Here is a 67,516-nt window from a genome sequence, read left to right as displayed (position 1 = left end):
AACCCATGTACTTATGGGTACCTTATTTTTGACAAAGGAGGCAAGAATATACAATGGGGCAAAGACAGCCTTTTAAATAAATGGTGCTGGGAAAACTGGACAGCTATATGTAAAAGAATGAAATTAGAACACTTTCTAACACCATACACATAGATAAACTCAAAATGGTTTAAAGACCTAAATGTAAGACCAGAAACTATAAAACTCTTAGAGGAAAACATAGGCAGAACACTTGATGACATAGATCAAAGCAAAATCCTTTATGACCCACCTCCTAGAGTAATGGAAAGAAAAACAAAAGTAAACAAGTGGGACCTGATTAAACTTAAAAGCTTTTGCACAGCCAAGGAAACTATAAGCAAGATGAAAAGACAACCCTCAGAATGGGAGAAAATAATAGCAAATGAAACAACTGACAAAGGATTTATTTCCAAAATATACAAGAAGCTCATACAACTCAATGCCAGAAAAACAAACAACTCAATCAAAAGGTGGAAAAAAGACCTAAACAGACATCTCTCCAAAGAAGACATACAGATGGCTAACAAACCCATGAAAAGATGCTCAACATTGCTCATTACTAGAGAAATGCAAATCAAAACTGCAACGAGATATCACCTCACACCAGTGAGAAGGGCCATCAGCAAAGAGTCTACAAACAATAAATGCTGCAGAAAAGGGAACACTCTTGCAATGTTGGTGGGAAAGTAAACTGATACAGCCACTATGGAAGACGGCATGGAGATTCCTTAAAAAACTAGTAATAAACTACCATATAACCCAGCATCCCACTCCTAGGCATATATTCTGAGGAAACCAGGGTTGAAAAAGACACATGTATCCCATTGTTCATTGCAGCACTATTTACAATAGCTAGAGCATGGTAGCAACCTAGATGTCCATCGACAGATGAATGGATAAAGAAGTTGTGGTACACATACACAATGGAATATTATTCAGCCATAAAAGGAACATATTTGAGTAAGTTCTAATGAAGTGGATGAACCTAGAACCTATTATACAGAGTGAAGTAAGTCAGAATGAGAAAGATAAATATCGTATTCTAACACATATATATGGAATCTAGAAAAATGGTACTGAAGAATTTATTTTCAAAGCAGCAATGGAGAAACATAGAGAATAGACTTATGGACATGGGAAGAGGGGAGGAAAGGGTGAGATGTGTGGAAACAGTAACGTAGAACTTACATTATCATATGTAAAATAGATAGTCAATGGGAATTTGCTGTATGGTTTAGGAAACTCAAACAGGGGCTCTGTATAAATCTAGAGTGGTGGGATGGGGCAGGAGATGGGAGGGAGTTTCAAAAGGGCAGGGATATAAGTATACTTATGGCTGATTCATGTTGAGGTTTTACAAAAAACAACAAAATTCTGTAAAGAAATTATCCTTCAATAAAAAAAAATTTAAAAAAAAATAAAAGAAGTGGACCAGGAATCAGAAAATAAAAGCACTTGAGCAAAAATGGAAAAAAAAAGCAGAGACACTACTTTGCTGACAAAGGTCCATCCAGTCAAAGCTGTGGTTTTCCATAGATGTGAGAACTGGATGACAAAGAAAGCTGAGAGCTAAAGAACTGATGCTTTTGAACTGTGATGTTGGAGATGACTCTTGAGAGTCCCTTGGACTGAACGGAGATCCAACCAGTCAATTCTAAAGGAAATCAGTCGTGAATATTCATTAGAAAACCTGATCCTGAAGCTGAAACTCTAATACTTTGGTTACCTGATGTGGAGAACTGACTCAGTAGAAAAGACCCCAACGGTGGGAAAGATTGAAGGCAGGAGGAGAAGGGAACGACAGAGGATGAGATGGTTGGATGGCATCACTGACTCGATGGACATGAGTTTGAGCAGGCTCTGGGAGTTGGTGATGGACAGGGAAGCCTGGTGTGCTGCAGTCCATGGGGTTGCACTGCATGGGGTCAGACACAACTGAGAGACTGAGCTGAACTGATCGGATGGATATTTGATTGCTACAGCAGCAGAACTGTTTGGTTGCAACAGGGATCTTATAATCCACAAATCCAAAACTATTTATAATCTGGACCTTTGTAGGAAAAGTTTGGCAACACCTGCTCTACTTGGCTAAACATGAAGTCAAGAGCATCCTTCAACATATGAAACAAAGGATGAAAACAATATATGTGAATTAGAATGTGTAAGTAACCACAGATCTGAAAGCTAATTGCTGCTTGTAAAAAGCATTACCGAAAAACTGAAATACCGAAATACCAAAGCAGAACAAGTGAAAAGGCAGATTCAGGATACAAACAGATAAAGAAGTATGATGTTAACAAATGTACTGATTATAGGGCAGAATAGCTTGAAAACTGTCATATACTCATAGTGAGAAAACAATCATATCATTATACAAAATGTCTGATTTGCGCTCTTATTTGGGAACAGAAAAGTAAGGGCTGATATAACTTTTGATTTATATACCTTTAATATTTAATATAAAATTTCCTCTTTCTTTTCAGAGAAGTGTGTCAGTGAGAACAAATAGACCCACCATCTGTGTGGGAAGGTCCGTTCACACCGAGTGTGAACACTCAGTGATGTATAATAATGATGGGAAGAAATTTTCACATGTTGAGGTGTGGGAAATCATTCTGGCTTATGCATGATTTAAGTAGAACTTTAGGCAAACCAAAACAGCTTGTTTGAAGCCTGTTAAACATGTATGGTACATTTGCTTGAACCATTAAAAAGAATGCATTTGAAAATCAAAGTGGAGTAACTATGGATCAGGCATTCAAAATGTACCTGGGTGACCACTGTGGATGTAGTTTTAGGCACATTCCTGTAATACTAACAAGTTGAATTTTGTGAATGTTATCAAACTCAAGGATAACAGCAGCTATTCTCCACACAATATCTACTAGCAGCTACCAACTGCAGCCTCACAGTCTCGAATTCTCTCCTTGTAACTCTGCAACCATTTTGGACCCCAACCAACCCTTGCTTAGCAAGCATCTTACTTCTTGCCAGTTACAACCCTAATTCATGACAAAATTTAACTTATTTTGCACTTTTTAAAAGCCTTTATAAGCCTCCCCTATTTGTAGTTCATGGAACACAATTTAGGTGTTTTTTGAATTGTTTTTTTGAAAAGTGTTTTTGAATGGAAGTGTATCTCCTGGGCTATAATCTTCATTTAGGACAATTAAACTAGATTCTATTCCTGTCACAGACTGTTCACTGATTATTTTTGTCCTCAGTATTCCGATGGTCCCTGTTTTGGTTCAAGATGGCGGCTTAGCGGGTTTTGGACTCCCCTCCTCCCGTGGACACATTCCGTCTACAGCTACATGTGGAACAACTTCCTCTGAAAACAGCCTAAAAACTGGCTGAGGAACTCCTATGCGTCAGGCCAAGGAGAGAAAAGGCACAGACAGCAGGTAGGAGAGGCCGGGGCACAATCTGGCCATAAATCCCCTCCCCTACCGCCGGCACAGCGACGCACCCTGTCAGGAGGGAACTCAAAACCCGGAACTTCTGCCTAAGGAGCAAAGGGTTTGAACCTCACACCAGGCACCACTAGATTTTAAGCCCTGCAGCACCCGAATGGCACACTTCCAACATGTCTAGTTTTGCAAACCACGGAGCCGTTTCCACAGAACACCTGAGAATCGACCCTTAAAGAGCACCAGCTTGAACTCACCTGCCCCGGGCTCAGCTCCGAAGCAGCAGATCCAGGGCCACTCAGAAGGTGCAGTAGACGCTCATTTGCGTTGTGCTTGTCTTGGAGGGTGGCCTGAGGGTCAGGCAGCTGGTCTGACAGGGGTGTGCAGGCCTGTGGGGCGCCCTCCTAGAGCGAGACTGGCGGCGCCATCTTCATCTCTGCTTGCGCTCCAGATGCCGGGATTTCCCCGGGAGCTTTCACCTGAGGCTGCTGCCCTGGTCTCTGCGGCTGCTGCACAGGGGTCGCCACTAGATTATCTGGGTCTAAGGGCCGAGGGCCTTGCGTTCCTGGGTTTCGCAGGACCGTTAACAACTGGAGAGACAGTTTTAGCTGGCTACCACCTCCAGGGAACTGGACAGACAGAAGACTGACAAACCCCAGTCTTTCTGTGACGATCTTGTCCTGGAGTTTCAGTCTGAGGGGCAGCTTTAGGTTTGGTTCCTGGAGGGAGGGCCTGTGATGGACTTGCCTCCGGGAACCTAGGCGAATGCAGGGTGTCTTTCTGCTCTCCCTCTGCCTCATTGCAGCTCACTGATATCTTTCAGATAGGAGGTTATACACCCATCTGGAACCCCCGTTTTTGCAACTGACACCTCTAGATTGCTTGGCTCTGGTGGACAGTGGGACTTACGCAGTGGCCCTTCACGTCTGTATCTATTTGCATACTTCACTCTCCTGGTCTCCAGACTTATCATTATAGGATTACTCTGGCTGCTGCATTGTAAAAACACTTCAGAGTTTCAAGGATGGAATTAGGAAGATGATTAGAAGCCATTACAGTAAGCCAGACAAAAGATGATGGTGACTTAGATCAAGCTTATAAACATAGAGGGTAGTGAGAGCTGCTTATAGTCTGGATATATTGACATGATGCATAGTGAAATGTCCAGCACTACTAATAACCCTGTCTATTTGGAGATTGTGAAATAGTGAAATTTTTATATAAAAGTAAACAAAAAGACTCAAATCTTCAAAATTATGAACATTGGTGATAGAGTAAATATACATTTAGTCACCAAATTTAATGAGGACTCGAGAATAAAGAGGCATTGGGAACTTCAAGGAGGGAATCTGAGGGAGGTAAACACGTAATCCTTAAAGCCACAGAACTCAATATCACAAATAGTGATACATGCAGAAAACATTATCATAACCCAGTAGTAATTTTTTTGGCACATGATATATATCATAAGGCATATACTGGCCACTCATACTACAATAAATGACAAATAATGTAAGGAAATCATGCTTTTTGGGAGTTATATACATGTATTCTGCCAAGACATCTAGAGCTATAGTTAAAATGTGTGCTTAACTGAAGACCTCAGAGGTGAACGGTGTAATATTACAGTCAAGTATCAGTTGAGCCTCTGTTTAAGAAATGTAAAGTTACTGCTCCCTAGCCTCTCTTTATAGGTTTATAGCCAGGGTGAATTAAACAGTCAGAAATATGTAGCTCTGAAAGTACAGATATATTTTGTATGATTGTCAACACTATTCTTGAGCTGATCTGCTGCCTTTGAATCTACAAATTATTAGAAAGTTCACCAAAAAGAAGTTGCAAATGATTCCCAATTCCACCCATGACCAACAGATAAAAAATTCTTATACATACTCAGAGTTTCATAGGACTGAGTGAGGAGGTGAAAGCCTTTAAAACAGTATTCAGATGACTCCATGGATGTTTGAATTAAAGACACATGAAGAACCATGACATTTCATGAATACTCTCCAAAAGCTGAAAGAAGATATACTACAATCTAAAATGTAAGAGAAAGCACACTGGAGTGTCAACAAATGAAATAATATAATCGAAGGAAATATAGCAATAAGGGATCTGTACATTGGATACACAGGCAAATTAGTGCAAATATCATGCAGTAATGAAGACCTAGCATAGCCAAAAATAAATAAATAATATCATTAAAGTTTTAGTGACTCTTTAACATTTACTCTCTAAACATAATCATTTGTTTCGTAGATTTACATAGATTTGGTCTTCTAGAAGAGATTTTCATGCATTTGAAATTTGTAGTAGAAGAAAAAAGGATGAGTGTCCTACTAATAAACCCATAGAAATAAACCAGTAACTATATAAAGTGAATTTCTGGTCCAGCCCACATGATACATCAGTGCATATTCAAGTCATCAAAGACATACTTTTGAGAATTCAACATCTCCCTAGTTTGTCTATCCCCATGCTTTATCAATGTGACTTCTCTGCTTCCAAAGGAACTTTCTAGTTCTTTATTTCAGCTTATGTCCACTTGTCTGTTACTCTGTGAAAGTAAGATACAGATGTTGTCAAGGACTGTTCTATATATATCCTCACTGTCCTTGAAGCAAGCAACAAAATTAACTTGTCCCTTCCTTTCTACTTTCCCCTTAAGATCAATTTTCATATCCCTGGGTTCCTAAATATGTTATTTTTCTCTCAACCTTATCTACATCTATTTGACAAACTGATAACTGCCATTAGGGAGAAAGAAACAAGTAAATTCCCAACATGCATAGAACATAGCAAAAGGATTAATTTCCCTTTAATACCATTAGAGCAGTTTTTCTACAATCACAGTTGAAAACAACGATAGATTAGTAATGAGACATGCAGATAGGGTCAGGTTTCTTCTCAGGAAGAGAATTTACCAGTCTGTCCTTCTCCAAATTCTGTGTGCACCATTTGGTTTTAGTCCTAAGAAATACCATAGAGAACCAGTTTCTAGAGGATTTATTCCTTTTTTAACTTCCCTGTAATACAGAAATTTAACAGTGTAAGTGGTCTTAATTTCTAACTTCTATGGGTTATTAGCTTCCCCTGTACTCCTTTCAGAAAGATTAATGAGATAAAAAGTAAATAAACTCTGTTCTAATTTATTACCTGAACCCCCAAGTGCCTTGCCTCTGCTAAAGACACTGTGTTGTGCTGACCCTGACTCTCGATTATGGCTTTGATTTTACTCTGAAAGCCTAAGACACATGTCCATGACCAGATAAAAGTCAAAGTCAGTTATTTGCTTTTGTCCACAATCTATACTGCTGCTACTGCTAAGTCACTTCAGTTGTGTCTGACTCTGTGCGACCCCATAGACAGAGGCCCACCAGGCTCCCCCGTCCCTGGGATTCTCCAGGCAAGAACACTGGAGGGGGTTTCCATTTACTTCTCCGATGCATGAAAATGAAAAGTGAAAGTGAAGTTGCTCAGGTGTGTCCAACACTTAGCGACACCATGGACTACAGCCCACCAGGCTCCTCGTCCATGGGATTTTCCAGGCAAGAGTACTGGAGTGGGGTGCCATTGCCTTCTCCACAATCTATAGCTCCTTATTTATTCTCTGATATGATCTGTTCCTTCTTTCCTACTTTATAGACTATTTAACCACAACCAAAAAATTATTTGATATCTGCAAATGAAGATTCTGTCACTAAGACTATTTTTATGAAACTGAATTTAATAGATTAAGTTCAATTTTTTCTTCTTGTTATCTGGACTGGATATTTTTAGAACATCATCTCTGGGAATTTTATCTGTCAATTCTTACTCACTCACTGGAGGTTTAAAAGGAGGTAGAAATGAGTGGAGTGTGAAGACATTAATCAAAATCTGTGGAGTGTGAAGACATTTAATCAAAATCATCTGGATTTCACCATAAATTTCAATCAAACTAAGCATCCACAATGCTGAACAAGCAGGAGAAAATACTCCAACCTCCTTCACATTAAAAAATGGCATTGGAAAGAATAATAGGTTCATATTGGGTAGTCAAAGTACTTGGGGTCTAAAGGGTGAGGAAGAGTCAGCAAGGGAGATGGTGATGCATTGACAATATTTCTAGCAGAAGAAACAGCAAAGTCCTAGATTCAGGAGAGAGTTGTGTCTCTTCTACTCTTCAAAACCTGCTCAAAGTTCTCCAGTTCCACAGTCCTACCAGGATTGAGTCCCAGCAATGTATTGATTATTCATGTCAAAAACCCCATGTCTTTCTGGCACTTTTAGGGTCTTCATTCAAATGAACTTAGCAAGAAAGTGTGCATAAAAATAAAATCAATGAAAAATTTACTTAAAAAAGAAATGATTTCTTTGAATATGCTCTTTTCAAAAGGTAGTCTTCCAGTACATATGAAACAATGTTCAGCATAAATGTTGATATGAATTAGTGATTATTAAAATGCAGGAAACAATCATAATTCACTTTGAAATGTATCAAAAATGTATTGATAAATGGCTAGATGCATGGCAAAGCATCTGTTTACCTGTTTTATTGACATGTAATTGACATATAACATTGTATATGTTTTTAATATATATACATATCACATTTATCTAAGGTATACAACATGGCAAATAGATGTGGAAACAGCGGAAACAGTGACAGACTTTATTTTCTTGGGCTCCAAAATCATTGCAGATGGTGACTGCATCTGCTCCTTGGAAGAAAAGCTATGACCAGCCTAGAGCATATTAAAAAGCGGAGATGTTACTTTGCCAACAAAGATCTGTCTAGTCAAAGCTATGGTTTTTCCAGTAGTCATGTATTGATGTGAGAATTGGACTATAAAGAAAGCTGAACGCCGAAGAATTGATTCTTTTGAACTGTGGTGTTGGAGAAGACACTTGAGAGTCCCTTGGACTGGAAGGAGATCCAATCAGTCCATCCTAAAGGAAATCAGTCTTGAATATTCATTGTAAGGACTGGTGTTGAAGCTGAACTCCAATCCTGTGGCCACCTGATGCAAAGAACTGACTCACTGGAAAAGCCCCTGATGCTGGGAAAGATTGAAGGCAGGAGGAGAAGGGGACAACAGAGGATGAGACGGTTGGATTGTATCACGGACTCAACAGACATGAGTTTGAACAAGCTTTGGGAGTTGGTGATGGACAGGGAAGCCTGGCATGCTGCATTGGGTCGCAAAGAATTGGACACTACTGAGTGGCTAAACTGAACTGAACTGATACAACATCATTTGACATATGTATATATTGCAAAATGGTTATCACATAAATTTAATTAAATCTATCACTTTTCCCAAAAGTTCCCAACTAAAATAATATTTGGTCCCTTAAACTACTGTCTGGCTTTGTTTTTTTCTTTCCTAAAAAGAGTTCTATTTTTGAAATAAATTTAGTTATTTTGGTCATTAAATGGATGACTGAAACTGTATTAGAAGTATTATAGCCAAAAAAATTAACAGTGCAAAGTAATAAGATATATATTTGTTTTTATTGTCAGTGGGAAAAAGGAATAACTTTGTCCTATGATAAAATGTATACTTATTCCAAAATCAGAAAGAGGACAGATTTGCCTGAAAAGACAAAGCAGAATGGAGATTGAAAGTTGTAAAAAGTTCAAGAAATCAATTCTTTTTGCCTTGATTTATTAAATATATATATGAATATGAATAAATTCATAGTTCAGTTCAGTCTCTAAGTCGTGTTTGACTCTTTGAGACCCCATGGACTGCAGCACCCCAGGCCTCCCCTGTCCATCACCAATTCCCGGAGTTTGTTCAAACTCATGTCCATTGAGTCAGTGATGCCAACCAACCATCTCATCTTCTGTTTCCCCCTCCCCCTCTGCCTTCAATCTATCCCAGCATCAGAGTCTTTTCAAATGAGTCAGTTCTTCACATCAGGTGGCCAAAGGATTGGAGTTCAGCTTCAGCATCAGTCCTTCCAAAGGACCGATTTCCTTTAGGATGGACTGGTTGGATCTCCTTTCAGTCCAAGGGACTCTCAAGTGTCTTCTCCAACACCATAGTTCAGAACCATCAATTCTTCAGTGCTCAGCTTTCTTTATAGTCCAACTCTCACATCCATACATGACTACTGGAAAAACCATAGCTTTGACTAGATGAACCTTTGTTGGCAAAGTAATGTCTCTGCTTTTTAATATGCTGTTTAGGTTGGTCATAATTTTTCTTCCAAGGAGCAAGTGTCTTTTAATTTCTTGGCTGCAATCACCATCTACAGTGATTTTGGAGTCCAAAAAAGTAAAAGTCTGTCACTGTTTCCGTTGTTTCCCTACCTATTTGCCATGAAGTTATGGGACCAGATGACATGATCTTAGTTTTCTGAATGTTGAGTTTTAAGCCAACTATGAATAAATATAAATATATGAATATAAACACATATAAATGATATATAGTAACTATTTTGGCAAAGTTTACATAGCTCAGATTTGATGGATTTATATTTTAAAATTTAGTAATGCTTTGCCACCACATACTATATTGAAGGAAGACAAAATTTGGTTTTCCCTGTTAGGATGACATAACAAATTTATTTTTGTGTATTTGTTTTGTTCTTGACTAAAAGCAGTAAATGTTGTCCTTTATGTAGATATAATATTCCTAGTTAGCATAGATGCTTTAGCTCATATGAATAACTTTTTGTGGCTTATGCTGACTCTATATATTCCATTACTTAAAAATATAGTTAATTGCCAATGAAAGAGCTGAAGTTCCATCTATTATTTATTTTAAATCTGTTTTCACACTTATTAAGAGGTAACCTACAGTCTTTCTTGTTTTCAGATACCTACACTATCTGCTCTACTGATGTGGATTGATTTTTGTCCACCAGACATCTTGAAATCTTAAACCTCAATAGCTATAAATGTGATCATACTTGGAAATAGGTATTTTAGATGTAGTGAAGTTCAAGTTTGGTCATCTTGAGCTAGGGGGACTGGGAGAAACTTCTCCCTGTTCTGAAGGCCTTAAAGAAACCTTCCCTGGTAGATATTTCTAAGAATTACTTCATATTCTTTTTCCTTAGGAATTTAGACTCAAGATTATTATAATCTTTATCTTACAAATACCTTATCTGTAACTATCTTTCTTCAAAAGTGAATTTCCCTCCCTCCTAATCAAAAGACAAAGTAAATTCAATGTAAGTGTATAATCAAGTCAATGTAGGACAAACAAGAACGTTTTTCTGAGTTTGACCATCAGTAATGAGCATCAGTAATCACTAAGGGCTCTTACCATACAGTAATTAGTCAAGAGATCTTTTGTTATTTACTAGCTGTTTGCATACCCTCCTCATTGCCATCTTCACTTCTTGATTTCTGAATGTGTAAATAACAGGATTCAGGAAAGGAGTAAGAACTGCATCAAAGAATGCCAGAAACTTATCCAGATGTGTGGAGGGAAATGGCCACACATAGAAAAATATCAAAGGACCAAAGAACAAGACTACTACAGTGATGTGAGCTGAAAGTGTGGACAGAGCCTTGGATGAACTACCTGAAGAGTGTTTCTGAACAGTGAGAATGATGACAATATAGGAAATGATCAGAATGAAGAAGGAGCCAATAGAGATGAATCCACTGTTGGCTGTGACCATGAATTCTAGCTGGTATGTGTCTATGCAGGCAAGTCTGATCAACCGAGGAAGGTCACAGTAAAAACTGTCCAACACATTAGGGCCACAGAAGGGTAAGTTTACAACAAAAGCCAGCTGAACCATGGAGTGAATAAGGCCAATCATCCAGGCAGCCACTAAAAAGAAAACACACATTCTTGGGCTCATGATGGTCAGATAGTGGAGAGGCTTACATATGGCAACATATCTGTCAAAGGCCATAGCGATGAGCAGCACCATCTCCACACCACCGATGACATGAATGAAGAAGATTTGAGCAATACAGCCACTAAAGGAGATGACTTTATCCTTTCTGAAAAGGTCATAGATCATCTTGGGGGAACAGACAGAAGAAACTCCCATGTCAATGAAGGAGAGGTTGGCCAATAGAAAGTACATGGGAGAGTGTAAGTGAGGGTCAGAAGTCACAGTGAGAATAATGAGGGAGTTTCCCATCATGCTTGCCATGTAAAATACAGAGGAGAACACAGAGAGGAGAAGCTGTACTTCCCAGGAGTTGGTGATTCCCAGGAATACAAACTCTGACACCACAGAGTGATTTGCTCCATACATTGGCGTTGTACACTTTGCTACCTGAAGGAAGTTAATAGATGAAAATTTAAAATATAATAATTATTTTAATAAATTAGAAGAGGGGTTAAAGTTATGAATGGCTGTTTCTACTTTAGCATTAAAGTGACCTCCCAGCCTTTGCAATGGGATCACACAAAAAATTGGTGACTCTCATGTGCTGTTGTTTTTCTACCAAGTTTTCTCTGCATTTAATACCCTCTACTACCATTCAGGATGGATACCATGATATTATGCATGAGGTACAAAATTGTTAGCAAGAGTAACAGGAATTCAAGCCCAAACCTTTTGATTTTGGGTTTAAAACCAATATGATCTGGCTCCAGTCACATAGAACTAATCAGTATTGTGATCCCTTCCAAGCCTATGAACTTTCCTCTGGCCCCACCTGTGGGAATATATTCATCTTCAGTATTACTTAAATGTTTACCACATCTACAAAGTTTTGCTTTATTGTTACTAGTATTTATTTTATTACAGTTTTATTGTAGTGAGTTGCTTGCTCTTCTAAATTACCAAGTAGACTTTAAGATTTTTGAAGGCAGAGATTTTGACTCATTCATATTTGGACTCCCTGAACCAAAGAAAAAGCAGTCCACACAGAGAGGTGTAGGTCCATGAACTGTCTGTTATCAGTTTGTATATTAGGTACAGAGTTTGTGAGTGAGTACTTAAAAACTTTTCTAGCAGTTTGGTATACAGTGATCCCAAGTTGCTGATTTTGTTTTTCACAAAAGTAACAGCCTATGAAAGACTAGAAATTAAAGGAAAAATCTTATCCTATGGCACAGATACTTTGAGAAACACTGCTTTAGGTTACTTAGCACGTGATCTGAAAATCTCAAAACTATGAAATGCATAATGTAGTGAAAACTATTGTATACAAATCTGCATATAAGGACTAATCATATTATCCTGTAATTATTTACTCTTATTTAGGACCCCCCAGGTGGTGCTAAAGAACCCGCCTGACAATGCAGGAGACGTAAAGAAATGTGGGTTCGATCCCTGGGTCAGAAGATCCCCTAAAGGAAGGCATGGCAACCCACTCCAGTGTTCTTGCCTGGAGAATCCCTTGGACAGAGGAGCCTGGCAGGATACAGTCCATGGGGTTGCAAAGAGTCAGACATGACTGAAGTGACTTAGCATGCAGACATGCATGTCTTAGCAAGAGGAATGTGAGTGTTGGATTTAGATCACAGGATTTATACTAATGTCCAACCACTGACAACTTGGTGTTAGGCAAGTTACTTAAACTCTTTGAGCCTCAGTTTATTTATCTATGAAATTGTAATTGGTAAAATAACTAATACATCTTAATCATATGGCTATATTAAGTATTCAGTAAACATTATGTTTCCTTCTCTATATTTCACTTGCCCATCAGTCTAATTCTCTATTTCAGTTGCCCCTACAGCTTTCAACATGTGAGACATAATAAATAAATAAGAAAGTAAAATACTGTTGACCAGCAGGGAGTATCAGACTTTCATATCAGAAGATATATTTCAGTAAAGAACTATGATAAATACAATATTCACATTTTCTGTGGTAGATTTAAACTATCTTGTATACATTTAATTGATTTGCTCTCAAAGTGAAAGAAAGTGAAAGTGTTAGTTGCTCAGTGGTGTCTGACTCTTTGTGACCCCATGAACCATAGCCCGTCAGGATCCTCTGTCTATGGGATTTCCCAGGCAAAAATACTGGAGTGGGTTGCTATTTCCTTCTCCAGGAGATCTTCCTGACCCAGGGATCAAAATCCAGGTCTCTTGCATTGCAGGCAGATTCGTTACCCTCCACAAGTATAATTTGTTATTTGTTCAATTTCTCCTTCCCAATGAGGCTGCAAGCTCCGTTGAGTTAAGGATCACATCTGTCTTCTTCAATCCAATATAGCAAAAATTTAGATCACAAATAAATATGTGCTGAAAGAGTGAATAAAATGTATTTGCTTGCATTAGAGACTGACCATGTGAAGAAAAAAGGAAAGGTCAAGAGTGTGTGGAATTCAATAAACTGAAAAATTTTAAAGAAAACCAAAAGTAGGAATAGGACTAAAAGGAATCTTCAGTATAGTCAGAAGTACTGAAATCAATGAGGTCAGCTTTGGGACCTACAGATAAAATCAATATCCATAATTTAGAAATTTTGAAGTCATTGTAAATTAAGAAGTACATATCCAAATGTGTTAAATAAACTGACCCAAACCATAAATTTACTTAGAGTTTATATTAAACCCCAAGCAACTGACTCCAAGATCTTTTCTGTGTCCAATTCCCTATTTTCTTTTCATTGCTCATGACTACCTGAATAAAAACATGTGATGGGGTAATGGTAGAAACTGTTGGAGAAAATAAGCCCCTCTCATGGCTGATGACTGCCATTTACTAACATACTGGTAGCTGCAACCTTGGGGATCATGATTATTCATCCCTGACAATGATCTGTTATCTAATTTTTGTACCTCAGTGTCTTGGAAAACTTGGCAGTTTGTTGAAACATTTGTTCTTACTGTATTTGTTCAAGCAAATACTTTATTTGGAGCAGAAGTCTTTTTGGATGGACTGGCAATATAAAATTCCAGTTTAATCAGTTCCACTCAATCTTTCTTTCTTCATAGGTTTGTAAAACCCCTGAACAGGGTCCAAGATGAGCTGACTACTTAAAAGACTCCATAAAGTTGCCTGTATCCCAGTTCTACCTCCTTCGTGAAATCACTCTTGATTCCTCCAACCTGAGTAGTTTTCTGATTCCAGACTTTCATTTAACCTCTCTGAATGAAGCATAAGACAATTCTACCTTTCATATTTCTTTATAAGCTTGGAAGAGTGCTAGAGAACATAACAGGTCTTCAGTAGAAAGTTTGAGTGCCCGATTCAAGTCAAAGTATATTGAGGTCAATCACCAACCTCAGTGTGGATGCAGGGAATCTAGATTCGTTCTAGGACTTATTAAAAATAGGCTGTGTGTATGACTACATCATTCAAATCTGTCTCTATTTTCGCTTTTACAAAATCTTACTGCAGTTATTCCTATTACTGTTAAAAGCTTCATTGGATAATGAAATGAATATAGGCTTCAGTATCTGAAAAACCACATTTCACATTCTGTCACTTAATTACCTGTTGAATATGGTAACATACCTTTTACCTCTGGGCCCTTTTCACAACTGTAAGATGGAGAAAATGAATATTTTACTGAACTGAGAGCTAGAGATAGTATTTGTCACCCAATCCAATTAATTCTTCCTCTTTAATGTTCCTAGTAATGGAAATAACACATACATTCACAATGAAGTCAAACACAAGTAACTTACTATGGATTAATACAATTTAACAAATTATTTAGAAAGGAAACAGAATGAACTAGATTTTTTGTCATGAAAAAAATCTCAAAAATATATGTTGACTGAGAAACATCAAATTATAAAGGAATGTATGCAACATAACAATATTTATAAATTTTAAAAACATTTGGTGATTTAAATAATATTAAATATAAATATTTAAATAGGTAGCAAAAAAATATTTAAGTTTGCACAAAGACTATCCAAACAGTTCAGAATTGTTATTCAATTTTGGGAAGGAAAGATACGAATCTGATAGGTGAATGGTTTCAATTTTATTTGTAATGGATTTATTACCAAAAAGTCTGATAAAAATGGCAAATGTTCATTATTAAATATTGATGTTAAATATACAGTGCCATTCATACAGTTTTGAGTACCTTTTGAACGGATAAAGTATGTCACAGTTCTTTTCTAACTGAAAGCATCTGCCATATATCTGCTCCTTTCCCTTCTCAAATGCCTCTAGCTTTCATCAGTTCATACTGCACCTACTGAGAAAGTTTATTACGACCCTTTCCTTCAAGTGTTTTTGCTATTTCAACAAAAATCCAACAATTCTTAAAACATAACCAGTCATAGTTTAGTAGTTTAATGTGCCCCTTTTTGTTTGTGTCCAGATGACTTTCTAAGTTCCATTAGAGCTTTCAAGCCTTTTGGAATCTTGTTTTTATAACCTCATTTTCTATTTCTTTTTCTTCCTTTCTTGCACCTCACAATCTGACATCACCTGTTTATTATCTGACAAGGCTATATGCTACATGCCTCTAAATATACTGGTTCTTCTTCCCCAGTGCCGCTTTCACCATTCCACCATCTCCACCCACTTCTCTTCTCTCTGGAAGACAGGGACAATTCATACCTCAACATAAACACATGCTAAATGTTTAGACTTCCTTTCCTACCATCTCTTTACAGTCTGAGCAGATTTATACCTTCCTTGTCCATGTTCCTATTCACTTTATTCATGCTCCAAATCATCATTCACCATGTTGCATTATAGTTAGTTATATAGATAAGCGGATTGAGGGGAGGAATTGCATTTATCCTTTTTTGTAACCTCAAGTTCTAACAGATGCTTAGAATAAAAAAGGAAGAAGACACTAAAAACATTGCCCCATCAAATATAAGCTAAAGGTTTCAATAATATGGAAATTAACACCTAAACATAACGAAGGAAACGGGAAAATCAGATTGCAACTAGTATAGTAACAGATACAGTAAATTATGTATTTGTAATATAACAATTCAACAAATAGGGGAATGCACAGGGTGACTGAAAAACAGAAAACTATGGATGACTATGTAACTAAGAAGATGAATAAAAAGACTTGAGAGGAGTTCTGAAGAAGCAAAAAAACCCCAGGAGACCCTACTCCAGAAAATAGAGATTATAAAAGTGAAGAAGAATTAAGGAAACAGAAGTAGACTACATAAAAAATGAAGAGAAACTAAGAAAAGTATGTGTAAAATGATAAAGAAGAAAAAGAAGGTTCACTTTAATTTAAGTAAGAGGGTGTTTATGGATTATAATTTTCGTTACATTCTGGGTACACTCTTCAGAAACTCTATAATCATAAACAACTTTGAGTGTGCTCTAAACCACTGTCTTGAAAGATTTTTTCCATAAGCTTTTATCAGTTATACACTCCTAGATGTGAATTTATTTGCTTTTTTGCTCTCCAATATCCTTCAGCTACCTGAGAATGAAGAATTTGAAAAAATGAGTTCAAAAGGGAAGAGCTATAATATGAAACCTAATAAAATAATATTATTTTATTGCTCTTAGTTACACTGAAATGAGTACTGGAAAAAGAAAGTTAGAGATGTCAAAAATAAATTTTCCCTAGATATACTAACAAGAAAATAAATGTAAAACCAAGTATTAGAAAATATAGAAACCCACAGTCTGATGTGTGAAATTCACATATCAAAGTTTTAAATCCACCTGAGGCATAGTCAGGATTCTATTCATGCCCCAAGAGGTAGTCATAGATAGGATTCTAGATGAAGATACCAAGGTATGAGTTTATTTACCTGGAAGTCATTGAATATCTATAATCAAACACCTGGTTGATTAGGTTCTGAAACCACCATTGCTTATTAATTAGTTGTTCTCAGAAAAGAGGTTTTAAAATTGTTTTTCTCAGACACATTAGTTATAATTATCTAATTAAATATACATGTTATAAAATAAAAGGTCCAGATGTTTTCCTTTAATTGTGATTAATCCTTTTTCTTCACCCATATAGAATTGATTACCTTCCAGAAACAGATTCCTAAACATTTTATCTTCTATAGATGAAGGAAATATTGGTATTTGGGATTCCAAATAATAGAACTGTCAAACTGAAAGGGACCTACGTATATCTCATAGTTTTGAAACTCTAAACCATCATTTATATACATTTTTCCTCAATCTCAAAATATTGAGAGGCTAGAACCTGTCTCAGCTAAACTGGACTGCATCTTGTCCTTCAAATTGTCATAAAATCCTTCACATGTAAGTAAAAGTTTGCTTCCCCTATTTTAAGACCCCCTCTTTTTTACTTTTTATAACTGCATGCAATAGAAATAATTTTTAGTGTCTGTTTCATTAACTTTTTGTGTACATAAACTCAACAACCCCTTTAGCTTTCTGTTTTCAAGACTGAAAGACTAAACCCCTTTTATATTTCTTTTTAGGAGGAAAAATACCTTTCACTTCTGGAGAAAAATCACGTTTGTCAACTTTCTCTAAACCCTTTTGCATTCTACTTATTGTTTACAGGTAAAATTAATAAAAAACATTGTAAAATTGTACAGCATATAAGAATACAGGAGAATCAATTGATCTCCTGGTAGTTTTCATTGTTTTGGTAAGTTTGCACATCATATTTTAAGTTAGAATTTACACTGGAAACAGTTTACCCAGATTTGGGTTTTCAGATGTGTCTTCTTTTCAAGTATCTATAAGACTTCTTTCTTGAAAATTTTACAAATATCTAGTAAATCTCCTTCCATTACCACTGACAATCAGTTTATACTTTATCTCTTTTTAGAAACTAATGAGGTTAGAGGAACCCATGTTTTCTCAGATTTATGTGTCACCAGTTTTTCTTACCTGTTTATCAAATTGCAGAAGATGAGGATCTTTCATATAATCATCACTGGCAACAGAACGCTGACTCCAAAAATTATAAAGCCATTGGCTTTTCCTAATATCTTTCACATAACCCTAACTGTGTGAATCTAGTTAAACTAAAGGTCTATTTACCTTCTCCAAGTGCCAATGAACTTTTCAGTTATTTTCCACTACTAGTCACTTTGTTACTCCAGATGTTACCTTGCTTTAGGATAACACTCATTCAATCATCTCCATAGCAATTCAACAACAGAATCATGTCTGACACTAGAGTCACTCTACTTATTGTTAAATTTATCCATATTCTATTTCACCTGCATAAGAAAAAACATTTTCATGAAGTCAGGTTTTTCTGTGTTTTCTAACAAAAAGTGCCATAAATCTTGCCATTGTGAAAATAAAGCTAATTAACAGCTCTAGAGGATGGTGATCAAGTGATTGCCTAGATAGGAATTTAGAAGGACTTCATGAATCAAGGGACTTTACCTCTAGGGACCTATTTGGTTTGACCAGAACAAAGGTCCAAAAGACTCATAATACTCATAATAAGATACTAGACAAGAAGAAACAGCATATATTTGTCAACATAGAAGGATAGCACACACTGTACTCATGATTTTGTTACCTTGATGTATAACTTTTAAATATTTCAGTACATGGTTAATGGATTTCCATTTTCACACTTAATCTTGTCCCCACAATTGTCAGAGGAAAGAAGTTTTCTATTGGCTGGTTTGGTGACATGAAGAGCCCCAAACTGTCAGAGGCCAGTTGTAGCTGTGTTCCCTTTGGAACATTCTTTCCTGGGGGCACCAGGACCTCTGAATCTATTAAACCAAAGTTTACAAGAACAGGAAGCATAAATGTTTATGGTAAATTATTTGGCTCTATTGTTAAAGAGGCTTTCCCCCCCTTGAGTACATGCATTCTGGCTAAAGGACAGATGGTAATATATGGTGGCCATTGGCTTCATGATATATACTGCATCAGATAGACAGCTTTCTAAACTTGCAAGGTGTTCATTCCCCAGCTGATATAAAATTGAGCATTCACCAGGCCATTCCATCACTCTATGAGTGATTTTTTTTCTGGAATATGAGACATAGTTAAGTGTAGTAAATTCTACAGGTGTGAGACTGTTGTCACACTTCATTTTCTATAAAAATGTGTCCAGATTCAAAATTGCATGGGGCATCATAGGAATAGATAAGGCAGAAAAAATACGGTGTAAGTCCATAAAGGGTAGTGTGCTAACAGAACCACCATGGTTGGGAAAATAAGTACCCAGAAAAAAATTATATCACTATGAAGACAAATCTTAAATCCTTCCAGAAAATATAGACACTGAATCTACTGAGAGTTTAGTGAGTTGCGGCATGTGGAGTGTACTGAGGCTTTACTTTTGTATTGGCAACGTGGGCAATTGGCCGTAATGATAGCCAGGTTACCCATCGTGAGGGGAAATCAATGTGTTAAGTCTATGCAGATACTTCAGTTAGACAGCCACATAATAATTGTAGGGGAATTAAATGCCCCAATCACATCAATGGATGTGTTGATATATTGGTAAATCTGATTCTACTTTTGATCTGTGGGTGAGGTTGTAAAACTGAATCTTAAGAGCTTTATGTATAGCCATGTTTCTCTATTTAAGACATGTTTCACTCTCACTGTGTGAATGTGAGGTATTTTCCTCCATCAATGAGATATTGACAACTTTTATACAAAGCTTTTAAAAAGAAAAAGGCTCTAAGAATTGGTTTATAGAGATTACTAAGTGCATGTAAATCTGATGAAACTCATGTTCCAAAAAGTCTTTTAACTGACTTCTACTGTTTTAAATGTGCTAACTTTTTCAGAAAAAATTTCTCATAGAAATTATAGTTCAAAGCTTTTTACATGATCCAAATTCATATAATCAAAACAAATTCTTAAATAATTCAGACTTATTTGATACATTTTTGAAAGTAAAAATTAATGTTCTCCTTGATCTTACCAGTATACAGCAAAAATAAGCTTTTAAAATTAGAAAAAGTATAAAATTATGTGTTCAATCAATTTGAGTTATACTTTTAAGAATATAGTGTGTCCACTTAAACTTAGCAGTTAATGTTCTTAGGAATTTTAAGACCTTACCTTACTATCAAATACAGTAATTAGTGGATTGTCTTTGAACAATTTGAAAATAATTTTGAATATCAAAACATTGGTCATTGTGTGTGACGTATGTGTGTATGTTTGGGTATGTGACTTATTTATTTATAGAACATCTATATCTTGTTTTTATCAAGTTAGCAAATGTGTTAATTTTTGCTGTTTTAAGCATAACATTTACTGCCTGTAAAAAGTGTAAGTAGAATGTGTGTGGCTGTTGAGGGTTATATATTATATATAAACTTTGCTGGCTTACCAAAATGACTCAGTATCATAGTGAGAAGTATGATAGACTGCTCTCAATTATTCACCTTCAGCAACTCTCAGTGGAATAGAAATTAGTTATGTTGGTTAAAAGTCATAATTAATATGGGTGATTGTGACTATACTAGAATTTAACATGACCCCAAAATACTACTGACTAAGCAAGTAATAGAATGTGGACTTGCTTACCAAGGGGTTAAAGAAAGGACATTATTCTTAAAATATTACTCTTTAAAAAAAAATCACTGAAGTATAGTTGATTTACAATGTTTCAGATGTACAGCAAAGTAGTTCAGTATCTAGCATCTATCTATCTATCTATCTATCTATCTATCCTTTTGCAGATTCTTTTCCACTCTAGGCTATTACAGGATATCAAATATAGCTCCCAGTTCTACTCTGCAGGTTCTGTTGGTTATCTATTTTATTTATAGTAGTGTGTATCTGCTAGTCCCAAATTTCTAATTTATCCCCCCACCCCCAGTTCCATACTTCTTTCTCAAGACTTTTGGCTATTCAGGGTCATTTTTGTTTCTATACAGATTTAAAATGTTTTGTTCCAGTTCTGTGAAAAATGTCACTTGTGACTTGATAAGATTATGTTGACTCTGTAGATTGCCTTGGGTAGTATGGTCATTTTAACACTGCCAATTCCTCCAATGTAAGAGCACTGTATATATTTCCATCTGTTTGTGTCATCTTTGATTTCTTTCATCAGTGTCTTATAGTTTCTGTAGTACAGGTCTTTTGTCTTCTTTGGTAGGTTTATCCTAGGTATTTTATTCCCTTTGATGTGATAGTAAATGGAATTGTTTCCTTAATTTTGCTTTCTGATAGTTCAGTTTTAGTGCATAGAAATGCAACAGATTTCTTTATATTAATTTTGTATCTTGAAACTTTACCAAATTCATTGATGAGCTCTTGTAGTTTTCTGGTGATATCTTTGGGATTGTCTATCTATGGTATCATGTCATCTGCAAACAATGATTGTTTTACTTCTTCTTTTCCAATTTTTTTTCTTTTTATCTCTTTTTGCTGGGGTCCAGCCTCGGCAGGATCCAGGGGTACCCTCAGGATGAGCGGCGTCAGCGAGAGAAAGAGAGAGAGAGAGAGAGAGAGAGAGAGAGAGAGAGAGAGAGAGAGAGAGAGAGACCAGACTGGGGGTGTGTAGCAGAGTCTGACAAATCTTTATTTTTTACCGTAGCTTTTATATTCTAAGTTAGAACATTTTTAAGGGGAAGATAGTTTTAATATTACACCAGCCTGTCCTACATGAAACCAGGGTGTTTTCTGCATACTTCTTTGTGAAAGTCTTGTACATTATCTTCTGGCCTTGGGGCCTATTGACATTTTATGACCTAGGTGAATGCAAAGCTGTTTTCCGTAATCTATTCTTTAATGAACACAAAGGTCAGTTCTTTTGCAGAAGTTATCAGTTAAATTTATCTAAAAGGTTTACCACACAAAGACTCTACAGCTCTGGTGAGGCAGCCCCTGTTTAGCATTCCTGGTTAAAATTAACAATTCTAAACTCTTATTTTTCTAAATCTTTAACTATAACCACTTTTAGAATAAATTTTTATGTTCTCTAATAGGGCTTCCTCACCCCCCGAAGGGCTCTGTACCTATTAGGGCCTTTTGTGTGATCAGGTTCTTTATGCTGTTTATGATTAAGGTGTTGTGAGCAGTCATGTGCATTAGTATGCATTTGCCAAGCAGGCTAGAATGCCAGCAAAGGGGTCTAAATTGAAGCACTGCTTTCATCCTGGATAATCTTATAGGATACCACCGTCTGGGGGACATATTGATTAAAGTTCTAAGTTGATTCTGTTTGGAGAGAGATCAGGGAAGGTCTTCTACCTGTGTCACAGAAATTAGGGAGTAGTCTATTATAGCAAGCATCAGAAAGACAGAGATCATCTTTAAGGTGAGCGCCGGGGCAGCTTTTCGAAATCCCTGAAGTCCTGATCTGCCTTGCTTGTCAGGTCTTCTCCTCATGACCTTGTCATGGGTGGGATCTCGTGTGCTGGCTTCCAGCATCTTTTTCTTTGATTGTTGTGTTTAGGACTTCCAAAACCATGTTGTATAACAGTGGCAAGAGTGGACATCCTTGACTTGCTCCTGATCTTAGAAAGAATGCGTTCAGTTTTCCACTGATGAATACGATGTTAACTGTGGATTTGTCAATATAAAGCCTTTATTATATTGAGGCACTCTTTCTGGAGAGGTTTTTCTTTTTTTTAATCTTAAATGTCGAATTTGATCAAAATCTTTTCCTGAATCTATTGAGATGATTGTATGGTTTTTTATTCATCAATTTGTTAATGTGGTATATCACACTGATTTGCAAATATTGAACCATCCTTCCATCCCTCAGATAAATTTCATGTAGTTGTGGCATGTGACACTTTTAATGTATTATTGGATTGGGTTTGCTAGTATTTTGTTGAGGACTTTTTGTATCTACATTCAACAGTGACATTGGTTTTAATTTTCTTTTTTGTGTGTGTTACTTGTCTGGTTTTGTTGTCAGGGTGACCTTGGTCTCATCGAATGGCTTTGTGAGCATTCCTTCCTTAGCAATATTTTGAAGTAGTTTGAGAAGAGTAGGTGTTAACTCTTTGCTAAATGTTTGATAGAATTCACCTGTGAACCTATTTGGTTCTGAACTTTTGTTTGTTGGGATTTTAAAAAAATATTGATTCAATTTTATCTTTTCTCTTCTTCCTGATCCAGCCTTGGGAGATTGTACCACTCTAAGAATTTGCCCATTTCTTCTAGGTTGTCTGTTTTATTTGCAAATATTAATCTCTTATGATCCTTCATATTTTGGTGGTTTTAGTTATAACTTCTTGTTCATTTCTGATTTAATTGATTTTGGCCCTTTCCCTTTTTTTTTCTTGATGAGTCTGGCTAAAAGTTTATCACTTGTTTATCATTTCAAAGAATGAACTTTTAGTTTCATTGATCTTTCCTAGTGTTTTTTTTTGTTTTTTTTTTTTTTAAGTTTCTGTTTCATTTATTTCTGATATTTATGCTTTCTATCCTTCTAGTAACTTGGGTTTTGTTTGTTCCTCTGAGATTTAACTTATTCTTTGAGGTAGGCCTGTATGGCCAAGAAATTTCCTTTGAGAACTACTTTTGCTCATCAACATTTGATGATAGCCACTCTGACAGGTGTTGTTAGGTGATATCTCATTGTGGTTTTAACTTGTATTTCTCTGGCGATTAAAGATGTTGAGCATCTTTTCATGTGCCCTTTGGCCATCTGTATGTGTTCTTTGCAAAAACGTCTGTTCAGGTTTTCTACCCATTTTTATTTTATTTTATTTTTTCTTTTAGTTTTATTCTATTTTTTTTCCATTTATTTTTATTAGTTGGAGACTAATTACTTTACAATATTGTAGTGGTTTTTGCCATACATGGACATGAATCAGCCATGGATTTACATGTGTTCCCCATCCCAAACCCTCCTCCCACCTCCCTCCCTATCCTATCCCTCTGGGTCGTCCCAGTGCACCAGCCCTGAGCACTTGTCTCATCCATCCAACCTGGACTGGTGATCTGTTTCACACTTGATAATATACATGTTTTGATGCTGTTCTCTCAGAACATCCCACACTCGCCTTCTCCCATAGAGTCCAAAAGTCTGTTCTGTACATCTGTGTCTCTTTTTCTGTCTTGCATACAGGGTTATCGTTACCATCTTCCTGAATTCCATATATATGCATTAGTATACTGTATTGGTGTTTATCTTTCTGGCTTACTTCACTCTGTATAATGGGCTTCAGTTTCATCCATCTCATTAGAACTGACTCAAATGTATTCTTTTTAATGGCTGAGTAATATTCTATTGCATATATGTACAACAGCTTTCCTATCCATTCATCTGCTGATGGGCATCTAGGTTGCTTCCATATCCTGGCTATTATAAACAGTGCTGCGATGAACATTGGGTACACGTGTTTCTTTCAGTTCTGGTTTTCTCGGTGTGTATGCCCAGGAGTGGGATTGCTGGATCATATGGCAGTTCTATTTCCAGTTTTTAAGGAATCTCCACACTGTTCTCCATAGCGGCTGTACTAGTTTGCATTCCCACCAACAGTGTAAGAGGGTTCCCTTTTCTCCACACCCTCTCCAGCATTTATTGCTTGTAGACTTTTGGATAGCAGCCATTCTGACTGGTGTGTAATGGTACCTCATTGAGGTTTTGATTTACATTTCTCTGATAATAAGTGATGTTGAGCATCTTTTCATGTGTTTTTTAGCCATCTATATGTCTTCTTAGGAGAAATGTCTGTTTAGTTCTTTGGCCCATTTTTTGATTGGGTCATTTATTTTTCTGGAATTGAGCTGCAGGAGCTGCTTGTATATTTTTGAGATTAATCCTGTGTCTGTTTCTTCATTTGCTATTATTTTCTCCCATTCTGAAGGCTGTCTCTTCACCTTGTTTATAGTTTCCTTTGTTGTGCAAAAGCTTTTAAGTTTCATTAGGTCCCATTTGTTTATTTTTGCTTTTATTTCCAATATTCTGGGAGGTGGGTCATAGAGGATCTTGCTGTGATTTATGTCAGAGAGTGTTTGCCTATGTTCTCCTCTAGGAGTTTTATAGTTTCTGGTCTTACATTGAGATCTTTAATCCATTTTGAGTTTATTTTTGTGTATGGTGTAAAAATATGGAATGCTTCACGAATTTGAGTGTCATCCTTACACAGGGGCCATGCTAATCTTCTCTGGATTATTCCAATTTTAGTATATGTGCTGCCGAAGCAAGCACTCTACCCATTTTTAAATCAGGTTGTTTGTTTTTATTGATGTCTTGTGTGAGCTATTATATATATATATAAAATAATATAAAAAATATATAAATATATATATAGGACATTAACCTCTTATCAGTCTTATCATTTGCAAATATTTTCTCCCTTACAGTAGGTTGTCTTCTTGTTTTGTTGATGTTTCCTTTTTTAAGAAAAGCTTTTAAGATTAATTAGGTCCCATTTGTTTATTTTTGCTTTAATTTCCTTTTCTTTGGGAGTCATATTCAAGACAGTATGTCTTATGGCAAATAGTGTTGCACACTTTTTTTTCCAGCACTTTAAATATATCCCTCCACTCATGGTCCTGTAAAGCTTCTGCTGAGGAATCAGCTTATATTCTTATGGGACTTCCTTTGTATGTGATTAGATGTTTCTCTCTTGCTCCCTTTAAGATTCTCTTTATTTTTAATTTTGTCATTTTAATTATAACATGTCATGATGTGTTTCTCTTTGGGTTTATCTTTTTTGGGACCCTCTGTGCTTCCCGTATCTTGATGTCTGTTTCTTTTCCCAGAGTAGGAAAGTTTTTAGTCATTATCTTTTCAGAGAATTTCTCTGTCTCCTCTCTCTTCTCCTTCTCAAAGCACTATAATATGAATATTACGCACTTGATGTTGTCCCAGAGTTCCTTTAAACTCGTCATTAAAAAATTGTTCTGATTGGGTGCCTTTCACTCTTCCATCTTACAAATTGCTTATCTGTTCTGTACTATCTTGTGTCCTGTTGATTCCCTCTCGTTATTTTTTGTTTCAGTTATTGAATTCTTCAGTTGTGATTAGTTTTCTTATATTTTCTGACTCTGATGACATTCTCACTGAGTTCTTCCTTTGTCTTTTTGAGATTGATAAACATGCCTTTAACTATTTTTAAAAAACTCTTTTATCAGGTGAATTACTTACCTCCATTTCATTAGGGGTTTTTCTATTCTTTCATTTCATTCTTTTGTTTGGAACATACCCCCCCCCCCCCACCAGTCTTTTTATTTGGTTTCGCCAATGATTCTTGCTTCTGTGATAGGTGAAATAGCTACCTCTCCCTGGTGGCTGAGATAGTAAAGAATTTGCCTGCAGTGCAGGAGACATGGGTTTGATTCCTGGCTTGGGAAGATCCCCTGGAGAAGGAAAGGCAACCCACTCCGGTATTCTTGCCTGGAGAATCCCATGGGCAGAGAGGCCTGGTGGGCTATCGTATATGGGGTTGCAAAAAGTCAGACACGACCGAGTGACTAACACTAACACTAAGCCTGGTCTTGAAAGAGTGACGTTTTGTAGGAGCATACTTTGAGTTGACAGCGTGTGCCTTGGGGCTTTGGCCATTAGGCTGGAGTGTGAGCCTTATACTGGGAATAGTATCTGGTGAGTGCTATGCCTAACGCCACTTTGGAAGGAAGACTGGAGATTGAAAAGGTGCAGATGAGGGAGATCCCCAAAGCTCACTAGCAACTCTGATATCCAAGAGTGTTCCAGAAGTTCCCTGCTCATTTGGCAGATGATCTAAAGTTATTAAATGGACTTTTCCCCCATCTAGTCCAGGTGCCCGTTAAACTGCTGTTTTTTCACTGTGTCTAACAGTGAGTGAGTTTGTATTCTGCCCTTTGGCTACATCCCTCCCTGCCACAGTTTGCCATGATGATTTAAGGTTCCCATGAGTACCATGTTCCATCATTCCTACCTGTGTTTATGTAGACTACCTCTGTGCATTAGCTGTTCAGTCAGCTGTTTGATCTTCAGCAATACTTGCTCCATATGTAGGTACAGATTCAGTGTGCTTAGGGGAGGAGATGAGTTCAGGGTCTTTCTAAGCTGTCATTTTGCCCTTCCCCCAGTCAGGGAGTACTGTGGTTGTACAGTTCCTTGGAAGGAAAGATGACCTATGGTACAGACCTTACTAATCTGTGGACAGGGCTAATTGCTGATGTGTTTGTTTAAGAACTAAGAAAGAACAAGAGTATACGTTTCTTGAGATGCAATCTAGGCTGCATTATGTGGATGGACTTTTCAGAGAGGGCAGAGAGAATGCCCCTGTAAAAGTCCATTAGAGATTATTCACTATACAGGAACAAGGTAACTTGCCACTGTGATGTAAAGCAGCCTCTTTTCCTTAGAATAATACTGCTTCATTGTTACCGTATACTGTTCATTCTTAATGGATTCTAAAGTGTGGCCATAGAAACATAGTTGAAGTCTCTGCATAGACACAACATGAGTTTCCCCTTACCACGGGTGATCTGGCTACCACCATGACTGACTGTGCAAGTTTGTAATGCAGAAGTAAATCCTGACCACAATGGATGGAGCCACACCTCACCATGCTGGCAGTACACTCGCCATCCACCTGTTCTGGAAGGATTAGAGACTTGTCTTCATAGAGATATAAATTTGTTCTGGGTATTGATTTTTCTTCCCCAACCATAGTGCTTCTGCTAGTACTACCATTATGGACTAATAGAACATTTTTTGCCATATCTATTCCTATGCAACTTTGGAGACGTTTTTATAAAAAGTGAAGTGTCACAACAGGCTTATTTCCTTAGAATTCACTAGACTTACTCGCACTCAATAACCGAGAAACATCTCATGGATATAGTGGAGGAATGGCTTGACGAATGGTCAGATTTTTTGTCAACTGGGAGGTGAACACCTTAAAAGTTTACGAGGCTGCCTATTTGATGCAGAAAATAACTTAAACCAGTGGCTGCTATATATTGTCCTCAGCCTGATAGCTAGCGTATATGAATCCCAAGGGTAAAAAGTCACTTTAACAATAGGGCTGAGCTATTTATTATGGGAATTTATGTTTTTTATTGGAAAAGGAAATGGCAACCCAATCCAGTATTCTTGCCTGGGAAATCCCATGGACAGAGGAGTCTGGTGGACTAAGTCCATGGGGTCGCAAAGAGTCAGACACGACTGAGCAACTGAAGATGAAGATGCTTCTTATTATTGTGAACTTTGGTTTAGTAGGTTCAGAGGTCCTAGTGCCCCAGGGAAGAATATTCCAAAGGGAACATAGCGAAGGCTGGCCTCTGACAACTTTGAGCTCTTCATACCGCTGAATCAGTAAATGGAAAAGGGCTTGCCTCTGACAATTGTTGGAACTAGGGAAACACTGAAAATGGAAGCTTATAAGCCATATATTGTAACATTTGAAGATTATAAATCAAAGAAGCAAAATCTTGAGTGCAGTGTGTTCTATCTTTTAGCGTTGATAAATGTAAATGTGTTGTTTCCTCATTGTCTCTAGTGTCTTTTTTTGGCTGCACTGCATGGCTTGTGGGATCTTAGTTCCCTGACCAGGGATTGAACCTGGGGCCACAGCAATGAAAATGCCAAGTCCTAACACCTGGACCACCTGGGAATTTCCTCCAGTGTCTTATTATGAGTCTTTAGTACCTTTGTTCTGGTCCAACCAAATAGGTCCCTTAGGGGTAAAGTCCCTTGATCCATGAACTCCTTCTAAATTCTGATCTTTGCAGTATCACTTGGTTATTGTCCCCTAGAGCTGTTAGTAACCTTCGTTTACCACATGTGGCAGTATTTTATAGAATTTTTTGTTAGCACAAGAAAATCTAAGACTCTATGAGGACTCTCTTTTCTTTGTACAGGTAAAATAGAAGGCTGAGAATAAATTTAACATTAAGGCAAGTAACTTTAGTGTTATACATGATACTGTTTTGTAACTGCTGTGGACATGAGCCACATCTTTAGGTTCATGAGTGGTATCATAAAGCAGGATAGTTAGCGTCTGGGGGTAACAAATTGACCATTCAGTTCAGTTGAGTCACTTCAACGTGTCCGACTCTCTGCAACCCCATGAACTGCAGCACGCCAGGCTTTCCTGTCCATCACCAACTCCCGGAGCTGGCTCAAACTCTTATCCATCGAGTCAGTGGTGCCATTCAACCATCTCATCCTCAATCATCCTCTTCTCCTCCTGCCTTCAATCTTTCCCAGTATCTGGGTCTTTTCCAGTGAGTCAGTTCTTTGCATCCGGTGGCCAAAGTATTGGAGCTTCAGCTTTAGCATCGGTCCTAATTGACCATTAGTGGAGCATAGTTGTGAAAAGGGTATTGGCATATTGAATAAGGTACACTGACCTTGAATTTAACTAGGATCACAGTGCTAGAGTAAAGTGAAAGATACTAGGAAAATTGAAATGACTTTATAATGTTGGGGGTCAGCATTCTGTTGTTAGTGATAATTACATGAGTGATTCTCAACCTCTGCAATTTGATGAACAGGTAAGGAAAATTGGTGACACATAAACTAAGAACACAAGGGTTCTTATTATCTGCATTCATTTTTCAAAAGAGATAAAGTATAAACTGATTCTCTTCTGTGAACTGGAAACAAATTCATTAATACATGCAAAATTTTCAAGTTGGAAAAAGAGTATAACTGATATATGAATATAAGAGAAACCCAAAACCCCAAAGCTGAATAAGTTATTTCCAACTATGTCACTTTAAGTTATGATGTGGAAAATGATATGAAATGATACAAATGATATGGAAACTACCAAGAGAGCAAATTGGTTCTCCTGCTCTCATATGTGCTTTAATATTTTCTAATTTTTTAATGTTGTCTCTAAACTATAGATAGAAAGCAGAAAATTTTAGAGAAAGCTGACAAAAGTGATTTTTTTGGGGAAAGTGAAAGATAGGGGGTAAAGTGATCCTAAGAGGAAATATAAAAGGGATTGAGTTTTTGAGTCTTAGGAATATAAGTGGTGATATAATTTGCTGGGTTTATGTATGGAGAAAGTTAGTTCAAAAGGACACAAAGTTTATTTATATTGCATGTAATCATAAAAAGTAAAAGAAGTGGTCTTAAATTAGGGAAGGTAGATTTTTATATGGATGTGGAGAAGAATTTATGGCAGTTTGAAAGATAAATTGCTGGACATTTTAGCTGATGGAAGTTACAACGTCTCAATATTTTTAGATTGAGAAGGAAATTTATACAGATGACAGTTTATATTTTCAAAACCAAGAGATGTCTATAGGCCTCATTCAGATTGGTAATTCTATCACTTGGAACCCTGGCTACCAATATTTTCCTCATCTATAAAGTTAAATGTCTGGGAATCTGTTTTTGGAAGACTGATCAGTTCTATATGGGCCAAGACAATGAATTAATTATCATAAAAGGCAAAGAGCTAGACCTCTTCTTTCATATCATGAACACTTAATTAACTAAAACAAATGGTTGTAATTAAGTGTTGAGAAAAATAGCCTAACAGCTTATTCTTTTGAACAAGACCAACCTGTAAGAGAATGTGGTTTCAGAATCAATTAGGAGATTGTAGGTATTTGATGACTTCTAGGTGAATAGACATCATATGCTGGTGTCTCCATCCTGAATCCCTGAGCTCAAGGCAATAGTCACAGATACCCATTTCAAACTATGAGGTTTTTTTTAAGCTCAAATGTTTTAATAGAGATCAAATTGCCATAACTTGATGTTGTTATGTGTATAATGCTTTGCCATTAATATTGTACAATGTGCTTAACTATTTACCATGGGGGGAAAAAGCATCAAATAATCAGTAGCATAATAGCATTCCAGAAAAGCTCTTGAGAAACTGTAGATAACTCTGAAGCTAGAAATTCATGTAGACATTAAACAAAACAAAAGCAAATTTCTGTCTAAAGTAGTCAGGCTCCCAGAGAAAACATAGGATTGTGGTTTCCAGGGAGGAAGAAATGGGAAGTTGTTTAATAGATACAGAGGTTCAGTTTTGCAAGGTGAAAAAGCTCTAGAGAAAGAAAAAGAAAGGAAAGAAAGATCTATGACATGACACATGAGTTTTTAAAAAGAATACCACTTCACAGATGACTATTAATACCAGATACAGAAAACTACTGGCTTAACTGGTGGGCAGAGGGGAAGTGGGGCTTTCCTGGTGACTCAGGGTAAAGAATCTGCCGGCAGCGCAGGTGACACAGAACAGGCGGGTTAGATCCCTGGGTCGGGAAGCACCTCTCCCCCGCAGGAGGAACTGGCAACCCACGGCAGAATTCTCGTTTTTAGAATCCCATGGACAGAGGAGTGTGGAGGGCCACAGTCCATTGGATCACAAATCAAACTATGAATCTTTATATTCTCTGATATTTGGTTGGATATTTCTCTCTCTCATTTTATTACATATAGGTAAAATTTACTTTTGACTACTTCTAATATTCTTGTTTCCAGTACTCATTCCAGAGTAACTAAAGAACAGTAGTGTTTTCCTATTAGGTTCCATATTTATATTTTATTCTCCTGTAAAATAATTTTCCCACAGATTTCCAGTTCTTATGTAGTAGAATTTATTGGAGACCCAAAGGGCAAATAAACTTAAACCTGATGTATATAACTGATAAAGTGAAAATGAAAGTCATTCAGTCGTGTTTGATTCTTTGCAACCCTGTGGACTATACAGTCCATGAAATTCTCCAGCCCAGAATACTGGAGTGGGTGGCCTTTTGCTTCTCTAGGGGATCTTCCCAACTCAGGGATGGAACCCAGGTCTTCCGCATTGCAAGCGGATTCTTTACCAACTGAACCACAAGGGAAGCCCAAGAATACTGGAGTGGGTAGCCTAAACCCTTCTCCAGGGGATCTTCTGTACCCAGGAACCGAAAGGAGGGTCTCCTGCATTGCAGGCGGATTCTTTACCAACTGAGCTATCAGAGAAGCACATGTATTGCGACCCCATGTACTATATAGTCCATAGAATTCTCCAGGCCAGAATGGTGGAGTGGGTGGCCTTTCCCTTCTACAGGGAAATCTTCCCAACCCAGGGATCAAACCCAGGTCTCCCGCATTGCAGGCAGATTCTTTACCAGCTGAGCCATGAGGGAAGCCTGTATAACTGAAATAGATTATGGAGAAAGTCTTCCAAGAGCTGGAGTGGTTAAAAGATACCTGCAGACACAGTATTATTTATAAGTTGTTTGTGATTATAAAATTTCTAAACAGTAGATCCAGAAAGTAATGAAAATCACATCCCATAAACTACCTCTTACTTAATTTAAAGTAGGCCTTGTTTTTCTTCTCTTTGTCATTATACACATACTTTCCTCAGCTCCTCTTCCTTATTAGTTTTCATTTTGACACAGTTTACTTGTTTTTCCTTAATTATTTTTCATTTTTATAATACCTATTTTCTGGGCTGATTTTTTTTGGGGGTCTCTTTAGAACTCTTCTCAGTCATTTCTTTTTTTAAATCCATCTTCTTAGTTATATTATCATTTATATTTTCTTATTTTTCAATCACCCAGTTAGATCCTCTTATATCTTCATTGAATTGTTAGTTTATAAATATATGATTTACTGAATCTATACTATGTGAATTGCAATCTGATTTGCCCATGCTGAAGGCTATCTTTGTTATATTTAGATCATAATTTCCACCTCACTGAAACCTTTAGCTTGTATTTGATGGAGGCAATGTTTTTAGTGTCTTCCACCTTCCTTTTTATTCTAAGCATGTGTTAGCAGTTGAGATTACAAAAAAGGATAAGCACAATTTTTCCCCTCAATCCACTTATGTTTATAACTATTAATATAATGTATTAATAACATGGTAAGTGATACTTTGGGGGCATGGATAAAGTGCTATGAATAGAAACAAAGAAGGCATGAATCTGCTTAGATTGTGAAGAGGAGATGGAAATGGGATAGTATGTGGCCTTGTCAGATAACAAACAGGTGATGTTGGATCATGAGGTTCAAGAAAGGACGTAGGAAAAGTGAGATACGAAATAGGGTTGAAAAGTGCCATATTCAAGCAGGCTTTGATTGATCTGTTAGGAGTTTGGGGTTCACCCAGAAGCAAAAAAAGACTCATTAAACCATTAACACTATGATACAGTCTGTTTTGGAAGTTTTGGATTTTTGTTGAAATTGCAAAAACAGTTGAGGGAGAGGATCCCAATGAGGTTTCACAGTACTTCTAGTGAGAACTGATGAAAGGTAGGGGCAGTGGGAAGAGAAAGGAACAGATTTATGTCAGATGCACTCAATTAAGAAGGAAATTGTGACGTATTTCACCCATTTAATAAGTACCGAAAACTATATGTTTGGCATCATTCAATGCAGAGATAACAGGGGACATTTGTTATTTCACTATCAGATTTTTTTGGTAGTGAATTATTACAAATAAAATTGAATTCACTCATCCTGTAAAATTCCTATTTTTCCCTCCCCAGAGAAAATCATTATTCTGAAGTTGTTGGATAGGCTTTTTGTTCAAACTTTTATACTTCTAATATGAATATATATACATACATAAAATATTTCTTGTATATATTTAATATTTTTAATAATTACTGAGTGTTTTTGAAGCCACAAAATTACATAATTTTGAACATATTATTTTATAATTTGATGTTTTTAATACTTTTTGAGATTCAAAAAATGATAACAATTATAAATCTGATTAATTCAGTTTCCTTTCCAAATAATTCCTTCCTTGTATTAGTTTATAATAATTTACTTATATGTGACTTCATTGTGGACCTCATTATTTCCATTATCAGGAACATTAAAGAGAAGGACTTAACTGGATTTGATGACAAATACTCACAGTATTTTTGTTGTTTTGTTAGTCACTCAGTTGTGTTCAACTCTTTGTGACCCTATGGGCTGTAGCCTGGCAGGTTCCTCTGTCCATGGGATTCTCCAGGCAAGAATACTGGAGTGGGTTGCCATTTCCCTCTCCAGGCTCTCACAGTATAACATCTCTTAAATACTAGTTTTCTACATTTCACAGATGGGAAAAGTTTTCAGAGATAAAATTTATATTATCCAAGATCACCAAGTTATTAGGTTACAACACAAAATATATATTTTTTCAGATATGAAGCCTATACTTATTTTATTATCCCATGCAGCATCTTAAAAAATAATAAAAAAATAATTGCTATGAGGTATTCTAAGAACTAAAGTAGAGACAAATTCAAAGAATGATGCAATTATGCACAGAAGCTATCTTTAATATTGTGTCAGATGGAGTCTAGAGTTCATGTATAAGATGATATTGATGAGCAACCTTAATATACTTTGACCTGAATTGGGAGCTCAAGCTTTTTACTGAAGCCCTGTTATGTCCTCTAGCACTCTTCAGGGCACTGTGGAGTTTATTTTTTATTTTTTTTATTTTTGTGTATTTATTACTGTGGAGTTTATAAAGAAGTATGATGGGTAGAATTGTCTTATGATCCAGCTAGAGAGTTACAGTGAAACACTGGAAATCAGAAAATGACTCAGGTTGGAGGAATCCAGAGTGATTTCATGAAGAAGATAGAACTTGAATTCAGGCAAGGGATCCTCAGGAAGTCATGAATAAAGGAAAAAAATAAAGCAGAAAATTGGGGAGGAGACTTGGGTTTTAGTAGATATGGGTTTTAGTATAAGCTCTAACACTAAGTAGACTTGGTCAAGTTATTTAACATATTTGGGTATTTATTTCCTGCTCTATAATGACAAGTGATTTTCCTAAATAAGGGATATTGAATTTAACAATAGATCCCAAAGTTGACCTCATTGATTTCAATCTCTTTGACTAGACTGAAGACTTCTTTTTAGTCTTGTACCTACCATTGGTTTCCCACCAGACAAAATTTTCACTTTCCTAAATTCCCCAGACCCTTGATCTTTCCTTCTTTACTCACATAATCAGTGTCTAACACAAGCAAATGAATTTGATCTTTTAAAAAACTTGGGGGTAGGGCCACCAACACCCTGGAGAGTGGAAAATATATGTATAAGCTTTGTCTCCCCCTGAGCTTAAGTACTAATAGCCTATTATTCACTGGAAGCCTTACCAAAAATATAAACAATGCATGAACACACAGTTTGTATTTATGTGTAATATATGCTATATTCTTACAATAAACTCTAAGAAAGAAAATATTTTTAAGAAAATCATAAGGAAAAGAAAGTCTATCTACAGTGCTATAACTTTGTATCATCTGTTTACAAGATGAATCATCTGTCAGTGACTACATCTGCTTGTCTCAGGGGATACCATATATTGTGAATTTTATATATATTACTAATTCTAGACATCGCAAATGAAAAGATAATGGGAAAAGAAATTCATATTTAATTACAGTCATAACAATTTATGTACTGTTAACAAAGAAGCTGGAGAAGGCAATGGCACCCTACTCCAGTACTCTTTCCTGGAAATTCCCATGGATGGAGGAGCCTGGTAGGCTTCAGTCCATGGGGTCGCGAAGAGTTGACATGACTGAGCGACTTCACTTTCACCTTTCAATTTTATGCATTGAAGAAGGAAATGGCAACCCACTCCAGTGTTCTTGCCTGGAGAATCCCAGGGATGGGGTCACACAGAGTCGGATACGACTGAATTGACTTAGCAGTAGCAGCAGCAGTAACAAAGAAGCAGGTATATAATTGCTTTATGGTAGCTTTGGGTTGATGCAACTTCTTCATGGCAGTCCTGCGTATATAATAGTGAATAAGTCATTATAAAATTTTAATGGCATATAGTATTGCAGTCATATTCATAACAGTGTTGGAAACATTGCTGTATTTTTAAAAAGCCCACTTACCAGTGACTATAGGCAGCTTGCAATTTCTCCAATAGAGAAAGATAGACAGACCTACTGTATGGTAAAGTAATTTTTTGGAATCACTTATAAAAGGGCAACAAAACTAGCAAATGATTAATTTTATATTAAATATTACTCACTTAATATCTATATAAGGATAGGTTATCCACTTCAATACAAGCCATGCTATGAATACACATTCTACATGTAAATTTTTGCATTTTCATATATCTATTGCAAAAATCACATCTATGGAGACTTGGGCTGTTCAAAAACAGGTTGTATGAGTGTCAACTGTACATATTATTTACCCTTTCAACAATTTTTTTGTGATTTTAAGTTTTGACACATTGGGTTGAAGAAGTTTTGGTACTTAACTTTATGGGGCTTGCAATCCAGATGGAAAGGAGAAATTGAGTAAATAATAAATTAGGAAAGGAGAAATTGAATAAATAATAAATTCCATTTGTGACCCAAAAACTGTAATGTACCAGGCTCCTCTGTCCATGGCATTTGCTAGGCAAGAACACTGGAGTGGGTTGCCATTTCCATATCCAGGGAATCTTACCAACCCAGGGATCAAACCTGCTTCTCCTGCTTGGTAGGTGGATTCTTTACCACCGTGGCTTCAAAAAGCCTGTGGCTCAGTGGTAAGGAATCCACATGCAATGCAGGAGCTGCAGAAGATGGGAGTTCAATCCCTGGTTTGGAAAGAGCATGACTATCCATTCCAGTATTCTTGCCTGGAGAGTCCCATGGACAGAGGAGCCCAACAGCTATAGTCCATGGGGTTGCAAAGAGTTGGACACGACTGAAGTGACTTCACACCAGGGAAGACCTTTCATCACATTATGCATTTCATAATTTTAAGCTTGTCAAATCAATATGTTAAGTACCTTAAAGCAGCATTTCTCAAATTACTTGTGTCAAAGGATAGGTTTATTTTTAATTTATACTCTTACATGGACTATTATTTTGATAAAATATAAAAACAGAAACTTTAGTGCCACTGTAATGTCAAACTGCTAGAGAAGTTTCTAAATATTCAGTCACAGACTCTCTACCAAATATGGCACAAACTGGTAACAGACACTTCACAGATTTGCACCTCTCTGTGTGGGCCACTTTTTCATTGCTTCAAGGAGTTCAAATATGAATGGTCATAATCTCTGCCTTCATGAAGTTTACAATCCCCTTGGTGAGTTAGAACTGTACTTAGTTTAAATTAATACAAATGGTAGTAAAATAAATGGCTAGTAATAGTAAAACAAGAATTTGTAGATGTGGTAAATATCTGAGTAATACTGAAGATGAAATGTTCCCACCGGAAGAGTCAGAGGAAGGTAACTTCCTGAGAGATTGCAATAGTGATTAGTTCTATATGACTGAGGTAGGTCATGTTAATTTAAAATCCAAAGTCAAAAGGTTTGGGGTTGACTTCCTGTTACTCTTGTTGACCATCATGTATTTCATGAGTAGTATCAGAGCACTCACCCTGAAAGGAAAAAGGTATGAGATGGAAAGACAACTTGATGGTAGAGAATAGCTCCACATGACAGCAACTAATTTTTCTGTGTGATCATGCTGCAAAGGCTGTGAGGTAATTTGCACGCTGAAGTAGAAATAGGCTTGCATAACTTTGGTTTCTCTTCTAGTTGATTAACATAATCATCATAATTTACATTTTTTCTATTGTTCTTCAGGTAGCAAAACCTACAAAGCCAATGTATGGAGCAAATCAGTCTATGGTGTCAGAGATTGTGTTCCTGGGACTCACCAATTCCTGGGAGATTCAACTTCTCCTCTTTGTGTTCTCCTCTAGTTTTTACATAGCAAGCACAATGGGAAACTTGCTCATTATGCTCACTGTTATCTCTGACCCTCATTTACACTCCTCCATGTACTTTCTGTTGGCCAACCTCTCCTTCATTGATCTGGGATTTTCTGCTATCTTTTCTCCCAAGATGATTTATGACCTTTTCAGAAAGCATAAAGTTATCTCTTTTAGTGGCTGCATCACTCAGATCTTCTTCATCCACTTCATTGGTGGCGTGGAGGTGGTGCTTCTCATAGCCATGGCCTTTGACAGATATGTTGCCATATGTAAACCTCTCCATTATCTGACCATCATGAGTCCAAGGATGTGCATTTTCTTTATAGCAGCTGCCTGGATGATTGGCCTTATCCACTCCATGGTTCAACTAGCTTGCGGGGTAAACTTACCCTTCTGTGGCCCAAATGTGTTGGACAGCTTTTACTGTGACCTTCCTCAGTTGATCAGACTTGCCTGCATAGACACATATGAACTAGAGTTCATGGTCACGGCCAACAGTGGATTCATCTCTGTTGGTTCCTTCTTCATTCTGATCATTTCCTACATTATCATCATTCTCACTGTTCAAAAACAGTCTTCAGGGGGTTCATCCAAGGCTCTGTCCACACTTTCAGCTCACATCACTGTAGTAGTCTTGTTCTTTGGTCCTTTGATGTTTTTTTATATATGGCCATTTTCCTCAACATACCTGGGTAAGTTTCTGGCTATATTTGATGCAGTTCTTACTCCTTTCCTGAATCCTGTTATTTACACATTCAGGAATCATGAAATGAGGGTTGCAATGAGGAGAGTATGCAAACAGCTAGTGAGTTACAGGAGATCTCTAAAGTGATGAGCGATTTCTTCACTGTATTGTGAAGAGCTCTTGTTTTGTTCCGCCCCCCTCCCTGAAGAGCTCTTGATTACTAATGCTCAGTGTTGATGGTCATACTCAGAAAGAATCTTTTGTTTGTCTTTGATTTGATTACACAAAGATATAGAGTCCATTTTGTCTTTCACTTAGGAAGCAGGGACATTCACCTTTGAAAAGAGACTTACATATAGAGTATTTAAAATCAAAGTTTACAGAAACCTTGAGCCTAAATTCGTAAGGAATAATGTTTATAAGAAGTAATTTTTAGAAATACCTTGGAAGGAAGATTTCTTTTAGGCCTTCAAAAAATGGAGATATATCTCCTAATCTACCCTATTTTGGATAACTTCTATTTACTTTGACTATATCTGCAAACACCCATTTCCAAGTATGGCCACATTCACAGATATTAGGGTTTAAAATTTCAACATGTCTCTTTGGTGGACCCAAATCAAGCCACAACAGTTGTGTAAGTAGTATAGGTATCTGAAAACAGAAACAATTGTAGGATAACGACCTGTTAATGAGTGCAAATATATTAATATTGAAAATAAATAGTAGAACAAACATTAACTTTTCATAAGTAATTAACTATACTTTTAATGGAGTATGTAAAGTCAGCATAAGGTGCAAAAAATTACTTTTGTAAGCTAAAGAATCTCTAAGTAGGAAAATTACATAACATAAAATTACATAACATAAAATATAGGAAAATTACATAAAAATAACATTTAATTCTTTTAGTCAGGAGCAGAACAAATACATCAATATAAATTTGTCATGTCATTCTAACAGGAAAATCCAAATTCTAGTTTTCATTCAACACAGTATTTGGTGGTAAACCATTCCTAAGTTAAAAAAAATAAACCTATCGAAGCTGAACTATGCAAACTTTGCCAAAATATTAACATGTATCATTTTTTTCAAAATCATTACTTAAATATTATATACTTTAATTTATATTTATATTCATATGTATGTATATATGACCAAGGCGAACAATTTACTTCTTGCAACTTCAATCTCCATTGTATTTTGTCTTTTAATATCCTCTTTCAGACTTTGGAATAAGCAGACATTTTATTGTAGGATAAATTTGTCCTTTTATTTTCCTTGATGAACAAAACCAGATCCTATTATGTTGCATTGTTACTCATATTTTGAGGGACTATAATTACTTCTAATATAGTTTCAATCACCCATTTTATGACTTTAACTAAAGTAACTAACATTTATTTTACAGACAGGACTCTGTTAAAAAAAGAATGACAATAGTTTAAGTGGCAAAACTGATATTTTTTAATTAAAAAGAACTTAAAAAAATTGAAGTATAGTTGATTTACAATGTTGTGTTAGTTTCAGGTATATAGCAAAGTGACTTCAGTTTGTGTGTGTGTGTGTATGTATATGTATTCTTTTTCAGGTTCTTTTCCATTACAAGTTATTACAAGATATTGAATACAGTTCACAGTGCTATACAGTAAGTAGGTCCTTGTTGTTTATCTATTTTATATATATAGGAGTGCGTGTGTGCGTGCTCAGTCATGTCTGACTGTGACCCCATGGACTGCAGCCTGCCAGGCTACTCTGTCCATATGCATATGTTAATCTCAAACTCCTAATTTCTCCCTCCCCCACTCTTTCCCCTTTTGATAACCATGTTTGCTTTCTATGTCTGTGAGAAAGAAGTAAGTTTTGTAAATAAGTTCATTTATATCATGTCTTAAGATTTCATAAGATAGCATATGGTATTTGTCTTTAACTTATTTCACTTAGTATGAAAACCTCCAGGTCCATCCATATGATGCAAATGGCATTATTTCATTCATTTTAATGGCTGAATAATATTTCATTGTGTGTGTGTGTGTATATATATATATATACAACATCTTCATTATCCATTCATTCATTGATGGGCATTTAGGGTGCTTCCATATCTTGGCTATTGTACATAGTGTTGCTGTGAACACTGAGGTAAGTGTATCTTTTTAAACTAAAGTTTTCATCTTTTTTTAGATATATGCCCAGGAGTGGGATTGTTGGATCATATGGTAACTCTATTTTTAGTTTGGCAAAAACTGATTTTATTCAGAAACTATTGCAATATGGAAAAAGAGATTTCGGTATGGAAGTGGGGTCAATTCCCAGGCTTCCTTGATAGCTCAGTGGTGAAAAATCTACCTGCCAATGAAGGAAACATGGGTTCCATCCCTGATCCAGGAATATCCCATGTGCTGCGAAGCAACTAAGCCCATGTGCCACAACTATTGAATCTGTGCTCTAAAGCCCAAGAGCTGCAACTACTGAGCCCTTATGCCACAACTACCGAAGCTCGAATGCCATAGAACCTGTGATCTGCAACAAGAGAAGCCACTGCAATGAGAAGCCCATGCACTGCAACTAGATCGCAGCACCCACTTGCCACAACCTGAGACAGGCCTGTGCAGCAATGAAGACCCAGCACAGCCAAAAATAAATGAATAAAATTATATAAAAAAGAATGATGTCAATTATCAATTAAAGCAAGTGGGAATTTACTGCCAAAGAGCAGCAGTTGGGGCCAGGGAGCATGGCAGTGAATGGAAACATCTAAAGATTTGAAGAATTCTTGCTAAAATGATCACTTTACAGGTGCTTACTGAGGGCAGAGAAGGATGATCAAATATTAAGAGGAGAGGTTTAGAAATTTTACTAGGTATCAAGGCTGGGGAATTTCTTCTATAATAATTTAGCAGGATTCTTGCTACAACTGGGCTATGCAAGCCCATCAAGGGTGTGCCCCAGGTTGAGGTCTAATGGAGAAGAGGGCTCAGAGGAGTCTGAATAAAGTTTGGTCAAGAACAGAGTCTTTGCCAACTTAAAGGTGGAAAATTGAGAATCTCCTGTCATATATAATTATTTGTTAACTAATAAAGCTCAGAAACACTGAAAATATAACCCACAAGGGCCACAAACATTCTATTTAGCAAAAGTGAGCACCTTTGCTAACATGAACCAAAGAAATAAATGCTCTAGAAAGGTATGTCTCATGCACACACACACACACATACTCTCACCATGACCAATGCTTCTGTACTTAATCTTATTTAAAAATTACCCAGAAAACATCCACTAATTACTTTATTAAAACTAAACCAAAATTTTAAACAAGTAAGAATCATAGAGGTTATATTCCAGTGGACTCCTTATAAAACTGTCAGAATTATAATTCTAATTGATTAATAAATGATTTTACATTTTCCAGAATTTTAAATCCTTGTTTTGTATACCATTTTGATAAGATCAGGGAGAGAATGCATACCTATTTTATAAAAAACATCAAGCCTGCCTGTGTTGTTTAAGAATTTATTTTGATTATTTGCATTTGGATTCTCATATAAAAATGCTCTGAGTCATAATTTCTTTGAAAACTTTTTTTCTGAAAAAGATGGCATATATAAACCAGTAAAAATTCAGTTTTCCTTATTTGGGGGAAATTTGGGGAATATTAGATTCAAGATAGTACTTAATCTCTATAAAGCAATACTAACAGAATTCCTTTAAAAGGCTTTATTTTATTTACTAACAAATCCTTGAAGTAGGAAAATACTTCAAAGTAAAGATGGATATACAAAATCTCATATTGAATCTCTAATCAAATTTCTATTCTACTTCCAATGGAAATAAGACAAATAAAAAAAGGAAACAGACAAATAGGTTGAAAAATAAAGGTCAACTAACAAACCAAATTCTCTATTACCTCTCGTCTGATGGCAAATAGGTCCTCATTGTCCCAAGAGAACTACCAAATACTTAGGTGCTACTGAGGTATTCCTGGCTTTTTAAGGGATATAAGCCCTAGAATGATGACATCCATGCCCCTCTAATCTGGTAGTTAGAATCCTTACTGGTTGTAAATCCATTATTATTAACACAGCAGAAAAGAAAGCATCAATATGCTATGTCCATTTGTTAATGTAATTTATCCTTTGTCCTAATTGGGAAGTATCTCATATGACTAAATGACTGAATATATTCCTTCTGTTGACCAATTAAATTGTTATAGTCATGGGAATTCCATGTGGTTATGAGAATTCCATGTGGTCCTGAGACTATTTAACCGTATATATGAAAAATGAAACTGTACAGGCAGTATTTCCTAGAAATGTCACATCTCATTTTGTAGATTCTGTAAGCACTTGCACATTTGTATAACACATGTGAAAATATTTGTTCGTACCTTGTGAAGCAAATTTTGGACAAACTCAAATGAAGCGACTTAGCAGCAGCAGCAAATATCCATTAATAGGACAATGTTAAACTCTTTTGATGGTAATTCTTTAGTTACTTTCTCATATATAATTTTCATTGTGCCCACTATGCTCTGTGCCCTGTAAAACTGAACTTTGTGGGTGGGTCAACCAAAGGTTCTTGCCCTCTGGTTTCTGCTTAGGTAAAGCTATTGAAAGCTATTGCAGGAAGGTGGAGGAGAAGAAGAAAGTGATAGGATAATAAGTCCCTTATCTTCCTTCCTTCTGAGTTTTGTTTTGGCAATTGCTGCGTTTCTCCACCAAAGCACTATCATTGGTGGCCTTCTCCTGTTGCTGTGGCTCTTTCTCTGAGTTATGGTCCTATACCTCCCATTGCCCCTTAGCTTTAGGGGCAGAAATACCTCCCTGTTGTTGCTAGTCCTGGTAAGCCTGGCTAGTCATCTAATTGGCTAGACAACCATTTGGTGAATTTCAGTCAGCTCCTGCCCCTAGCCATTCCAAGACTTGATAAGTGTGCACATGTTCAAAGCAGCCATGGTAACAGGGATGGAAGCCATGCAAACGCTGAATACCATAGACTTCCCCTCAACGAAGCTGATCTGTGTACACTCATCACAGAATCCCAAACCAATTAGCATCATTTCCTGGGGAAATTAGCCAGATATCTGGCGATACATTGATTACACTGGACCTCTTTTATCATGGAAGAGGCAATGATTTATCCTAGGAAGAACGGATACATATTTCACAATGAATTTGCGTTAGTAGTCTGCTATCATGGCTTCATACTGTGTCAATTCAGCTAAACCAGAACTATGTTTCCAGAATTTCCTTCCGTGTATGTTTCCACATTAGGGTTGACCACAAGGAAAGTTTGTTTGAGATTTGGAAGAAGGAAGTGAGGCAGTAGCCATTTTTGTTCTGAAGGCCATGACAGGTAAAGTACTGTTACAGGTCGTGCACAGTGCTGGCTTACCTTGTTCGTGTGGGACGGCAACTTGGGCCTGCAGCTCCTCTAGCTCTTACTGGATTTCCACCTCAGTTCTTCCAAGTCCTGGCCAGGAGCATGTTTATGATAAAGATCATCAACTTACTCAGCAGGTCACCTGATCATCAAAATCAGAAGCAATGAGAGACAGAGACAGTTCTAGTTTATCTTTTTTATTTTATTTTATTTTTCATTTATTTTTATTAGTTGGAGGCTAATTACTTTACAATATTGTAGTGGTTTTTGCCATATGTTGACATGAATCAGCCATGGATTTACGTGTGTTCCCCATCCTGATCCCCCCTCCCGCCTCCCTCCCCATCCGATCCCTCTGGGTCTTCCCAGTGCACTAGCCCTGAGCACTTGTCTCATGCATCCAACCTGGGCTGGTGATCTGTTTCACCCTTGATAGTGTACTTGTTTCAATGCTATTCTCTCAGAACATCCCACCCTCGCCTTCTCCCACAGAGTCCAAAAGTTTGTTTTGTACATCTGTGTCATCTTGATCTCCATTTCCTGTCCCCTTCCTTCCAGAGGTTCTTTAGGCTTCAGGATCAGCATGAGGTTAAATGGCCATAAACTATACTGCTTAATGGTCTCCACCATTGCATAAAGTCTAATGCCTTACTCCCTATTTGAAGTCACTCATGTGATTCTACTCTGATCAAACTCTGAATGATACACATTCAACATGTTTATCAGTCTAGTCTTTTAAAGATTTACAGAATGCCTTATCCTTTCCATGATATCTGCATATCATTGCATCTTACTAGGGGACACATAGAAATCAAGAATAGTAAGGAGCCCGTATACATATGGAACTCATTCCATTTATATGTACTATCAGTTAAAAGCAACTAACTTGATTTGTGGAATGGCCTGCAGAGATAGAGTTACCATGATAGATGGAGCACCACTTCTGGTAATGACATGCTGCACTCTAGGATGGCCTATAAGCCGGTGATAAGCTGCAGTCACAATTTGCTATTTTCCTCCTTCCGTGTCCCTAATGAAACATTTAAAGAAGAGTTAATACCTATCCTCCGGAAACTATTAAAAAAACTGCAGAGTAAGGAACATCTCTAAACTAATTCTGTGAAGCCACAAACACCATGATACCAAAATCAGATGAAGATATAACAAAAAAAGAAAATTACAGGTCAATATCACTGATGAATATAGACACAAAAAACCTGAGTAAAATACTAGCAAACTGAATCCAATAACACATTAAAAGATCTTACACCATGGTTAAGAGGGTTTTATTTCAGGGATGCAACCATTCTTCAATATCTGCAAATCAATCAGTGTGATACACTACATTAACAAGTTGAAGAATAAAAACTATATGATCAAGAGATACAGGAAAAGACTTTGATAAAATTCAACACTCCTTTAAGATAAAAACTCTCCAGAAAGTGGGTAGGAGAAAACCTAACTCAACATAATAAAGTCCATTGGCTTCTCTGGTAGCTCAGCTGGTAAAGAATCCACCTGCAATGCAGGAGACCCAGGTTTGATTCCTGGGTTGGGAAGATCCCCTGGAGAAGGGATAGGCTACCCACTTCAGTATTCTTGGGCTTCCCTGGTGGCTCAGATGATAAATAATCCATCTGCAGTGTGGGAGACCTGGGTTTGATCCCTGGGTTGGAAAGATACCCTGGAGGAGGGCAAGGCAACCCACCTCAGTATTCTCGCCTGGAGAATCCCCACGGGCAGAGGAGCCAGGTGGGCTACAGTCCATGGGTTTGCAAAGAGTCAGACATGACTGAATGACTAAACACTGCATAGCAAAGCACAGCATGTTGCAAATCTACAGCTAACATCATACTCAACAGTGAAAAGCTGAAAACATTTCCTCTAAGATCAAGAACAACACAAGAATGTCCACTCTCACCACTTTTATTCAATATAGTTTTGATAATCCTAGCCACAGCAATCAGAGAAGAAAAAGAAAAACAAGGGATCAAAATTGGAAAAGAAGTACAATTGTCACTGCTTGCATATGACAAGATATTGTATATAGAAAATCCAAAAGATGCTACCAGATAAGTACTAGAGCTCATCAATGAATTTGGTAAAGTTGCAGGATACAAAATTAATATACAGAAATCTGTTGTATTTCTATACACTAATAATGGAAGATCAGAAAGAGAAATTAAGGAAACAATCCCATTTACCATCACAATGAAAAGAAAAAAATTGCCTAGGAATAAACCTATCTAAGGAGGCAAAAGATCTGTACTTTGAAAACTATAAGATACTGATGAAAGAAATCAGAGATTACATAAACAGATGGAGAGATAGACCATGTTCTTAGATTGGAAGAGTCAATGTTGTCAAAATGACTATACTACTCAAGGCAATCTACAGAATTAATGAAATTTCTATCAAAGTACCAATAGCATTTTTCATAGAATTAGAACAAAAAAATTTATATGGAAATAAATTTTTTGTGTTTCCTTGTATGGAAACACAAAAGACCCCAAATAACCAAGCAATCCTGAGAAAGAAAAGCAGAGCTGGAAGAATCATACTCCTTCACTTCTGACTATACTAGAAGGCTACAGTAATCAAAACAGTGTGGTACTGGCACAAAATCAGAAATAAAGATTAATGGAATAGGATAGAGAGTCCAGAAACAAACCTATACACCTATGGTCAATTAATCTACAACAAAAGATGCAAGACTATACAATGGAGGAAAAATAATCTCTTCAGTAGGTGGTGCTGGGGAAACTGAACAGCTACATGTAAAAGAATGAAATCAGAACATTCTCTAACATCATTTACAAAAATAAATTAAAAATGGATTAAAGACCTAAATGTAAGATCAGATACTATAAAACTCCTAAAGGAAAATAGAGCACTTTGACATAAATTGAAGAAATATCCTTTTGAATTTGTCTCCTAGAGTAATGGAAATAAAAGCAAAAATAAGAAATGGGACCTAGTAAAACTTAAAAGCTTCTGCATAGCAAAGGGGACCATGAAAAAAATAACAAAAAACAATCAACCTATAGAATGAGTTAACATATTTGTAAACAATGAAAATGATAAGGAATTAATCTTCAAATTATAGAGAAAAACGTATGGAACTCAATATCAACAATTCAAAAAAAAAAAAAAAAAGGAGCAGATCTCAAAAGACATTTCTCCAAAGAAGATATACAAATGACCAAAAGGCATATGAAAAGACATTCACAAAGCTAATTAGTCAGTTCAGTTCAGTCGCTCAGTAGTGTCCAACACTTTGCAACCCCATGAATCGCAGCACGCCAGGCCTCCCTGTCCATCACCAACTCCTGGAGTTTACCCAAACTCATGTCCATTGAGTCGGTGATGCCATCCAGCCATCTCATCCTCTGTCGTCCCCTTCTCCTCCTGCCCCCAATCCCTCCCATCATCAGGGTCTTTCACTTTCACTCTTTCCTCTTTCACTTTCATCAAGAGGCTCTTTAGTTCCTCTTCACTCTCTGCCATAAGGCTAGTGTCATCTACATATTTGAGGTTATTGATATTTCTCCTGGCAATCTTTTTTTTTTTTTTTTAATATTATTTTATTAGTTGGAGGCCAATCACTTTACAACATTTCAGTGGGTTTTGTCATACATTGACATGAATCAGCCATATAGTTACACGTATTCCCCATCCCGATCCCCCCTCCCACCTCCCTCCCCACCCGACTCCTTCAGGGTCCTCCCAGTGCACCAGGCCCGAGCACCTGACTCATGCATCCCACCTGGGCTGGTGGTCCGTTTCACCATAGATAATATACATGCTGTTCTTTCGAAATATCCCACCCTCACGTTCTCCCCCAGAGTTCAAAAGTCTGTTCTGTACTTCTGTGTCTCTTTTTCTGTTTTGCATATAGGGTTATCACCACCATCTATCTAAATTCCGTATATATGTGTTAGTATACTGTAATGTTCTTTATCTTTCTGGCTTACTTCACTCTGTATAATGGGCTCCAGTTTCATCCATCTCATTAGAACTGATTCAAATGAATTCTTTTTAACGGCTGAGTAATATTCCATGGTGTATATGTACCACAGCTTCCTTATCCATTCATCTGCTGATGGGCATCTAGGTTGCTTCCATGTCCTGGCTATTATAAACAGTGCTGCGATGAACATTGGGGTGCACGTGTCTCTTTCAGATCTGGATTCCTCAGTGTGTATGCCCAGAAGTGGTATTGCTGGGTCATATGGCAGTTCTATTTCCAGTTTTTTAAGAAATCTCCACACTGTTTTCCATAGTGGCTGTACTAGTTTGCATTCCCACCAACAGTGTAAGAGGGTTCCCTTTTCTCCACACCCTCTCCAGCATTTATTGCTTGTAGACTTTTGGATAGCAGCCATCCTGACTGGCGTGTAATGGTACCTCATTGTGGTTTTGATTTGCATTTCTCTGATGATGAGTGATGTTGAGCATCTTTTCATATGTCTCCTGGCAATCTTGATTCCAGCTTGTGCTTCCTCCAGCCCAGCGTTTCTCATGATGTACTCTGCATATAAGTTAAATAAGTAGGGTGACAATATACAGCCTTGACTTATTTCTTTTCCTACTTGGAACCGGGCTGAATAATTCTTTGTCCTGGGGGGGCTATACTGTTATCCTGTGCATTGTAGGATGTTTAGCAGCATCTCTGGCCTCTACTCATTCAGTTCAGTTCAGTTCAGTCACTCAGTCATGTCCGACTCTTTGCGATCCCATGAACTGCAGCACGCCAGGCCTCCCTGTCCATCACCAACTCCCGGAGTTTACCTGAACTCACGTCCATTGAGTTGGTGATGCCATCCAACCATCTCATCCTCTGTCATCCCTTCCCCTCTCGCCTTCAATCTTTCCCAGCATCAGGGTCTTTTCAAAAGTGTCAGCTCTTCGCATCAGGCGACCAAAGTATTGGAGTTTCAGCTTCAGCATCAGTCCTTCCTTTGCTTACATCATTTCATTTATTGAAACCCCAGTGTGCTTTCTCTTATATTTTAGTTTGGAGCATATTTTCCTCTAATTTTTAGAAAGTTTTCATGAAATGTCATGGTTCTTTATGTAATTTTAATTCTATCTTTCATGGAGTCATTTGAATACTATTTCAAATGCTTTCTCCCTCCTCACTCAGTCCTATGAAACTTTGAATACATACAGAATTCTTTACCTATTGGCCTTGGTGAAAGTGGGAAAAATGTTTGCAATTTCCTTTTACCTAGGTTTCAGATAATTAGCAGATTTCAATTACAGAAAAATTGTTCAAGTATAGCACTGACAGTTATTAGCTCTTTACTTTTAGAGCTAAATATTCTTCAGTATTTAATTCACCCTGGCTCTATATCTATAAACAGAGGCTAACTCCTTAGAGATGCAGAGTAAACTTAAGAGGTACAACTGACACTTGGCTATAATATTTCAATGTTTACTTCTGGGGTCTTCAGTTAAATATACACAATTTTACCATAGCTCTAGATGTCTCCATGGAACAAATGCATAAAACACAGAAAGAGAATGACTTCCTTGTATTATTTGCCATTTATTGTAGTGAAAGTGAAAGTTGATCAGTAGTGTCCGACTCTTTGTGACCCCATGTTCTATACAGTCCATGGAATTCTCCAGGCCAGAATAATGGAGTGGGTAGCCTTTCCCTTCTCCAAGGGATCTTCCCAATTCAGGGATCAAACCCAGGTCTCCCAAATTCTTTACCAGCTGAGCCACCAGGAAAGCCCTTAATAAAGGCTAAAATGTTTTTAATGATATATATCATATAGTAAAAATTTCAGCCAGGTCTTGACAATATATTCAGCCTGTGTCACTATTTGTGCCATGGAGTTGTTGTGTAAGGGATCACTTCACTTTATTTCCCTCAGACTCCTTTTTAAAGCTTCAAATGCCTCTTTATTCTGAGTCCTTTATAAAGTTAGTGACTAAGTGTGTATTTACCCTATTAATATTTTTCATAATTTTGTAGATTTGGGGTTTTGTTTATTTTTATATGAAAATTCGGCAATAAGGTGCACTATTTCACAGTTTCCAAATGGTCAAGGATATCTATAGTGCTGGGCATTTCATTACGTATCATGTCAATCTATCCAGACTGTATCATGTCTCAGTACCTCTACCTTTATCACTCTGATCTAAGTCAGTATCATCTCTTGCTAGAATTATTGCAATAACTTCTAATAATTTCCCTGACTCTATACTTGAAGCTCTGAAGGATGAAGCAGCCAGAGTGATCCATTTTCAGCTTACACTGAAAATGTAAGCCTGTTGTTCCCGGGTTCAAAATCCAGTTGCTTATCTCATTCTGTATAATAACCAAAGTCTTTATAAGAGGGTGTGTGTGTCTATATATAAAATTTCAAGTAATGAGTCAGAAGCAAAATAAGCATGTGTTAAAATTCTGACAAAGTTTGCACAGCTCAGCTTTGATGGACTTATTTAAATAAACTTAGAAATGCTGTGCTACCAAATATTATGCTAAACCAAGACTAGAGTTTTACATTCACTGTCATAATGACATAACGAACTTATTTTAGAGTATTCATTCTGCTTTGAACTAGAAGTGGTAAATATTACTATCCATCTATTGTTTAATTTTCTTATCATAGATTCTGTTGCTCAAAAAATTGACAGTAAACACAAGTTGAAGAAAAGATGAAAGAGAAGAAAAAACTATTTTTCAAAAAATAAATACAATTATGTAAAACTTTAAGTTCTTTTAAGTTCCTTATGGAGATGGTGTGTGGTATGTGTTGCAGCATATACAGTGTTCCTTACTGTGGGTCACAGTTGAAAATATGAAAGAAACTTCTGTGACCTACCCTTGCCATTTAGTTATTCTCCCTTCACTCACATTCCACAGCCCAGCTCCCAGGACCAAAACAATCAATCTTTCAAAACATGAAACTGATTGAGGAAGCAATTTACAATAATTGCAATAGGGCAATTTTAAAAGGGCAACCATAGGAAAGTTCAAAGGGAAAAGAGCAGCAAATTCTGGGAAGTGGGGAAAGGAGGAGGAATAATGGGATGGGAAGAAAAAGAGAGAGGAGAGGGAAAGGGGGAAAAGTTTTTCCTAGCCCAGAGACCGTAAGTGACTGAAGAAAATTAAAGAGGAAGACGTAGGAAGAAAAGAAGCATGAGAATGTAATGGGGTTTCAGCAGCGTAATACTAATCACAGAGAGAATCCTCGTGTTTCTCAGCTCTTTGTATTCCAAGAACAGTTCCTTTGGTTTCTCCTGAGAGATATGTGACCTCATACATGTTTGTTCTTAAAGATACTGTGTGTTTGGTCTTGAAGATTCTGCCATCTTTGCACAGCCCTGGAAGAGAGCCGAAGGAAGGGTAGAATGTGGGCAAGCTGCAGCATCCAATAGGAAGACTCAGCGCAGTCCTCACTTAGCACGTCTCCTGTTAGGTGCTGAGAGGAATTCCTGACCACGAGGCATGCTGTGTTAAAAGGAACCAGACAGATTCTCCCTGTTCTTAAGGCCTTAAAAAAGTGTTCCATATTTTGTATTTCTAATAGTTACTTCACATAAAGGTTATCCCTTAGGATTTGAGGCTCAAGATTACTCTAATATTTGAATATAAATGCTTCATATTTAATTCCTTTTCTCTTTTCAAAAGTGAATTCTGCTACCTCCTAAGTGAAAGACAAAGTGGACTTGCTATCAGTGTGCATAATAAAATAAAAGTAGGAAAAGGAAAGTGTTTCTCTGACTTTGATCATCAGCACTGAACATCAGTAATTAACAAGGGCATTACAATACAGGCATCACTAAAGAGGTCTTTCTATAACTCACTAACTGTCTGCATACTCTCCTCATTGCCACTTTCATTTCTTGATTCCTGAATGTATAAATGACTGGATTCAGGAAAGGAGTGAGAACTGCATAAAAGATGGCCAAAAACTTATCCAAGTGTGTGGAAGGAAATGGCCATGTATAGATAAAAATCAAAGGACCAAAGAACAGAGCTACTGCAGTGATGTGAGCTGAAAGTGTGGACAGAGCCTTAGATGAACTGCCTGAAGAGTGTTTCTGAACAGTGAGAATGATGACAATGTAGGAAATGATCAGAATGAAGATGGAGCCAATAGAGATGAATCCACTGTTGGCCATGACCATAAACTCTAGTTGGTAGGTATCTATGCAGGCAAGTTTGATCAACCGAGGAAGGTCACAATAAAAGCTGTCCAACACATTTGGGCCACAGAAGGGTAAGTTTACCACAAAAGGCAGCTGAACCATGGAGTGAATAAAGCCTATTATCCAGGCAGCCACTAAAAAGGAGATGCACATTCTAGGGTTCATGATGGTCAGATAATGGAGAGGCTTACATGTGGCAACATATCTGTCAAAGGCCATGGCTATGAGCAGCACCATCTCCACACCACCAACGATGTGGATGAAGAAGATTTGAGTGATGCAGCCTCTAAAGGAGATGACTTTATGCTTTCTGAAAAGGTCATAAATCATCTTGGGAGAAGTGACAGAAGAAACTCCCAGGTCAATGAAGGAGAGGTTGGCCAACAGAAAGTACATGGGGGAGTGTAAGTGAGGGTCACAAGTCACAGTGAGTATAATGAGGGAGTTTCCCATCATGCTTGCCACACAAAGTGTGGATGAGAACACAAAGAGGAGTAGCTGGATCTCCCAGGAGTTGGTGAGTCCCAGAAGCACAAACTCTGACACCACAGACTGATTTGCTCCATCCATTAGCTTTGCTAGTATTACTACCTGAAGGAGGACAACAGAAAAAAATGCAAATCATAATTATGTTAATTATAACTTAGAAGAAAAGGGATTGCAGTTATAAAAGCCTATTTCTACATTAGCATTAGAACTGACCTAATATGCTCGTGACCTTAAAATGTCTTTACACAGGAAAATTGATGGCTATCATATGGGGCTCTTCTTAGCATCTTATTTTTTCTGCACTTAATGTCCTCTGCTTCTTCCCAGGGTTGACGCCCTGTATTACTCATGAGATACAAGATGTTCAGCATTAGTATAAGGAATTCAACCTCAACCCTTTGAATTTGGGTTCAAAACCAATACGATCCAATTCTGTTACAATGAACTAATCATTACTGCCATCTATTTCAAGCCTACAAACTTTCACTTGGCCCTGCCCATGGGAGCACATTCACCTTCAATATTATTTAAAGGTTTACCATAGCCACACAGTTTTGGCTTACTATTTATTTTATTGTCCCTGTATCATAGTGAACTGATAACAGTTCTAACTTACCAAGTAGACTCTAAGCTTCTTGAAGGCAGGGATTTTGGCTTATTCATATTTGTACTCCCTGAAAAGTGGTCCAGAGAGGTGCAGGTCTATTACCAATTTGTATCATACCAGGGAGAGAGTTTGTGAGTCAGTATTTTAAAATTTCTCTAGCAATTTGGTATACAGTGATGCCAAGTTTTGTACTTTACAAAAGTAATAGTCCATGAAGAACTAGAAATAAAGGGAAAAATCTTATCCTTCAACACAGGTAATTTGAGAAACATTGTTTTAGGGTTCTTAGCATATGATCTGAAAATCTTAAAACTATGAAATGCACAATGTAGTGGAAACCATTTTGTACAAATCTCTATATAAGGACTTATCCCAGTATTATGTGATTATTAATTCTAGAGATACAACATAACTTAACGAAGGGAAAATGGGTTTTAGATTTAGATTTCAAGATTTATACTAAAGTTCATCCATGCTTTATGGTATATAGCATCATATGGTATATAGAATTATGGTATATAAAGATAGATTTGTCTTGGACAAGTTGCTTAAATTCATTGAGCTTCAGTTTGTTTACCTATGCAATTGCAATTAGTAGAATAATGCATCTAGACATAAGGTGATAGTAAGTATTCAGTAAATATATTATATTTACTTTATTTCACTTGCCCTCATAGCACTCAGTACATGAGACATAATGAGTGAATAAGAAAATAAAACACTATTGACATACAGGGAGTAGCAGACTTTTATATCAGAAAATATGTTTCATAAATAATTAAGAAAAATATTATATTTGCATTTTCTTAGAAATTACCTTGTATAAGTTTAATTGATTTGCTCTCAAAGCAACCGTATTCTAGCAGCACTTAACAGATATGTAATTTATTATTTGTTCAATTTCTCCTTCCCACCTAGGCTGCAAGTTCTACAAAGTTAAGAACTGCATCTGCCTTCCTCAATCCCATTCACTGAAAATTTACAATCACAAATAATTGTTTGCTAAAAGTCTGAATAACAAGTACAGTTGTCCCTTGAACAATATGAATTTGAACTTTGTGAGTCCATTTACATGTGGATTTTTCAATAAATATACAAACATATATCTGTAGAACATTGTGCAAAACTTATATTTAAGTGGATAGCCTGTCCTTATATAGACATAAGGTGATTAATATTTAATATAAAATTAATAATGTGCTAATTTCCTTAATCTTTCATAACTTGGCTTTCTAAAATTACTTTACTATATAGTAATTGGAGACACTACCTATCAGTCTATGATCACAAGTAAGTATGTTTTAAAAAATCTAACAATGTTCCCAATGCTAAGTTATAAATATTATTGTGATGCTATATACCATAAAGGGCTTCCCCGAGAGGTCAGTTGGTAAAGAATCAGCCTGCAATGCAGGAGACCCTGGTTTGATTCCTGGGTCAGGAAGAGTCACTGGAGAAGGTACAGGCTATGCACTCCAGTATTCTCGGGCTTCCCTGTGGCTTAGCTGGTAAAGAATCCATCTGCAATGCTAGCCCTGGGTTATATCGCTGAGTTAGGAAGATCCCCTGAAGAAGGACAAGGCTATCCACTCCAGTGTTCCAAGAGTATATATTCTGGCCTTGGAGTACAAAATAAAATAGGGCAAAGGCTAACAGAGTTTTGCCAAGAGAATGCACTGGTCATAGCAAACACTCTCCTCCAACAACACAAGAGACGACTCTACACATGGACATCACCAGATGGTCAATACCGAAATCAGATTGATTATATTCTTTGCAGCTGAAGATGGAGAAGCTCTATACAGTCAACAAAATCAACACCAGGAGCTGACTGTGGCTCAGATCATGAACTCCTTATTGCCAAATACAGACTTAAATTGAAGAAAGTAGGGAAAACCAATAAGCCATTCAGGTATGACCTAAATCAAATCCCTTATGATTATGCAGTGAAAGTGACAAATAAATTAAAGGGACTAGATCTGATAGACAGAATGCCTGAAGAATTATGTACACAGGTTCATGACATTGTATAGGAGGCAGTGATCAAGGCCATACTCAAGAAAAAGAAACGCAAAAAGGCAAATGGTTGTCTGAGGAGGCCTTACAAATAGCTGAGAAAAGACGCTAAAGGCAAAGGAGAAAAGGAAATATATACCCATTTGAATGCTGAGTTCCAAAGAATAGGAAGGAGAGATAAGAAAGCCTTCTTCAGTGATCAACACAAAGAAATAGAGGAAAACAGTAGAATGGGAAAGACTAGATATCTGTTCAAGAAAATTAGAGGTACCAAGGGAACATTTCATTCAAAGCGGGGCACAATAAAAGATAGAAATGGTATGGACCTAACAGAAGCAGAAGATGTTAAGAAGAGATGGCAAGAATACATAGAAGAACTATACAAAAAAGATCTTTGTGACTGAGATAACCACGATGGTGTGATCACTCACCTAGAGTCAGACATCCTGGAGTCTGAAGTCAAGTGGGCCTTAGGAAGCATCACATGAACAAAGCCAGTGGAGATGATAGAATTCCAGTTGAGCTATTTCAAATCCATAAAGATGATGCTATTAAAGTGCTGCACTCTATATGCCAGCGAATTTGGAAAATTCAGCAGTGACCACAGGACTGGAAAAAGTGTTTTCATTCCAATCCTAAAGAAAGGTCATGTCAGAGAATGTTCAAACTACTGCATAATTGCACTCATCGCACATGCTAGCAAAGTAATGCTCACAATTCTCCAAGCCAGACTTCAACAGTACATAAACCGTGAACTTCCAGATGTTCAAGCTGGATTTAGAAAAGGTGGAGGAACCAGAGATCAAATGGCTAACATCCATTGGATCATCAAAAAAGCAAGAGAGTTCCTGAAAAACATCTACTTCTACTTCATTGGCTACATCAAAGCCTTTGACTGTGTGGATCACAGCAAACTCTGGAAAATTCTTCAAGAGATGGGAATACTAGACCACCTGATCTGCCTCCTGACAAATCTGTATGCAGGTCAAGAAGCAGTAGTTAGAACTGGACATGAAAAAAACAGGCTGGTTCCAAATAGGGAAAGGAATACGTCAAGGCTGTGTATTGTCATCCTGATTATTTAACATATGCAGAGTACGTCATGCAAAATGCTGGGCTGGATAAAGCAAAAGTTGGAATCCAGATTTCTGGGAGAAATATCAGTAACCTCAGTTACACAGATGATGCCACCCTTATGGCAGAAAGTGAAGAAGAACCAAAGAGCCTCTTGATGAAAGTGAAAGGGGAGAGTGAAAAAGCTGGCTCAAAACTCAGCATTCAAAAAATGATGATCATGGCATCTTGTCCCATCACTTCATGGCAAATAGATGGGGAAACAATGGAAACAGTGACAGGATTTATTTTTCTGGGGTCCAAAATCACTGGAGATAGTGCTTGAGGCCATGAAATTAAAAGACGCCTGCTCCTTGGAAGAAAAGCTCTGACCAAGCTAAACAGCATATTAAAAAGCTGAGGCATTACTTTGTTGAAAAAAGGTCTGTCTCGTCAAAGCTATGGTTTTTCCAGTAGTCATGTATGGGTGTGAGAGCTGGCCCATAAAGAAAGCTGAGCGCCGAAGAACTGATGATTTTGAACTCTGGTATTGGAGAAGACTCTTGAGAGGCCTTTGAACTGCAAGGAGGTCAAACCAGTCAATCCTAAAGGAAATCAGTACTGAATATTCATTGGAAGGACTGATGCTAAAGCTGAAACTCCAATACTTTGGCCACCTGATGTTGAAGAACTGACTTATTGGAAAAGATCCTGATGCTGGGGATTGAAGGCAGGAGGAGAAAGGTGACGACAGAAGATGAGATGGTTGGATGGCATCACTGACTCGATGGACATGAGTTTGAGCAAGCTCTGGGAATTGGTGATGGACAGAGAAGCCTGGCGTGCTGCAGTCCCAAAGAGTTGGGTGTCCCAAAGAGTTGGACACGACTGAGTGGCTGAACTGACTGACTGATATACCATAAAATTTTATAGTGATTCATTCATTATTGTATCAGCAAGGCTACCATGAAGCAACTGTATTGATAATCCTAGGTTACTTTGAGGCAATTATATTGCTGCTTCTTCATTATCAATATATAAATTGTTATGACTAAGTATCAGTCTCTCTTCACTTTATCTTTTCTTTTTTGATGTCTAGTCTTAATAGTATGTGTAATATACACAATATTTTGTATCCTACAAGATAAATAGATGTAGGTACAGACAGATGATTTATATTATAAACAGATGATGTAAAGTTACAGTACTGTAAATATATTTTCTCTTCCTTATTACATTTGCACACTACTATACTAAATGGTAACCCACTCCAGTACTCTTGCTTGGAAAATCCCATGGCCGGAGGAGACTGTAGGCTACAGTCCATGGGGTTGCAAAGAACTGGACATGACTGAGCAACTTCACTTTCACACTTAAAATAGATAACCAACAGCGACCTACTGTATAGCACAGCAAACGCTACTCAATATGTTGTAACACCCTAATTAAGAGAAGAATTTGAAAAAGAACAGATACATGTTTATGTATTATAAGTGAATCACTTTGTTGTACACCTGAAACTAACACAACATTGTTTATCAACTATGTGCTAATATAAAATAAAAAGTTAAAATATTTTGTTTCTCTAACTAACTTCACTGTAAGACTATAGTATGAACATGTGTGTGTTCGGTTATATCTGACTTTGCAGCCCCTTGGATCCCAACCAAGGGATCTAACCCACATCTCCTGGATTGTGGGTGTATTCTTTACCCACAGAGCCATGGGGGAAGCTCAAAAAAGAAGAGGGGGAGATACCCAAAATATTTGTTCTGTGAAAAATTAGCTAAAATTTTCAGTGATGTGAAAAATAGGATGTAAACAGATAGCCTTTAACATAGGAGAATCAGACTGAAAATCTTATAGTAATAGGTAATAGCAGATTATGTACTTGTAACAAGTCAACTAAGATAGAATGGATATAATTGGATGCTATAAAACATTAAAATATCCCTGATTATATAAGTGGTAAGATGAATCACAATAAACTGTGTAAAATTCTGAAAGAGATGGGCATACCAGACCACTTGATCTGCCTTTTGAGAAACCTGTATGCAGGTCAGGAAGTAACAGTTAGAACTGGACATGGAACAACAGATTGGTTCCAAATAGGAAAAGGAGTATGCCAAGACTGTTATTGTCACCCTGCTTATTTAACTTATGTGCAGAGTACATCATGAGAAATGCTGGACTGGAGGAAGCACAAGCTGGAATCAAGATTGCCAGGAGAAATATCAATAACCTCAGATATGCAGATGACACCACCCTTATGGCAGAAAGTGAAGAACTAAAGAGCCTCTTGATGAAATTGAAAGAGGAGAGTGAAAAAGTTGGCTTAAAGCTCAACATTCAGAAAACTAAGATCATGGCATCCAGTCCCATCACTTCATGGCAAATAGATGGGGAGACAGTGGAAACAGTGTCAGACTTTATTTTTCTGGGGTCCAAAATCACTGCAGATGGTGATTGCAGCAATGAAATTAAAAAAATGCTTACTCCTTGGAAGGAAAGTCATGACCAACCTAGATAGCATATTGAAAAGCAGAGACATTACTTTGCCAACAAAGGTCCGTCTAGTCAAGGCTATGGTTTTTCCAGTTGTCATGTATGGATGTGAGAGTTGGGCTATAAAGAAAGCTGAGCACCGAAGAATTGATGCTTTTGAACTGTGGTGTTGAAGACTCCTGAGAGTCCCTTGGAGTGCAAGGATATCCAATTATTCCTTCCTAAAGGAGATCAGTCCTGAGTGTTCATTGGAAGGACTGATGTTGAAGCTGAAACTCCAATACTTTGGCCACCTGATGCAAAGAGCTGACTCATTGGAAAAGTCCCTGATGGTGGGAAAGATTGAGAGCAGGAGAAGAAGGGGATGACAGAGGATGAGATGATTGGATGGCATCACTGACTCAATGGACCTGGGTTTGGGTTCACTCTGGGAGTTGGTGATGGACAGGGAGCCCTAGTGTGCTGCAGTTCATGGGGTTGCAAAGAGTCAGACATGACTGAGTGACAGAACTGAATATGAACTGAAGATGCGTTAAAAGACTGAGAAGAGTTCTCAAGAGACAAAATCATTAGAGACTAGATTATAAAAGTGAAGGGATAAGGAAAAGACACTATGTTAGAATGAGTACTAAAAAGAAAGAAGGATTAAAGAAAGTATATATAATGACAAGAAGAGAAATGAAAGGCCCACTTTATGAGAGAGTTTAAGAAATATGACTTTCATGACTTTCTGGATCCACTCTTCAGAAATTTTATAATCATAAACAACATTTAATACTGTATTTCAGGTATCTTTTAGGCACTCAGTCTCTTGGAAGACATTCTTCATAAGCCTTATCAATTATACACATCAAGTTGTAAGGTTTATTTGCCCTTTGGTTCTCCATTACCTTCAACTACTTAAGAACTGGAATTTGAGGAAAATGAGTTTACAGGGGAAAGAACTATAACCATTAAGCCTGATAGGATAACGCTAATAGTTGTCTACTTACTGTGAAATAAGTACCGGAAAAAAAAAAGTTCAGAAGAAGTCAAAGTTAAAATTTCCCTAGATGTACTAAAAGGAAGAAAAATATACATCAAATATCATAATACAGAAACTCACAATTTTATTTCGTGACGCCGCGGACTGTAGCCCGCCAGGTTCCTCTGTCCGTGAATTCTCACAGGTGAGGATACTGGAGTGGGTTGCCACTTCCTTCTTCAGGGATTCGTCCTGACCAAAAGATCAAACCTGTGTCTCCTGCATTACAGGTGGATTCTTCACCATTGAGCCACCAGAGAAGTGCCATGATGTCTAGTCACCTAGGAGTTATTTAATATCTACAAACCACCTCCTGATTGATGATGTTCTAAAACTGGTTCTCTTACAGATTGGTTTTTTCTCAAAAGAGACAGTTGTTAGATTGTTTTTCTCAAACACATTAATTGTAACTCTTTGTTTAAGTAATTAAATATTCAGATATAAAAGAAAAGGCCCAATCCTTTGCCTTTTATTGTGATTAATTTCCTTTCTTGACCCATATGGAATCAATTAGTCTTCCAGAAATAGATTCCAAGACATGTAATCTTTATAGATAAGGGAAATATTGGCAGCTATGGTTCCAAATTATAGAATTATTAAGCTTAAAGGGGACTATGACATCTTTTGGTTTTGAAAATCTAGACTATCATTGTTGCAAATTTCCTTCTCAACCTAAAAGTATTGAGAGGGTATAACTTCAATGGCACCCCACTCCAGTATTCTTGTCTGGAAACTCCCATGGACGGAGGAGCCTGGTAGGCTGCAGTGCATGGGATCACTAAGAGTCGGACATGACTGAGCGACTTCACTTTCACTTTTCACTTTCATGTATTGGAGAAGGAAATGGCAACCCCTTCCAGTGTTCTTGCCAGGAGAATCCCAGGGACGGGGGAGCCTGGTGGGCTGCCATCTATGGAATTGCACAGAGTCGGACACGACTGAAGCGACTTAGCAGCAGCAGCAACTTCTCTCAGCTGAAATGCCCTGCATTTTGTTTAAAAATTGTCATAAATTTGTCTCCACACCTAGTAAATATCTGCCTCTCCTAAATTAAGACCAGTTCTTTTACTTGTTATGACTGTGTGCAATAAAATAATTTTTAATGCCTCTTTCAATTAACTTTTTATGTACATTAAGTCAGCAAACTAAGCTTTCAGTTTTCAAGACTCAAAAACTCAATCCCTTTTACATTTTCTCTTCAGATCTCTTTTTCGTGTACTTCCCACGTCCAAAAAAATTCACATATGTCAACTCTCTCTAAACCTTCTGCATTCTACTTACAGTTGATAGACAAAATTAAAAACTCAAAATTATAAAATTATAAAGCTCTTGAGAGTAGTAGAGCCAACCGATCTTCAAGTTTTCATTTTATTTGTATACTTTCCATATCATATTATAGATGATATTTACATTGGAAATAATTTATTCAGTTTCACATTTTTGGATATCTCTTCTATCCAGGTAGTTCCTACTCAGATGCTTTTTCATCTTGAAAATTTTAGAAATACCTAATTAATTTTTTCCCTTTTTAAGAGCATTGGTTTATAATTCATCTCTTTTGAAAAACTAATGGAGATTACAAGAACCCTTGTTTTCTTAGTTTCTTATGTCAGCAATTTTTCTTACCTGTTTATCAAACTACAGAGGATGAGAATCATTCAGATAATCATCCTGGCAACAGAGTGCTAAACCCCAAGCATTAAAAAATCATTTGACTTTTTCTAATATCTTTTGTGTTGCCCTAATGCAAAAGCTGCGTGACTCTGGTAAAAGGTCAAAGTCAGTTTAATTTCTTCAACATATCAATACCCCTTTTACACTTATACTCCACTGCTTGTCAATTTGTTACCTCAGATACTACTAAAGAATACTATAATATTCCTTATTGTTAAGTTTACCCTTATTATTCTCTTTTACCTTTACGAAGAAAAGAATATCTTCATAGAGTGTTAGATTTTCTGGGTTCTCTAATATAAAGTGCTATAAAATATTGCTGTTGTAGAAATAAAGCTAATTAATAGTTACAGAGGACAGTGATCAAGTGATACTGTCTAGACCAGAGTTTAGAAGGAGTTCATGGGTCTAGGGACTTTACCCCTAGGGACTTAACCCCTAAGGACTTATTTGGTTTGACCAGAACAGAGATCCTAAAAAACTCATAATCAGACACTAGAGACAGAGAGGAAACAACATATGTTTATTAACATTGAAAAATGGAACACAAGACCTGTAATCAAGATTTTGCTAATTTGACTTATAACTTTAAAATATTTCTTTCTTCTTTAAAAAAATCTTTTGGTTGCAGTGCACAGTGTGTGGGATCCTAGTTTCCAGATCAGGGATCAAACCTCTGCCTCTGCATTGGGAGCTTGGAGTTTCACCACTGGACCACTGTGGAAGTCCCTCAAATATTCAATATATGGCTTACGTACTTTTGTTTTCACTCTTGCCCATGTCCCCACAATTGTCATAGGCAATAACTTTCATTTACAGATTCAGTGATATGAGGAGCCCAAAGTTGTCAGAGGCCAGTCTTAGCTGTATTCCCTTTGGAATATTCTTCCCAGGAGGCATTAGGACTTCTGAGCTTACTAATCCAAAGTTCACAAGAATGGGGAGTATACATTTCCATAGTAAATGATTTGATCCTATTGCTAAAGTGACTTTTCCCCCCCTGGGGTTCACATATGCTGACTATAGGACAGAGGGCCATATGTAGTGGCCACTGGTTTGAGATATGTTCTGCACAGAATAGATAGCCTCCTAAACTTGCTAGGTGTTCACTTCCCAACTGATACAAAAGTAGAGCATTTACAAGGCCATTCCATCACTCCATCAGTGAGCTGTTTCATGGTTATGGAGCATGCGTGTGTGTATGCATGCTATAGTAAATTCTTTTGGTCTGTTGTTATACTTCATTTTGTGTAAAAATGTGCCCAGAGCTGCTAATGTTTCATGGGACACCACAGGAACAGATAAGGCAGAAAAGGTGTTCTATAAGCCTATAAATGATAGTTTCTGCAGATGTGCCATGGTTGGGAAAGAAAAATCAGTACCCTGAATAAATTTATGTCACTATGAAGACAGGTCTGTAATCCTGGAAAATCTGGATGGTGAGTCTACTGAGAGTATGGTGAGGTATGGCGCCCTAAAGGGTTCTGAGGCTTTATATTTCAGAGAGGGCACAGAGAATGTCTATGTAAGAGACTATTAGAGATTGCTCACTATATAGGAACAAGATGATTTGCCTCTGTGATGTAAAACTTGCCTCCACATTCCCTCCCTAGACTTCATGTCAAGGAATTTATACTTTTGGTCTTTCTTAGGTCTTAAGGAAACAAACCAACCACATTTGCCTTGTTTACACATTAGTAAGATCTATAGTAAGTAAGATTAGTAAGTATCATAAGCCATCTTTTCTTCCAAGGAAAGTATACAATTACAGATATTCCCTGTCTGAGGGAAGGGAAAGATGGGCTGTATAGGAAGACCCTGAGCTCATCTCCTTCCACAGGCATATTGAATATACACCTACAGAAAGAACAACTGCTTCTGAAGAAGATCTGAGGATTGATTGACCATCTACTGCACAGAGTTAGCCTACATAAAAATGGAATACCCATGATGAGGGTAAAAGAGGAGAGTGAAAAAGCTGGCTTAAAACTCAACATTCAAAAAACTAAGACCATGGCATCCAGTCCCATCATATCATGGCAAACAGAAGTGGAAAAAGTAGAAACAGTGGCAGATTTTATTTTCCTGGGCTCCAAGATCACTGTGGACAGTGACTGCAGCCATGAAATTAAAAGACGCTTACTCCTTGGAAGGAAAGCTTAGTGTATTAAAACTTAGTGACAAAACTTAGTGTATTAAAAAGTGTTACCACTTTGCCAACAAAGGTCTGTATACTCAAAGCTATGGTTTTTCTAGTAGTCATGTATGGATGTGAGAGTTGGACCATAAAGAAGACAGAGCACCAATGAATGGATGCTTTCAAATTGTGGAGCTGGAGAAGACTCTTGAGAGTTCCTTAGACTGTAAGGAGATCAAACCAATAATCTTAAAGGAAATCCTAAATGAAAAATCATTGGAAACTCCAACACTTTGGCCACCTGAGGTGAAGGGCCGACTTACTGGAAAAGACACGGATGCTGGGAAAGACTGAAAGCAGAGGAGAACGGCGCAGCAGAGGATGAAATGGTTAGGTAGCATCATTGCCTCAGTGGACATGAATTTGAGTGAAACTCTAGGAAATAGTGAAAAACAGGGAAGCCTGGCGTGCTGCAGTCATGGGGTTGCCAAGAGTCAGACATGACTTAGAGGCTGAACAACCCTTCATGGGAACCCCACCAGTCATAGAGACCTCCAATAGGGAGGAATACGGCTGGCATGCTCCCCTGAGACATGCTGAACAAATAGTTGTTTCAAGTACACCTAGACTATATGAGAAGACAACCTATTTAGTAACTGTAGGTCATCTGTCAAACAAACAGGAAACTGCCGGAGCTCTCTCAGAGGCCAGAGGTGCTAAGGAGCTCCATTTTTGATGCCCTTCCCACTATGGAGAATCTTCATGGTCTGTACTTCCTCATTGCCCAGCTATCCCTCTAAGACTGTCTTAGGTGCTGCACTCCCCAGGCACTGCCTCCAGTCTGCATGCTCATGTTCTGGCCAGCTTACCAAAGCCCCAAAGCACAAGTCTACTAAAGAGGATGCTTCCCCACAGGGACAATTTTTCAAGACCAGGAGAGGTTGCTGTTTCACCTAATTCATAGAAACAAGAACCTGGCCAAATTAAATGAAAAGACAGATAAATATGTTCTAAACAAAAGAACAAAATGAAACACCAGACAAACCCTAATGAAATGGAGATAAGTAATTTACCTGATAAAGGGTTCAAAAAAATGACTATAAGGATGTTCATAATACCTGGGAAAAGAAAGGAGGAACTCAGTGAGAACTTAAAATCTTAGATAAAATAAGAAAGAAGCAAGCACAAATGAAGAATTCAATAACTGAAATAAAAAGTAACTAGATGGAATCAAAAGAAGACTGGATGATACGGAGAGAAGCAATCTGTAAGCTGTGCTAGTGGAAATCTCCCAGTCAGAACAGAGAAAAAGAAGAAAGAATTTTTTGGAATGGAAAAGATTTTAATAAAATTATGACGTCACAATTTAAAAGCTCTATGGAGTTGGAATCATGAAAAGTACAATTTCTATGCTGCAGAAAGTGATAGCTAAAGCTAAAAAGAAAACAAAAAATTGGGGGAAACATTTGAACACAAATATTCAAAGACATTTGAATACAAATACAAATGTTTGTATTATACAAACAAAAATTCGAACACAATATTTGAATACAAATAATGCAAATATTTTAATAAAGAAATTAATATCATTAGCATATATGTGGAATTGATAAATAAATATGCAAAAGCTAGTATACCACTGATGAGGACAGGGTGGAAGAACATCTCAACATAGGATATTAACTTCTATTTCAATAAGAAAAAAGATGTGACAACTTTTTGTCTGTCTCGAATCACTTTTCTCCTTCCATTGATGACAGTACCCCACCTCCCCCATTTGAGAAATGTTTCTCCTTAAATTCATATAGTTCTCTGGAGGTTGTCAACCACACACTTTGGCCCTTGCTACTAAGGTGGACATCAAGACGTAGGCTATGAAAGATCTGGCATAGAGCTAAAACAATGCTAACTAAAATTCTTTCATTGTGTTTTAATATAGATGTTAGGAAAGAAAACCTCTCCCTTTCCTACAGGGTTGCTCTGCTGAAACGACTTAAAATTTGTTATTTGCAGCCTCTTTTCTTTCCCTACACGATGCATAAAAAAGTCCATGTGCAACAGAAGAAAATAAGATCAGTGTACAGAGGAAAAAATAGTCAATAGAGAAGGAGGAGAGAAAGAAACAGAGCAAGGAGCAAGAGAAGTGGAGTGAATGAGAGAGAAAAATCCAAAAGTGTGCAAGCAAATGACTCCCTGGATCCTGTGAGGCTGGATCCACTATTAGACATCCCAGTAACCTGAGTCAATAAGTTCCTTTAAAAAATATTAAAAGAGTTTTTGCATTGTGGTAAAAATCTATGTATATAAACATACATTTCACCAGTTCTTAGTACAGCTCAGTAATGTTAAGCATATTCAAGTTGTTGCACAATAGATATAGATATTTTCCTCTTGAACAACTGAAACTTTTCAATTCTTTGTTTTAGTTACTTTAAGCTTTCTTTGATTGGATTCTTGACACATGCAATTCAAAGAGTTCAGATTGATAATATGAAAAACTACAAGTATAAAAAAAAGAAATTTAAGATAATTTTTTTTAAAAGGAACTTCCCAGGTGGCTCAGTGGTAAAAGAATGCCTGCCAATGCAGGAGATGCAGGAAATGTGGGTTTGATCCTTGGGTTGGGAAGATCCCTAGAGGAGGAAATGGCAGCCTGCTCCAGTATTCTTGCCTGGGAAATCCCGTGGACAAAGGAGACGGGTGGGCTACAGTCCAGGGGAGTCACAAGAGAGTAGGACACAACTTAGTGACTAAACAACAGATTAAATGGAGATACAGGTATTAGTTTCCCATGGGTCCAAAAATGGACTCAACAATGAATAAATGACATAAAGACAATGGAAATAAAGAGAAAAGGCAAAGAAGTTATCAAGCAAGATAAGATATAAAGTGAATAATGACTACTTGTAAGACAAAAGGAATATTAATAGACTGTATAAGAATCTATAAAAAGCAGAGTTATTTGCAGTACATCCTTGAGAATAAGCCTTAGTTCCTCTTTGTTGAAATTGGTATGAATTCTAAACCTGCTGATACAAATCCTTCATTCCTTTATAAGAGAATATAGTCATATACAAAGCATTTTCCAAACTAAAATTTAGCTTGCAATTCATTCAAATGCAACAGAAATAGTTATGCCAAGAGAAGAAATAGGAAGAACCTGGCTAGTTACATGTGGAAATAAGAATGTATGTAAGAGCATAGGGATTAGATGACCTGGAAAATAGTATGAAAAAGAGTCAAAAGGTAAGCCTTGTGATGCTCAGCCAAAACTGTCCAGATAAAAGTCTTGACCTAAGGATCTTATTTTTCCACTGTGATGGTAGGCATATCCTAGTGTGGAGATATAGTCATTAAATAGCAAAATCCTATATGATTAAATATTTGTATAATCCAGCTAACTTTTCTAGCCCTGAGTCCCTGCTCATTAATGTTTATATCACTGTTTAACTTCCCAGAAATTTTCCTACAGTTGAAGAATGAGTTACATTTATGTGGAAGTTCAGGCCACTTAACTGATTTTTCTATGACAAATTAATAAATAGGCATCTTGATATATATATTTCCATGTAGTATTCTTTTACTAAGTGTCAACTAGCAATCCTTTATATAACCCACTCTGACACCAAAGAGACCATTTTGAAGTCTCAGTTCAGTTCATTTGCTCAGTAGGGTCTGACTCTTTGCGACTCCATGAGCTGCAGCACGCCAGGCTTCCCTGTCTATCACCAACCTCCTGAAGCTTGCTCAGACTCATGTCCATTGAGTCTGTGATGCCATTCAAGCATCTTGTCCTCTGCCTAAAGGTCTAGACCATAATAAATCCATCAGATTATATCTCCTTAGAGACAAGAAATTGGCCTTCTCCAGAAGATATCTTTTACCACACCATATACTTCCTCCAACCATAGGCAGTGACATGGTTTCTCAGTTGACATTTTTTAAAGAATCATATTATTTTAATCTGGGTCATCTAAACATGAATATGGTACTTGGAAACTCC

At 37.1% G+C, this 67,516-nt stretch overlaps 3 protein-coding genes and 1 non-coding gene across 4 annotated transcripts; 1 reads left to right on the top strand and 3 right to left on the bottom strand.

Annotated features, from left to right (window-relative positions):
• Nucleotides 1–10,703: 10,703 nt before the first annotated feature.
• On the bottom strand, nucleotides 10,704–11,645 carry LOC136172599 (olfactory receptor 4F3/4F16/4F29-like). The gene has a single exon (XM_065942019.1). The coding sequence runs from the start codon at nucleotides 11,643–11,645 to the stop codon at nucleotides 10,704–10,706; it is 942 nt and encodes a 313-aa protein (XP_065798091.1).
• A 13,579-nt stretch (nucleotides 11,646–25,224) lies between these two features.
• LOC136172710 (U6 spliceosomal RNA) lies at nucleotides 25,225–25,331 on the bottom strand. Its single transcript, XR_010664062.1, has one exon. It is a non-coding gene; the product is annotated as a U6 spliceosomal RNA (small nuclear RNA).
• Nucleotides 25,332–37,662: 12,331 nt separating this feature from the next.
• LOC136172597 (olfactory receptor 4F3/4F16/4F29-like) lies at nucleotides 37,663–38,604 on the top strand. Its single transcript, XM_065942018.1, has one exon. The coding sequence runs from the start codon at nucleotides 37,663–37,665 to the stop codon at nucleotides 38,602–38,604; it is 942 nt and encodes a 313-aa protein (XP_065798090.1).
• Nucleotides 38,605–51,621: 13,017 nt separating this feature from the next.
• LOC136172596 (olfactory receptor 4F3/4F16/4F29-like) lies at nucleotides 51,622–52,578 on the bottom strand. Its single transcript, XM_065942017.1, has one exon. It carries the CDS (start codon nucleotides 52,576–52,578, stop codon nucleotides 51,622–51,624), a length of 957 nt encoding a protein of 318 aa, XP_065798089.1.
• Between the last annotated feature and the right edge of the window lie 14,938 nt (nucleotides 52,579–67,516).

This window comes from Muntiacus reevesi, chromosome 7, assembly GCF_963930625.1.
Source record: "Muntiacus reevesi chromosome 7, mMunRee1.1, whole genome shotgun sequence".
Lineage (NCBI taxonomy): Eukaryota > Metazoa > Chordata > Mammalia > Artiodactyla > Cervidae > Muntiacus > Muntiacus reevesi.
The sequence above is the reverse complement of the archived record's forward strand: the minus strand, read 5'-3'. Positions and strand labels throughout refer to the sequence as shown.

Excerpts from the sequence above, each read along its gene's own strand:
- LOC136172599 (XM_065942019.1), bottom strand. The coding sequence starts at position 11,645 with ATGTATGGAGCAAATCACTCTGTGGTGTCAGAGTTTGTATTCCTGGGA.
- LOC136172597 (XM_065942018.1), top strand. The coding sequence starts at position 37,663 with ATGTATGGAGCAAATCAGTCTATGGTGTCAGAGATTGTGTTCCTGGGA.
- LOC136172596 (XM_065942017.1), bottom strand. The coding sequence starts at position 52,578 with ATGGATGGAGCAAATCAGTCTGTGGTGTCAGAGTTTGTGCTTCTGGGA.